The sequence below is a fragment of the Eublepharis macularius genome, chromosome 17 (assembly GCF_028583425.1).
Source record: "Eublepharis macularius isolate TG4126 chromosome 17, MPM_Emac_v1.0, whole genome shotgun sequence".
NCBI classification, from domain to species: Eukaryota; Metazoa; Chordata; class Lepidosauria; order Squamata; family Eublepharidae; genus Eublepharis; species Eublepharis macularius.
Window position 1 is genome coordinate 43,174,324 of NC_072806.1, and position 72,089 is coordinate 43,246,412.

Genomic DNA, 72,089 nt, shown 5'->3' on the forward strand with positions numbered 1-72,089 from the left:
AAAATACGCTGATCGCCATCGTGCGGCGCAATGGGAATTGCAACCTGGAGACAAAGTGTACATCTCTACAAAGAACCTCAAAGCGGAGCAATGAAGCAAAAAACTAGCTTTAAAATACTTAGGCCCTTTTCCTGTGAAAAGGGTGATCAATAAAGTGACCACAGAAATCGACCTTCCAAAGAATCTACGCCATGTACACCCCACATTCCACATCAGCTTGCTAAAGAAAGCCCCCACACCAGATAAATGGCATCCTTCAGCAGCAACCCCCATTCCCACCATGATCAATGATCAAATACATTATGAAATTGAAGAAATTTTGGACTCTAAACTCAGATGCAATAATCTGTACTATTTAGTTCACAGGAAAGACTTTGAGGAGCGGTACAGGAATGGGTAGAGTCAATTCATGTCAGCGCCCCCAGGCTCCTAAAACAATTCCATCAACAATACCCTGAGAAACCAGGAGGAGGGGGTAGAAGGGGGTCTTAAGGGGGGCAGAATGTCAGGATCTGCCGTGCTGGGGAAATGTAGCCTGTGTAATGCCATATTAATTTCTGTAGTTGTTTAGTTTCTCTCCCCTCTAGGTCCCTTCAAGTACATTTCTACGAGAGAGGATGCTGTGTCTTATCTGTTTCCTTCTGAGAAGACCTTGATGAACCAGCGTTCCCACAGAGAAGCTGCCTGCTATGTGAACTCTGGGGGGAGGCTGGAATCTCAGACTTTGAAGTGTAACAACTTTCGTTTTGTAACTCATTCCTAACAAAGCTTTGCTCAGCCAGGATCTGCTTGGTCCTGGAATGTGGACATCTGGGCCTAAATGCTGTCTTTCTAATAAAACCTTTTGAAATCAAAAGACCTTGTCTTCTTGCAGAAGGGAGGAAGGCAGACTATAGCCAACTGGAATGCCATAGCCTGACAGAGCCAGCAGGAGCACTTTGGGTTCAGGGACCACGGAATGAGTTTTCTTAGAGAAGGCCTTCTAGCGCATGATGGGCTTCAACCCTCAGGGTCAAGGAAGAAAATGTTTGGGAAGAACCTGGAGAGCTTCATCTGTAGAGCTTTAAAATGTTGCTGCAAGGGAAGGGGTTGATAAACATGGGGATTTCCATGAAGAAGTGATAACAGCGGGGGCCCACCTAGGTAGGACAGATCAAACAAAGATACAAGGCTACAAGTGCCAATATACCAATGCCTGAAGTATGGGTAATAAGATGGATGAGTTTGAGTGCCTCTTGCAAATAGAGGGCTATGATATAGTAGGAATTACTGAGATTTGGTAGGATGATTCCCACAACTGGGATGTGGTAGTGGATGGGTTCGAGTTGTTCAAGAAAAAACAGAAGGGTAGAAGAGGAGGTGGAATGGCATTGTATATGTCATGGGCTGGGCCCACCCAAGCTGATAGTCCAAGCAGTAACACGAAGCCAAAGGAGTGTTCAAGATTCAAAAGCCAGCTCCAGTCTGTAGTCAGAGCACAAGGTAAATGCCAGGGTTGTGTCCAGAATCCAAAAGCCAAGTGCAGTCCAGTGTGTAGGTCAGAGCACAAGAGTATCAAGTCAAGGTGCAGGCAAGAACAAGATGCAAGGTTCCAGGAAGTGGTTGCAGGCAATCAACATGTTGCTTCCATGCCTGGCAGTTTCTCCAGACTGGCTTTTATTGCTCGGCATGGTTTTCAGCCAGCTGCTGGGGCTCCATCCTGACGCTACTCATCATCGCTCTCCAGCAGCTGGCGTTGGCTCAGGAGATGAGCACTGCGCTGTCTCTCCTGCAGTTCCAATCTCTGGCATTGTCTGCGGCGTTCTTTGGGCGTGGGTGAACCTGGGCGGGGGGGCCTTGGCTGCACTGCACCTGTAGCCTTGGATGTCCCTGGCTGAGCTTCCACTGTGGTATTGGGGTCAGAGGGTGCTGGTGCCTCAGTTGCTGGCTGTAAGCTCTGATGAGCTAGCAGCTGTTGCTCCTGATCACCGGCTTCTGCTGAGTCAGGGCTAGGGCTGGCTACACAGAACTCCTCTTCTCCTGAGGAGTCCTAGCTGGCTACATGAGACTCCTCTCCTCATCCAGAGACCTCACCCTCACTGAGTCCAGACTGGGCCATGGCAGTATGTGAGGAGAGGGCTTGATTGTCAGCAAGTTCTGGAGAATGTGGTTGGCAGCCCAGTGGAAAGTATATGGGTGGAAATAAGGGGAGGAAGGACAAAAGGTATTGTTGTTGGAGTCTGCTACAGACCACCTGACCAGGGAGAGGAAATGGATGCTGCCCTCTATGAACAGATTGGTAGAGTATCCAGACATCAGAACCTTATAATTATGGGTGACTTCAACTTCCCTGATGTGTGCTGGGAGACAAGCTCAGCAAAGCGACAAGGAACACATAACTTCCTGACCTGCCTGGCCGATAACGTCCCTTTTCAAATGGTAGAGGAAGCTAAAAGGGGCTCGACCATGCTAGACTTAATATTAACCAACAGGGAAGAATTGGTAGATGGGGTGAAGGTGGTGGGGACCTTAGGGGGAAGTGAGCACGTCCTCCTTGAATTCCAGTTGCTGTGGGGGGCCAAGGAAGTTTGTAGCCATACTTGTAGGTTAGATTTTCATAGGGCTGACTTCAATGAACTCAGAGGCTTGATGAGAGTCATTCCATGGGGGAGTGTGCTGAAAGGGAAAGGAGCGAGTGAAGGGTGGGCTCTTCTCAAACATGAGCTTTTGCAAGCTCAAGACCTCAGTATTCCAGCAAGATGGAAATATGGTAAGAACTCCAAGAAACCGATGTGGATGAACAGAGAGATCCAGAATAAGCTAAGGGAGAAAAAGGAAATGTTTAGGAAATGGAGAGAAGGACAGACCTCCAAAGAGGAGTATATGAGGGTTACTAGGTATGGCAGATCAGCCATCAGAGAAGCCAAAGCTCAGTATGAGCTGGGTCTGGCCAAGGGGGCTTGCTACAACAAGAAAAACTTCTACAGATATGTGAGAAGCAAATGCAAGGTAAAAGAGGCCGTTGGACCGCTGTTGGGTGTGAAAGGAGAAACTCTGATGCAGGACAGAGAAAAAGCAGACAGGCTTAGTGAATTTTTTTCCTGTTTTCTCCCTGAAGAACTTGAGCCCATCTAGAGGTAGTAAACATGACAGGACACCTGCGTCGCTAGTTGCCATTGACAGAGAGGTTGTGGAGAGGCACCTGACTGCACTGGACGAAAAAGCAGACTTGCCGAAAGGTACCAGCTGGATATTAGAAAAAACTTTTTCACGGTCAGAGTAGTTCAAAGGTGGAATCAGCTGCCTCGGGAGGTGGTGAGCTCCCCTTCACTGGCAGTTTTCAAAAAGAGGCTGGATGAATACTTCTCAGAGATACTTTATGCTGATCCTGCACTGGGCAGGGGGTTGGACTAGATGGTCTGTTTGGCCCCTTTCCAGCTCTGTGATTTTGTGCAACCTTATCAACATTGAGAAAGGAGGAGAAGGCTGGATTTCCCCAAGGAATAAAATTCACAGCTACTCTTGCTTTAGTCATTAATTTGCACATAGTCTTTGATTCCTGCTTAGCTGTCCCTTCATCACAGCCATAAAAACTTGGAAGGTCTCACTTAGCTTTGATCCTTCTTCATATTGACACAATCTCTCCAACAGAGGTGCCTCAAGAGACAATAGAAACTAATGAAAAACTATAGAGGATGAAATTATTATTCTTAACCAGTCTTCAAGGCTGGTGGATTTGAGCATGTTTCCCCCATATGTTTTAATGTTTTTATTATTCTTTCCCATCTGTTTCTTGGAAATGTGAAAGAATGCAATGATCTTTCCAAGGGTTATTAAGTCAACAGCTGTTGTCATTAATAGAGAACATTCTTTACAGCAGTAAAGGAGCCCTGACAATAAATCTTGCCACCCTCAGACATTTTTCTTCTTTAATGACTGCAACATTTGTAGTCATGCTGTGAATACAACATGACCACACCATAGTAACAGAGGTTTGCAGCTTTATCAATCACATTCCAACTTCTGTGTGCACATATGAAGCACTATCAACTGACTTAAGATGTTTCAGACTAGAGAATGATTGTAGTAACTTCGTTTCTCATCTTGAGGTCCATCAATCTGGAATATCATGTATACAAGGAGCAAATTGAAGAGCTAGTGGCCAGCAATGCTGCTTCATCATCTAAGGTGTTGAGAGCTGCCCAAAGATAATAGTAGGATCCTCTGGTCATATTTCTGGGAGGAGGGAAGGGGGAAGGTGTGCCATTTTGTTTGCTTGCTTTTTGCTTTGTTTGGTCTTGTTTTAATCAGGTGGCAGCTGGATTGTATTCATATGTGTATGTTTTTATTCAAATGCAGGTGATAGGTGGTTCTGGATTTCCCTACAGTGTATTAGCTTTGTGTGTGTCTTCATTTTTTGTTGTTTATTGCTTTCTTTGCCTCCTGGTGGGAGAAATATACTTGGGGAGGGCAGAATGTGGGTGAGAGATGGTTCCATGATTCATAGTGTGTGAGTGTGATCTCATCAAATCTCAGAAGCTAAGCACGGTCTGCCTTGATTAGTAATTGGATGAGAGACCAACGAAGACCAAGACTGCAGAGGCAGGCAACGGCAAACCACCTCTGTTAGTCTCTTGCCATGAAAATCCTGCCAGAGCTTGCCATAAATCATCTATGACTTGAGAACAATCTCCATCCCCACTGGGTTGGGTAGAAGAAGAGCGGGCCAAGTAAAGGGAAAGGGCAACAGCCATCTGCATGCTGTTTCCTCTTCTGTTTCTTCCTCCAGCTGAAATGATGATGATGAAAAATGTCATGTCTGTACCCCTACATCCATGTCATTGTTCTATGTGGTGAACCATTGCTAATACTGTAATGCTTAATGTCATTTTGCAAATGTTCTAACCATCACTTTCGTTTCTCAAGCATCCTGAGAACACAGGTGTCTTATCTCCTTCCTAGGAAGCTCCCAGGAGTGACCTTGTATGGTCGGAAATGTTACAGTTTACTCTTATGCCTTTTGTCCTGTCTAGGCTGATGTATAAACCCTGGAAGAACTTCCCAGACCATTTCCCACACATACATGTGGTCTAGGTGGGAGGGGGGAAATGATTGGGTATTTAGAGATGTACTTTCTTCAAGTTTCTTTTCCTGTCAAGGGAATGTGTACTGCTTAGATGCTTCCTTGCTCCTGAGTAATTCTATGGACATATATATGGAAATGATTGGATTTCTGAATAAAACCATTTAACCAAGAGCTTGGACTTCTTGTTGCGATGGTACAGAGATCTGTCTACCATATCCTGTCACCCATAGCCTGACATTTTGACAGGAAACCCTTTAATTTTCCTCTGTACCTGCACCCTTGGAGAATGGCTACCAACTTACACAGCTAGCTCCTCAGTTTCACGTTGTTAGAGCCAGCCCCTGGGCCAACAGAGCCAGAGGATTCTACTATTCACCCAGACTTTCCGCTGGGACCAGGGATAATGCCTGAAGGGACTTCCAGCATGCTGGTACCTAAGACCCAGACAAGAACGGACTCTCTTGAACCTAAAGAATATATGGTTGACCTGGAGGAGGTGACCTGTCAAGAGGACAGGATTTAAATGCAACGGACAAGAGGAGAAAAGAAGAAAAAAGGCAAGAAATTATGGGAAAGGTAAAGGCCAAGGAGTTACAATTAAAGAAAAGACCAGGGAAGAAGAAGCCGTATCAAGAAATAAAAATTTTGCAAGAACAGTTGAGAGTAATGAATAATAAAGAATTAGAGTGGGAACTGAAAAAATTGAATCAAAAGTCATTTGAAGGTGCAAATAAACCTGGGAAATATTTAGCGTGGCAGCTGAAAAAAGGAGAAAAAAGTAATAACTAAGATTCAAGAAGATGGTAAGACGTTAACAGATCAATTGGCTATTAGTAGAGCTTTTTAAAAGTATTATGCAAAACTGTATCAAAGAAAAGAAGTGAATCTGGACACTATTGATCAATATTTGAACAAGATCAATTTACCAATATTATCAGGAAAATGGAAGGAAAAGCTGAATGCAGAAATAACAGAGATGGAAATAAAAGAGGCTATTCAGACAACTAAGTTAGGGAAGACCCCAGGCCCAGATGGAATTACGGCTAGATTCTACAAATTATTGGAAAATGAACTGGCACCGTTTTTGAAAGTGGTAATGAATGAAATTTTAAAAGGACAAAAGATACCAGAGTCTTGGAATGAGGCCAACATATCATTGATACCAAAAGAAAATCAAGATTTAAGCAATGTCAAGAACTATCGTCCTATTTCATTGTTAAATAATGATTACAAAATTTTTGCAAAAATTTTGGTGGAGAGATTAAAGGACTGGTTAGTCGAGTTTATTGCAGAAGAGCAGGCAGGGTTCCTTCCAAACAGGCAAATTAGAGACAATTTGAGAACTGTAGTAAATGCTATAGAATACTACGATAAACATTGTGAAAGGGAAGTTGGTTTCTTCTTTGTGGATGCAGAAAAAGCTTTTGATAATTTGAACTGGAATTTTACGTTTGCCACAATGGAGAGGCTGCAAATGGGAAAAGATTTTATTCAAGCAGTAAAAGCAATATACAGAGACCAATGTGCGGCAATTGTAGTAAATGACGATTTAACAAAAAAATTGGAAATAAGAAAAGGTACAAGACAGGGGTGCCCATTATCTCCATTGTTGTTCATTTTGATTTTGGAACTGCTATTGATTCAAATACGAGAAGATGATACTATAAGAGGCATAAAGATTAAAGAATTTACCTACAAGGTTAGAGCTTTTGCGGATGATGTGATGGTTATAGTGGAAGATCCAATACAAAACATGCCAAAGTTGCTTGATAAGATAAAAGAGTTCGGAGATCTGGCTGAATTTATGTTAATAAGAAGAAATCAAAGATACTATGCAAGAATATGACTAAACAAAAGCAACAAGAGTTAATGGAACTTATTGATTGTGAAGTAACACATAAAGTTAAATATCTTGGAATTGAGATAACTGCGAAAAATATTGATTTATTTAAGAACAACTATGAAAGGCTATGGCAACAGATCGATAGAGACTTGATTAAATGGAATAAATTAAATCTGTCATGGCTGGGAAGAATAGCGGCAGTTAAGATGAATGTGTTACCACGGATTATGTTCCTATTACAAACAATTCCAATTATTAGAGATACCAAACAATTTGAAAAATGGCAGAGGAAGATCTCTGACTTTGTGTGGGCAGGCAAGAAACCTCGAGTAAAAATGAAAGTTCTGTGTGACGCTAAAGAAAGAGGTGGACTGCAGTTGCCGAATCTTAGATTATATCATGAAGCAATATGTTTGATTTGGCTAAAAAAGTGGATGTCACTGAAAGACCGCAAACTCTTAACATTGGAAGGTTATAAGAAGTTGTTTGGATGATATGCCTATTTGTGGCAGGATAAAATAAAAGCTGGTTCTATGTTTTTGCACCATTATATTAGAAGGAGCCTCTTCATGGTCTGGAAAAAATATAAAAAATATCTGGGTGAAGGTATCCCCTCTTGGGTGGTACCGTTTGAAGTGATCGATCCAAGAGCTATCTATAATGAAGAACAATGTTTACCATATAAAGAGATATTGATTATGGAACAAAAAAACGATAAGAATCAAAACGGAGGGTTATCCTCCTGTTATGGATGGTTCCAATATAGATAGATTAGAGACCTTTACAACTCGGATTGTTCAAAAGGAGGAATCAAATGGAAAAACTCAGAGTTGGAAGAGACTATACTACAAGAAAGTAAAAAGAAGATATCTAAAATTTATAAAATACTTTTGAAGTGGTATGCAGAGGATGAGACAGTCAAAGTACAGATGGTGAAGTGGGCAATTAACTGTCACAAAGAAATAACAATGGAGTCATGGGAATATTTATGGAAAACGACATTGAAGATTTCAACTTGTACCAGTATTAAAGAGAATGTCTATATGATGATTTATAGATGGTATTTAACGCCTAAGAAAATTGCGCTTGGAAATGCAAATATGTCAGATAAATGCTGGAAATGTAAAAAGCATGAAGGATCATTGTATCATATGTGGTGGACGTGTGATGTAGCTAGACAGTACTGGGGAGATATTTTAGAAGTAATAAATGAGATTTTGCAGACCCAAATAAAGAAGAACCCAGAGCTATTTCTTCTGAATTTAAGTATGGAAGATGTTCCTATGCAATACAGAACATTACTATTCTACATGACGACGGCAGCAAGACTTTTATATGCGCAGAAATGGAAGGTGCAAGAAATACCAACTATTGAAGACTGGATGTATAAATTGCTGTACATGGCAGAAATGGATAAAATGACAAGAAAGCTGAGAGATCAGAATCTGGCAGAATTCTTTACTGATTGGGGAAGACTGAAAACATATTTATAAAAGAAGTGGGACGTGAAAGGGGAACTATGGCAATTTGATAATTATTAGAATGGGTTTCTTTTTAATGGAAGAGATGGAATCTTTACCATATGGAGTGAAGTGTTAGCTAATTGTTAGCTTAAATTTAAGTGGATTTGGAGTTAATAGATATTGGTAAAATTAATAAAGTAGATATTTTATTTAATTGTTAGCTTAAATTTAAATATATTTGAAGTTAACAGATAGTAATAGATAATAGATTTTAAGTTAATAATAATAGATCTGAAGCTAACAGATAGAGCTTAGCTTAACAAAGTAAAATGTAAACATGATATAATGAGTTATAGAAAAAGGGGATAGATTAGGAATAGATTAAGATATAGGGTTGGAAAGCTGTTGGAAGTCCTGAAAAAGGGGGGAGGGAAAGGGTGGGGGAAAATGATATTGAGATTTTATTTGAAAGCTGTATGTATTAATATTCTCACCTAATAAAACTTTTTCAAAAAAAAGAGGAACTGAAAGTGTTGGAGAGCATATACATTGGATATGTTGAGCATCATTTCCAAAGTGTGTTGAACAAGTTACAGAGGCTTGGGGACCCTGGATTATCCTCCAGCAATGTTTTGGAGTGTTGTAGAGTTAAAGCTGAGACAGGAACCAATCCTTTAGTCATCTGTGAGTTGGGAGCTGCAGCCAGGCTAAACAAACATGATTGGGGCCAGATGCCACAGCTCCCTGTGCTACAGGATAAGACAACACAACTGTTGTTGTTGGGTTTACAAATGCAGGGGAACAGTGGATTAATCCCTGGCAAAGAACATGCTTTTGTGGATTATACAATCGTGGCCAGCACTGGCGTGCTGATCGCCACAATGGGGATAAGAGTGCCAAGGAACTTACAGACTCGACTTCCGGTTTGGGATCCATGAAGGTCTAAAGCAGCTCTAAGAGCTGAGCTGTCCGTGCCGCTGTTTGTGGAGGCTGGAGGGGCACAGATTGCCTGCGGCCCCCTGTTCTCAGGCGGAGAACAGGCAAGTATGCACGGCATCTGAGGGCGCGTCGATCTCGGGTGGTGGGGGGCTCTAAGCAACGAGCTCCCTCCCGCCCTGGAGGTCCCACCCGAAGACAGGTTTGCCAAGATCTCTGCAGCGGCTCAGGAGTCAATTGTATTGGCATAAGACCTGCATGCCCGAGCTTCGTTAAGCAGCAAGGGAAACGGATTCGTTTGACTAAAAGAAGCAGCGATTACAACCGAAGAAAAGACGTTTAAGAAGGTAAAGATTGCTATCTCTCAAACCGGGACAGATTTAAGCAAGTAATAAAGTTTAAAACTGGACTTAACAACTGCAACAGACTGATTAAGTGAAGGGGAAGATTCCGGCAAGGGAAAATCTAAAAAGCGACATTTTAAACAGTAGTTAAGGCGGAAAATTGGATATTGTTTACATACCTGAAGTGGGAAGAGATACTGGACTGTGGGAAAGCTTGAATATCGCGAGAACTGCTGCAAACATTAAAGAAACAGGAAGTACGTCAGGTCCATAAAGAGACTGGCAAGAGGCGCTCTGTGTTAATACAGGAAGTGGAAGTTCACCATTTTGGAGAAGGGCAAAGTTTTGGCTTCAAGGAAACAGGAAGTAGGACATCTTGGAAGAAGGTAAGGGCGTTTGCTTCAAGTTAAAACCATAGAGAAAAAACGCCCGACATTTTGGACTGAGCAAAACAACTTTTAACAAAAACTGAGTAAATTGGGACTTTTTAAAGCAATTGGAAGTAATAAATCAGCGCCACGGATTTAAGGAAAAGGGCAGACTCGTGGGAGCGTGGTAAATCTAGCCCCACGATGTCGAAGAAGGAGTGGCAAGCTGCGATGGAGAATCTGGATAAAAAAGTTTCTGAAGTTACAGAAGGCAATAAAGAGCTCAAAGGTATGATACAGGAGATGGCAAAAGACTTTAGAGACTTTAAAGAGACACTTAAATCGGAAATGGCAGAGCTGGTAAAAGACGTATCAGACACGCAGCAGAGAGTGAAGGTAGTAGAAAACACGATGGATCTGCAGAGGACAGAGATGAGAGGACTGAAAGCGAGAGTGACCATCGTGGAAAGTAAACAAATGGAAAACAGCTAAGTTTTCGTTCGATCCCGGAAACAGAAGAAAAGACCGCCCGAGAGCAGATTACAGAAATTTTGGCAGAGTACCCGGGGAAGGAGGAAGAGGAAATTGCAGCTCTCCTAGACGTGGTGTACAGAATTAATTCAAAATTTGCATCTCAGAGGAAGTTACCAAGGGATATGATTGTGCAATTTACGACAAGAAATACAAGAGAACTAATTGTGACCGAACAGTTTCAGGATCCATTAGAAGTTGATGGGAAGGTGGTAAGAATTATGAAGGAACTGCCCAGATCGGTGTTGTTGGAAAGAAAGAAATACAGAGAGCTAGTCCAGATGTTAAAAGAAATGAAAGTAAAATATCGATGGGAAATACCAGAGGGACTGACATTTGAGTTTGGTGGAGTAAGAAAGAACATCAGATCTGGCCAGGAAATGGGGGATTTTATTAGTAAAAATGAAAAGGACTTACCAAAACCCACAAAATCTTGATCATGGAGTGTAAAATTATATCTTGGAATGTAAATGGACTAAACTCACCTTGTAAACGTAAGGTTATTTTCCACTGGCTTGTAAAACAGAAATGTAAAATTGTATGCCTACAAGAGACACATATTAGAAAGCAAGATGTAAAATATTTGAAAATGGCAAAACTTGGAAAAGAATTTATAGCTGCCTCCAAACAGAAAAAGAGGGGTGTTGTGTTGTATATAAAGGAGGAACTACAGCCTAAAGTAGTGTTCAGTGATGTTGAAGCTCGATATTTGGAGGTGGAAATAATTTGGAATTCAAAAAAGACATTGGTGATTGGAATTTATGTGCCTAATGGTGCAAAAGAAAATTTTTTTACGGACTTACAAAAACAGTTAGATGAACTGTCTTATGACCAAATAATATTGGCAGGCGATTTTAATGGAGTTACAAACTTGGAGGAAGACAAGAAATCTAAGACTACACACAAAAAAAAGAGGACTATTACCAAAGTCATTTTTTGCACTCATGAAACAGGAAAGTTTAGAGGATGTATGGAGGAGACAGTATCCCAAGAATAGACAATATACATATTACTCTGCAAGACACTCTACATTATCAAGAATTGATATGATCTGGGCCTCCAAAGAACTGTCGCTCTGGACTAAAGAGGTGGAAATAATGCCAAAGGTAGGCTCAGATCATAATCCAATTGTGTGGAAATTTGGTAAGAATACTAAAAGAAGGGGATGGAGAATAAATGAAGACCTGTTACAAACGGAAGAGAATATTGTGTTGCTGCGAAGAGAGACCAAGTTGGAAAGACTTTGATGAGGTGTACAAGGAGTGGGTAGAAAAACCCCATATGAACGCCCCTAGACTCATTTCTGATTTCCATCGATGCTATCCTGATAAGCCAGGCCCTTGAAGACGGGGAGGGCCATTTTGGGGGAGACAGAATGTCATATTTGACTATACCCATTCATCCATGCCAATATTAAGTTTATGGTCCTGAGTTACCTCAGTCTTATAACTGGTCTCATGTTGTAACTGATAAGTACATTCCTTAGCTTTCAATAACCACTTTCGTTTTCTCATTCTCACAGCATAGCCGGCAGCTGGCAAAGCTGTGGACAATCTCTTCCGTTGATATTGTTTAAACTGACCTTGAGTGTCTGAAGTGTTGCATTGCTCAGTATCTTGTCTGCCTAGTGTGTGAACTGTGAAAATGAACAGACTGCCTCTGTACTTGTGGTTTAGGAGGGAGGGGGTTGATTGAGTGTATTGCCGTGTAACTGCCTTAAACCTTATTCCTTTCAAAGGGAAGTTGCCATCCTCGTATGCATTTTACTTCATGTAATCATATGGACCTGTGTATATGGAAAAACCCTTCTGGGGTGTGTGTACAGAAAACTGCTAAGTTGTCACGTGGGGCACAGAAGTCTAAGATGTTCTCTGACCTTTCTGACAGATTAGTGCAACTGACGGACAGTAGCTGATCTGGGTTAGTCTGCCTTAATCCAGTTCTGCTGCATGGCACTGGAACCGACTCACAAAGTTGGGTCCATCTGGCCTGGGAGGATCGTTCCGCACCCCAGCAGCAATGAGTCTGGCAAAAGGTGGAAACTGACACGGATATGGTGGAAGGAGGCTAGTTGTTGGAGCCTGGGACAGTAGCAGTGACAGTGCAACCACCTGATAAGGAGGTAATGGGAGCATCTACTATGCTGGTGGGGGGGGGGGAAGCAGATTCCAGACTGTAGAGTGCATGGCTGTGAGGTGGTATCTATGGCAGGAATCTGCTGGTCAGTGATGATAGGTCCATTTGGCACTGCCTGGTGTATGCTTGGCCATTGGGGTCTTGTGGGTCAGTCCCTGCCCCCTCACCCTATAGCTCTTTCCACTCAGAGTATCCAGGCTAGCACATCCCAAGGTTAGTGCCCACTAGTAATATGAATGGGCCTATATGGTGGGGTAGCTCAGGTGCCATCCACTCAAGTTCCTACCAGTACACATACACACACCCTTCATTGAAGCACTGATGGGCTATGTCATGCCTATCCAGTTCTCTCAGGGATGGCTTCACTCCACCATATCCTGCCCTAGGTGGCTAAGTGTGGGTGCCAGTTGCTGACTTGTCTGGGCAAACCCAGCAGTAGTCTGGTATGGGGACCCAGTCCTATACAACTGAAGGTACCTTGGTAGCATGGAGCATCTCCCAAATGTGCCAATGCCTTGTTTTGGGGAAGAATGTTCCTATGGATGGGAAGCTCCCTCCTTTCTGGCTGGTCTCCCCCACTTTTTGGTCAGGTACCAGACAGCCTGCTGTAGTTCATCAGCCTTCCCACCCAGAGAAGCCCAGTAAATGATGCCTGTGTGGACACATGCTTTGACTGGGCCATCATATTATCAGCTGTGTGCAGTTGGTACAGAAAGGTGACACTGAGTTGGCATTTTCCCTCCTCTGGGTCCTGCCTGCGGACTCTTTGCTTTTGGGTTGTCATTCAAGTGCCATCCCTACACGGGCAGGGCTCTGCCAACCAGGTGCTCTGTCTCAGGTGTGGCTTTTGGCTGCTTCAGCTCTTTTCTTGAGGGGGCATGTAACACTCACCCATGGCATTAACAAGGCCATGATTATCCCACAGTTTTCCATATCTCAGTCTTAGGATTACAGCAGGCAAGCAGGAAGACCTCCAAGTATGGAGGTTTCTCAACTCCTTTAATGGAGTCACTTTATGGAGGGAGGCCTGTTGCTAGTTGGTGTGCTTTAGGCCTTCTTCGATGCCTGCTTGAAGGACTTTTGATGGTGGCCCTAGTTAGCTTGCCCTTCAGGCCGGCTGATCCCTGGCTCAGATTCCTCAGGATTTTTTCTAGCTTGGAAAGCAGAGGTATACAAAACAATGTAGTTTGCCATTTTACCCAGCACTCAACTGTCTTTCCATTGTGCTATACATCTGTTTATGTGTAGGGGAGGCATGGTGGGTTTGGTTTAGCATGCCTCCCAGCTTTGATGCAACACCGTTTTTTTCAGCTGTTCTGCCTTGGTATGGCCTAAACCCTTAAAAATGGGTCATCAGGAGCCTTTATGGCTCATGACACAGGTCTCATAGGTGACATGTTTGCAAATGAGCCAAAGGCAGTGGGGCTTAGTTCTCTGCCAGGGTGGTCGGGAACTATGCCAAGGGGTCACCTCGGCTGGGTATATGGAGTCTGGAGGGGAGAAGTAGTTCTCTGCCTCATCTCCCAGTCATTTACATGGGAGGTAATGACCTTGGCTAGTCAGAGCATAGTCCTTTCATTATAGGCTCACACAGGCTTGCACTGCCCAGGCAAGTAGTGACCTGAAGACTCAAGGGGAGGTGCGGTCCTCCAGCTCCCTTGGGTCATTCACTGCATGGTAATGATCTTGGCTCACAGGGCATGGCCCTTTCCTTACAGGCTCATGCAGGCTTGCACCACCCAGGCAAGCAGTGGCCTGATGGTTTGATGGGAGGTGCGGACCTCCACCTCACATTGGTCATTCACTGGGTGGTAATGACCTTGGCTCACAGGGCATGGCCCTTTCCCTACAGGCTCATGCAGGCTTGCACCACCCAGGCAAGCAGTGGCCTGATGGTTTGATGGGATGTGCAGACCTCTGCCTCATGTTGGTTCTTCACCACATGATAATGACCTTGGCTCACAGGGCATGGCCCTTTCCTTACAGGCTCATGCGGGTTTGCAGCACCCAGGCATGTAGTGGCCTGATGGTCTGAGGGGAGGTGCGGTCCTCCGCCTCATGTTGGTCATTCACTGCATGGTAATAACTGTGGCTCTCTGGGCATGGCCCTTTCTGTAACAGGCTCACACAGACTTGCAGTGCACAGGCAAGTAGTGGCCCAATTTCTCGAGGGGAGATGTGGTCCTCCGCCTCATGTTCTGATTGTTCACCTGGGTTGTAATGATCTTGGTCCACAATGCTTCCGCATCATGTGTGGCGGGAAGGTTGGGTCCTACTAGGCCTTGAGAGGGCTAGGCGTACGGCTAACAGAGCCCTACAGAAAGCTTGGGCAGAGAGTCTGGGCATTTATTTGCCACACCCCTGCTTAAAGGCCAAATTTGCCAACCTCTACAGAGGTGATGAGAGGGTGTGGTGTAAGGCCAATAAGGCCCCATAGAAGGCTTTGGGAAAGGATGGGGTACTTATTTGCCCCATCCCGGAATAAGGGCCAAATTTGCTGACCTCCACAGAGGTGATGGAGATCTTCTAGTGATGAAGGGCAACAACAATTTTATAACTGACTGGTGGCTGGGGCTTCAGGATGCTATATGCCACTTACGGGGCGCCTAGGCCTAAGCAGAGGCTTGGCCTTGGTGGTGGCAGGTTAGAGTTGGGGAAAATGAGAGCAGGCCGGTGCGCAACCCTTGGCATCTCCCCATTGGTGTGGAATTGGGGTGGCTGTGGCTTCACGGCCCAGCTGCGAGGGCAGACTGCCAGTTGGGACCTCCTGGACAAGTCTTTCCTTCAGGCTCCACAGCTTGGGGTGTTTGAAGCTTTAAGGGGGGAACCATTTCATTTGGTCAGCCGGGCCCAAGCCATGCCTCATGGATGGCTCGCACCTGGGGCAGTGGGTCTTGCCCAGATAGGTTCAAGGAGGAGGTCCCAGTGCGACTGCTGGCTTGACCTGTACCGCTAGTTAGGCCCCCTTTGCCATGTTAACTGTTTATGTTGTTGCTTTAATAAAGTGGCCCTTTAGTACCCAAGCCTTGTATCTCCCTCTTAATTCCAACTAGGGTGGCAATATGCTTAGATTTAACTTTATAAACTTCTTCTAGAAATGTTGCAACACTTAAAGTAACAAAAGGGTTATGATCTTCTAAAAGTTAAACTAAAACTCCTCCCTTGATAGAAGTAATGTTAAGAGTTGTTTGCGTGATAGGCCAAAGAGAGAGCATTCTAGAATAATGTAGGACAGTGGAGAGAGGGCTCCTAATTCACAAGGACACATTCCACAGTGGAGAGAGGGCTCCTAATTCACAAGGACACATTCTATTTTGAAGGGATACTTGCCTGAATCTGCCAAAGAGCACCATCGATGGGAAGGCATTTAGACGTGCTAAGGTAAATATGAGATGGGGTGTCCAGAGCAGAGAAGTAATGTGGCAACTAGCGAAAGAAAAAAAGCCGAAACGTTTCGGCTTTAGGCTTTTTCAATGGGAAAATGCCTCCGGCGTCTTCCCGGACGTCTGGGGGAGGCATTTTCCCACCGAATCAGCCCAAAATTGGTGGGGACCTTCCTCTAACCCCTCTCTACAAACCCCCCACGATTCAGACCGATTGAACTTTGGGCCATAACATGGCCCCCCAAAGCAGGTCCCCCTATCCTCCCATAAGAAAGCGAAGGAGCAGCATATTGTTAGCATGCTGCTGCTCATCTTCTTCATTATTTCCTATGGGGAAAAATGAAGAAGCAGGCTTCCTTTGCCAGGGGTGGCATTTTGCATGCAAAATGCCCCCTCACCCTCAGGGGCCCTTCTCCCACCCCTCCTCCCACCCCCACCAAGGCTCAGCCTGCTCCCACTTGGGGGGGCATTTCATGGCCTCCCCAAGTAGGTGCTCTAATCTCATTCTCTACCACTGACAGCTGGGGGAGGCTTGTCTTGCCAGGGGTGGCATTTTGCATGCAAAATGCCCCCCAACCCTCTGGGGCCCTTCTCCCACCCCCCACCAAGGCTCAGACTGCTCCCACTTGGGGGGGCCATTTCATGGCCTCCCCAAGTAGGTGCTCTCATCTCTACCACTGACAGCTGGGGGAGGCTTGTCTTGCCAGGGGTGGCATTTTGCATGCAAAATGCCCCCCAGCCCTCTGGGGCCCTTCTCCCACCCTTCCTCCCACCCCCCACCAAGGCTCAGACTGCTCCCACTTGGGGGGGCCATTTCATGGCCTCCCCAAGTAGGTCCTCTCAGCCCCTAAAGTCCACCCCCTACAGCCCCACACAAACCCAATTCCCCCCCAGCTGCCACACACAGACCCAAATCCCCACATTAGCCCCTCACAGACCCAAATCCACCCCCAGCAGCCCCACACCCATAACCCCAGGAACAGGCTGGCAAAGGCCAGCCCTCTCCCTTTGTTCCCTATGCTGGGAACTTCTAAACTCTCTTTCCCTGGGCAATTCTGCACAGCCCAGGGGTGCCACAATGGTGGGCACACTTCTGAGTGCCAGCTGGTCCCTGTGAAAGAGCACCTGAACCACAGACACCCTCCCTCAAATTCCCCCACCACCTACAGAGATGGCTGGCCAGCCAGCCCCATTGTTCCCTATGATGGGAACCAACTGCACAACAAAGAATAAAACAAGAACAACACAAAATAAAGTTTTTAAAAAATTATTTTCTCCCTTCCAAAGTACAAGTAGGCAAAGCATAATGACACATTACACCAGCAGTCCCCCACACAGAAAAATAACACAACTCACTTAACATCAGAGAATCACAAAGCACGATTCCTGTCAAAAACACTTTATTTCTTGAACAGCTTTAGGTTACACAGCAGGGGGGAACACCAAAGGGCATGGCAGCACTATCTTACACAAAAATAACACAACTCACTTAACATCAGAGAATCACAAAAGCACAATTCCTGTCAAAAACACTTTATTTCTTGAACAGCTTTAGGTTACACAGTAGAGGGGGAACACCAAAGGGCATGGAAGCAGTATCTTACACAAAAATAACACAACTCACTTCACATTAAAGAATCACCCCAAAAAATTGCTGTCAAAAGCACTTTATTTCTGTAACTGCTTTAGGTTACACAGTAGGAAGGCACAACAGAGCAGGAAAGCAGTGTACTACACAAAAATAACACAACTCACTTCACATCAGAGAATCACACAAACACAATTGCTGTCAAAAACGGTGAAGTGGGTTGTATTATTTTTTGTAGTACATTGCTATCATGTCCTGTTGCATGCAAAATGCCACCCCTGGCAAAGGAAGCCTGCTTCTTCATTTTTCCCCATAGGAAATAATGAAGAAGATGAGCAGCAGCATGCTAACAATATGCTGCTCCTTCGCTTTCTTATGGGAGGATAAGGGGACCTGCTTTGGGGGGCCATAACATGCCCCCCCAAAGTCCAATCGGTCTGAAACGTGGGGGGTTTGTAGAGAGGGATTAGAGGAAGGTCCCCACCAATTTTGGGCTGATTCAGTGGGAAAATGCCTCCCCCAGACGTCCGGGAAGACGCCGGAGGCATTTTCCCATTGAAAAAGCCGAAAGCCGAAAGTAAGCCGAAAGCCGAAAGCCGAAACGGCTGGCCGTTTTGGCTTTTGGCTTATATGAAAGAGAATCCTCTTTCAGCTTTCTGCTTTCGGCTTTAGCCGAAAATTTTTGGCTTGCACACCCCTAGTGGCAACATTCCCTGCCTTTGGCATATGCCTGAGTTGGCTGCAGAACGAACAGGAGGATGCAGAGGGAACATCTCTTGGAAGTCATGGTCCATAAGTCTTAGTTTAATTGTTCTTAAGATATGTAATTCATCACATAGGAGTTGAGAGTCCACTGCAATGCCAAGCTTTTGCAGTTTGAGAGTAAACATAGAGAACCCTATGGTACTATGTTGATCTCTCATCAAATGAAATAGCAAACTATCAGATTCAGATCTAAAAAGAATTTTTAACCAGTACTTAAAAGCTATGATCCAGGTCTTAGTTTCCAAGAGATGGAGACCCAAATTTGCACATATAGATAGATAAGGGACACGTTTAGGGACACCCTAAATCTGTTGAAAGAAAGTTGATTGTACGCCCTCTACACAGGGCTTAAAGGCTTTGATCCACAGTGGGATTCCAAATAGCAGCTGGGTAAGAATTTTTGCATTATAAATTTTCAGAACTGCTGAAACAAACTGATTGGCTCCTAAAAAGAAAAACTTTTTGGTTTGCACAAGTGAACATTGCACTAAGCTTATAGTTCTATTCCGATGTGTTGGCCATCTAAGGTTGTAATTAAACGTAATTCCAAAGTACTTAAAGGCCTTCACTTGTTCAGTTTCCTTATTGCTGATGCGCCACTTAAATAGGGGCCAGCTCTTTGAAAAAACTAGAATTTTGGATTTTTTGTAATTGATTGTCAGCTGATTCAATTTACAATATTGATAGAAGGCTTCTAGATACCTTATAAGGCCAATTCTAGTGCGAGAAATAATAACTGTGTCATCAGCATACAGCAATATAGGTATTGCTAATTGTTCCAAAAATGGCAGATGGTCATTTACAATGGACATATGTTACTTCAGGTCATTCAAAAATAAATTTAGAAGGCGTGGGGCAAGGACACAGACCTATTTAACTTCCTTAGTAATTGGGAAGCTAGATGAAAGTTGGCCATCGAGGGATATCTTAACGATACCTGAGGTAGCTTAGTGTAATTTCTTAATTAAATAAAGCAGAAGGGGTTCCATCTCCAGTATCCTGAGTTTCTTCCACAGCAGGTCCCTAGGGATTGAATCAAAGGCACCCTTTAAGTCAATGAATGCTGCATACAGTTTCCCTCCTTTAGGCTTCAGATATTTATCTTCGAGAAAGGCAAGGGTAGTACAATGATCGATTGTGGATCTCCCTTCATAGAATCATAGAATCATAGAGTTGGAAGGGGCCATACAGACCATCTAGTCCAACCCCCTGCCCAGCCTAAAGCATCTCTGACAAATATTCATCCAGCCTCTTCTTGAAAACTGCCAATGAAGGGGAGCTCACCACCTCACTAGGCAGCTGATTCCACTTGTGAAGTACTCTGACCCTGAAAAAGTTCTTCCTAATGTCCAGCCGGTACCTTTGTGCATGTAATTTAAGCCCATTGCTTTCGGTCCTACCCTCTGCTGCCAAGTGGAACAACTCCTTGCCCTCCCCCAAATGAAAGCCTTTCAAATACTTAAAGAGAGCAATGATTTCCCCCCTCAATCTCCTCTTCTCCAAACTAAACATTCCCAAGGCCCTCAGCCTTTCCTCGTAGGGCTCAGTCTCCAAACCCCTGATCATTCTCGTCGCTCTCCTCTTCACCCTCTCGATTTTGTCCACATCCTTTTTGAAGTGAGGTCTCCAGAACTGCACACAATACTCCAGGTGTGGCCTGACCAAGGCAGTATAGAGAGGGGCTATGACCTCCTGCGATTTCGACGCTATGGCCCCTTGGATACAACCCAAGATTGCCTTTTTTGCCACCGCATCACACTGACTGCTCATATTTAGTTTACAGTCCACTCTTACCCCAAGATCCCTTTCACATATACTACTGCCCAGAAGTGTATCCCCCATCCAGTATTTGTGCTTCCCAATTTTGTGGCCCAGATGTAATACTGTGCACTTGTCTTCATAGAATTGCATCCTATTCACAGCTGCCCACTTCTCCAGAGTATTCAGGTCTTGTTGAATTTTAATTCTATCTTCCTGGGTGTTTGCTACTCCTCCCAATTTGGTATCATCAGCAAATTTAATGAGCAACCCTTCCACTCCTTCATCCAGATCATTGATAAAAATATTGAAAAGTATCGGGCCCAAAACCGAGCCCTGCGGCACACCACTGGACACCTCCCTCCAATCTGATGAAATGCCGTTGACCACCACCCTTTGGGTGCTGTCCTCTAACCAGTTCCCTATCCACTGAACTGTCCTATAGTCCAATCCACAGTCTTCCAGTTTGCCCATCAGAATGTCATGGGGGACTTTATCCAAAGGTTTACTGAAATCCAGATAAATCACATCAACAGAATTCCCCCGATCCAGTAAGCTGGTCACTTGATCAAAGAAGGAAACCAGGTTGGTCTGGCAAGATCTGTTAGGGACAAAACCATGCTGACTTCCCCAGATCACTGAGTGGTCCTTCAGATGCTTACAGATTGATCCCTTTAAAATCTGTTCAAATATCTTTCCAACAACAGAAGTCAAACTGACCGGCCTGTAGTTTCTCAAATCATCCTTCTTCCCTTTCTTAAAGATTGGGATAACATTTGCTCTTCTCCAATCTTGTGGCACATCCCCAGTCCTCCAGGAGGCCTTGAAGATGATGGACAGGGGTTCTTTTCTTTAAGAAAGCCAATTTGTTCTGGTCCAATTATTTTCTCTACAGTTATCCAATTGAGAAGGGAATGTTCCAGGTGTTTAGAGTACAGCTTACATAAAATAGAGAGTAGGCTAACTGGACAGTAGTTCCCTGGAAGAGTTGGTTTACTTTTTTTATATATTGGACATATCAATGATTTTACCCACGACCCAGGGATAATCCCCTTGTGGTCAATTGGAGTAAACAAATTTGCCAATGGAACAGCCCACCAGTCCATGTGCTTTTCTAAAAGTTCAGATGGAATCCCATCTAAGCTGGGTGCCTTGCTGGACTTCAATTCAAAGATTAAATCAATTATCTCATTTGGATTTACAGGAGTCCAATCAGGAATGGTTGAGAGGGTGAGTTCTTCTTCTTGCTCTAGTGAGCTACCTGGGTCTTTAAATGTTCCAAAATAGTAGTCTACCCATTTTTGAGGAGTAGGTGTAGTTATGGCCAGAATCGAATTACTCTTCATATAGCTAGAGAATGTTTACCAAAAGAGTTTACAGTCTTTGGTTTTAACTAAATTTAGCAAACGGTCCCATTTGCATTTATAGAACTTTTTTTTTGCATAGAGACAAGTGTGTAATAAACTTCTCTGTATGCAGAATGGAATTTTAAATTATAAGTATTATTATCCTGTCTGTAAACTCTAAATGAAACCCTAAGGGACTTTTTCATATTCCTACATTCCGAATCGAACCACTAAGTATGGGTATGATTAACTTTATGTGATGGTTTTGCTATTGCGTTACAAGAGGCTATTATCTGTGCATAAGCTACGTTAGCCTCTTCTGCAGAACATATTTTGGTAATTGTTGTTTTAAGTTCTAACATCCTGTCAGATTGAAATAGACAAAGTAGCTCCCTATCTGTTTGGGTGGTCCATTTAATTCTTTTCATAGAACTTTGAGATACAATGTCATCAGCTAAACAAGTTGACATTGGGGTTAAAAAAGAGCTGCTATGAAGGGTTAACTGAAGAGTAGAGTGATCGCTTTTGGTACGAGCCCCAAACAGAGAAGGAACTAACTAGCAGCTGTAGATCTAGAGAGCATAAGCAATTGATCACACTACTACCTCTCCATTCATGGAATAAAGAAGCAGAAGTGTATCCTACCCGTGTACCAGGGCTTTTTGGGGGGTGCGGGGAACTCTCTATTATTACATGTATGTGTGAAATGCATGCATGCACTCTCAGAAATGTGTGATGACATCACTTCTGGAAGTGGCATCACTCCCGGAAGTGACGCTGCTTCCTGGAACTAAGCATAATGCATTACGATGAGATAAATGTTAGTAAGCTTGGAAAATCACACTATTATGAGAAAAGCGTTTTTTCTTTCTGTATCCTCTACAAAAAGTGAAATCTTCAATTCCCTTTCCCAAACATTTCATTTCTTTGGAATCATATTTCCAAAGGAGGGGGCCTCTAAAAATCCAAAACCCATCTCACAAATCTAAATCCTAACAGATTCCCTCTGCCAGTGTAGAAAAAAAACCAATCCCAAATATTCTCAAAATTCCAGAGTCTGAAATTCCTAATCGAATGAATATTGAATTTTCAAATTTTCAGGAGGGTATCAGGTCTGCTACCCACAGTACTGCCATATTGCTTTCCTCAGTATGTATTTCACTACTATAACTTTCCAGGGTTGTTTGTCTGCAGGTTTCAGAAGACAGCTGTGGTTCCCAGGACAGTCTTATCTAACATGGCTAGCCACAGACCTTGGAGGAGTTACTTTCACATTCTCAAACCTCTACAATGGCTAGGCATATTGGGGGGGGGAATGGAAAGGAGGGTTTGATATACTGCAACATGTAACCAGCATGCCATTCTCAACAAAGCTTTGTGTTCAGCCAGAAGTTTTCATAGCCTTTGGAATATCTATGGACACCTGTACTTTGAATATAATCTTTCAATAAATAACCTTTGACTCAAGAGACCTTGGATTTCTTGCTGCAAGGGGTGGGAGATGAAATCAGAGTAACTTGAACTCCATAGACTGACAGAGGGTTTTGCTTTAGTGGAGCAATTCAAAAGAAGACACTCAACTTTCGCTGCATTAGATTTATACTTAGTTTAAAATGGCTTTTTCTGTTGCCTGCCAATTTTACCTTAGAAACAGCTAAGCTGTTGTGACATTGTGAAATGCTCATAAATATTCCAATTTCACAAACAAACAATATTCATAAAAACTTCCTTAACACCCATATATCCACTACAATTCTAGTGATGTTAATCAGCTGAGGGTAGGGAGAACCATTTGAGTTACAGCTATTAAGACATAAGAACACCTATATGCTGATGAATATATTGAAGAAAGCCTTCTGTGACTTGGACACAGCTATCCATTCCTAGCATAAAACTGTAATAACCATAACTGATATTTTAACTAATACAAATAACCCTAACTGATATATTTAGCTACCACAGAATCAATCTGCATTCTAAAGTTGTGGGAACCATAACAAAGTCAACTTCAGTCAACAAAAGAATGAAAGCAACACACACACAGCCCCACCCACCCACATGAAAAGAAAGCAAAAATTACTTAAAGCAGCACATACACACACAGCTCTCACCCCCCATGAAAAGAAAGCAGAATTAATCCAAAGCAGCACTCATACACTCACAGCCCCACCCACCCCCAAATGAAAATAAAAGAGTGAACTCAAAGCAGCACACACATAACACAGAAACCCCTAAATGAAATGAAAGCAGAATGAACTCAAAGCAGCACACACACACAGCCCCACCCCCTGAAAAGAAAGCAGAATGAACTCAAAACAGCACACAATCACACACACCCCACCCACCCACTCCCCCAATGAAAATAAAACAGAATTAATTCAAAGGAGCACACACACACAGAGAAACCCCTGAATGAAAGCATAATGAACTCAAAGCAGCTTATTCCTCCTCCGCAAAGCCCATGCCGGGCTCTAGTTTGCTCTCTCTCTCTCACTCACAGAGGAATGAAAAAAAGCTGAATGAACTCAAAGCAGCTAAACCTCCTCTGCAGAGCCCACGCTGGGCTCCAGCTTGCGCTCTCTCTCACACACACACAGAGGAATCCTCTGCAGAGCCCATGCCAGGTCTGAGCAGCATCTACTTGCTCTCTCTCTCTCTCATTCACTCAAGAAAGCAGAATGAACTCGGACTTCCAGTTTGGGATCCATGAAGGTCTAACGCAGCTCAGGGAGATGGGCTGTCCGAGTCGCTGTTTGTAGGGCTGGAGGGGCGCAAACTGCCCATAGCCCCCTGTTCTCAGGTGGAGAACAGGCAAGTACGCTTAAGACCTTGAGGGTGTGTTGATCTTGGGTGTGAGGGGGGTTCTACGTAATGAGCCCCCATCCACCCTTGAGGTCCCACCCGAAGAGAGGTTGCCAAGATCTCTGCAGCAACTTTGGAGTCAAATTTTGGCATAAGATCTACATGCCCAAGCTTCAGCAAACTAAGAAGGGAACTTGAATCAATTGGATAATCAAAGCAGCGATTACAACCCAAGAGAAACATCAAAGAAGGTAAAGATTGCTATCTCTCATTACAGGACTGATTATAATAAGAAATAAAGTGACAAAGAGAACTAGAAAACTGCAAAAGACTTGATATATAACTGAGAAAACTCCGGCAAGTAAATTATTAAAAAGTGACATTGCAAAGAAAAGTTAGAGCGGAAAAACGTTTATTGTTTACATACCTGCGGCTAGAGAGAGATAGTGGACTGTGAGAAAGTTTTAATATCGCGAGAACTGCTGTGAAACAGAGAGGAACAGGAAGTGCGTCAGAATCATAAAGAGCTTGGCGAGAGTGGCTTGTAAGCAGCGGAAGTGGAATATCGCCATTTTTGAAGAGGGCAAAGCTGCGGCTTCAAGGAAAATGGAAGTAGGCCATTTTAAACAAGGGTAAGGGCGGTTGCCTCAATACAAAACCATAGAGAAAAGACGCCCGACATTTTGGACTTTGCAAATATCAGTTTTTATAAAAATAACCTAAACTTTGACTTTTAAAAATAAAAGAAAATAATAAAATTGTGCCACGGAGTTAAGGAAAAGAGCAGACTTGTGGGAGCGAAGCAGAGCTAGCCCCACGATGTCGAAGAAGGAGTGGCAAATGGCGCTGGAAAACTTAGACAAAAAAGTTTCAAAAGGGAACAAAGAGCTTAACGATACGATGCAAGAGATGGTGAAAAATTTGAAAGACTTTAAAGAGGCACTTAAATCGGAGATGGCTGAACTAGTTAAGAATATGGATCAAGTTCAAAAAGAAATGCATGTTACACAGCAGAGAGTTAACGCAGTAGAAAAGGTGGCCGATACCTTGGCAGATGTGCAGAGAATGGAGCTGAGAGGTGTGAAGGGAAAAATGGCCATAGCTGAATGTAAACAAATGGAAAGACAAGTTAGATTTCGTGGAATCCCGGAAGTTTTGGAAAAAACAGCCCAAGAGCAGATTACAGAAATTTTGGCGGCATACCTGGGAAAAGAAGAAGAGGAGATTGCAGCGTTTCTGGACGTGGCATACAGAATTAACTCAAAATTTGCAGCTCAAAGGAAGTTACCAAGAGACATGATTGTGCAATTTACAACTAGAAAGACAAGAGAGTCAATTGTGAGTAAACAATTTCTGGACCCATTAGAGGTTGATTGGAAAGTGGTGAGAATCATGAAGGAACTGCCCAGTGTTGGTGTTCTCTCCGATGGTGTTGTCGGAGAGAAAGAAGTATAGAGAGCTGGTCCAGATGCTAAAAGACATGAAAATCAGATATAGATGGGAAATACCTGAAGGACTGGCTTTCGAATTGGTGGTGTAAGGAGAATCATCAGATCTGGCCAGGAGATGGAAATGTTTATCAGGGACAATGAAAAAGACTTACCAAAAGGAGCTAAAATTTGATTATGGAGTGTAAAATCATATCTTGGAATGTAAATGGACTAAATTTACCTTTTAAATGTAAGACTATTTTCCACTGGCTTTTAAAACAAAAATGTAATATAGTGTGTTTGCAAGAGACACACATCAAAAAACAGGATGTGAAATATTTGAAACTTGCAAAACTTGGAAATGAATTTGTAACAGCCTCCAAAAAGAAAAAGAGAGGAGTTGTATTATATATAAAGGAGGAGCTACAGCCAAAATTGGTTCTAAGTGATACAGAAGCTAGATATATTGCAGTGGAAATAATTTGGAATTCTAAGAAGATTTTGGTGATTGGAATTTATGCGCCTAATGGGGCAAAAGAAATTTTTTTCAAGGACTTACAGGAACAATTAGATGAAGTGACTTATGATCAAATAATTCTGGCAGGTGACTTCAATGGAGTTACAAACTTGGAAGAAGACAAGAAATCTAAAAGTGCACAGAAAAAGAGAGGACTTCTACCAAAATCGTGTTTTGCGATTAAGGAACAAGAAAGTCTGGAAGATGTGTGGAGGAGACAAAATCCGAAAAATAGACAATACACATTCTACTCTGCAAGGCATTTTATATTATCAAGAATTGACATGATCTGGGCCTCTAAAGATCTGGTGGTATGGACTAGAGATGTGGAAATAATGCCCAAGATAGGCTCAGATCCCAATCCAATTATGTGGAGATTTGGGAAAAATACAAAAAAAAGAGGATGGAGGATAAATGAAGACTTGCTGCAAACGGAAGAAAATATTGCATTGTTACGAAGAGAGACCAAATTTTTTATACAGTGCAACTTGACTAAGGATGTACCAACTAACAAGGTATGGGACACATATAAAGCTGTTATTGGAGGAACGCTAATGGATCTGAATGCAAGAGCTAGGAGGAAAAGGGAAGAAAAGAGACTTGAAATTATGGAAAAAATTAAAGCCAAAGAGATACAACTTAAAAAAAGACCAGGAAAAAAGAAAATATTTCAGGATATGAAAATCCTGCAGGAACAATTGACGGCAATGAATAATAGAGAATTGGAGTGGAATTTTAAAAAAATGAAACAGAAGTCGTTTGAAGGTGCAAATAAGCCTGGGAAATATTTAGCGTGGCAATTAAAAAAAAGGAGAAGAAAACCATAACTAAGATTCGAGAGGAGGATAAAACATTGACAGATCAATCAGCCATTAGTAGAGCCTTTTTTAAATTTTATGCAAAGCTGTACCAAAAAAAAGAGGTGAATAGAGATTCAATAGCAGAATACTTGGAGAAAGTAAAGCTTCCAGTAATTTCTGAGGAATGGAAAGAGAAGTTAAATAGGGAAGTGACAGAGGAAGAAATAAAAGAAGCTATACAATCAACAAAGTTAGGGAAAGCACTGGGACCAGATGGAATAACAGCAAAGTTTTATAGAATGATGGCCAATGAACTGACACCGTTTCTAAGCGAGGTAATTAATGGAATATTACAAGGCCAAAAGATTCCTGATTCATGGAATGAAGCTAATATATCATTGATCCCGAAAGATGGACAGGATTTGACCAACGTTAAGAATTATCGGCCAATTTCGCTGCTGAATAATGACTATAAAATATTTGCGAAAATTATGGCGGAAAGATTAAAGGGATGGATGTCGAAATTTATTGCAGAAGAACAAGCTGGATTCCTACCTAACAGACAAATTAAGGACAATTTAAAGACAGTAATAAACGTTATTGAATATTACGATAAGCACTGTGATAGGGAAGTTGGTTTCTTTTTTGTGGACGCGGAAAAAGTGTTTGACAACTTGAACTGGGATTTTATGTTTCCCACTATGGAAAAGCTGCAAATGGGAGAAAAGTTCATACAAGTAGTTAAGGGAATTTACAAAGACCAGTGTGCAGTGATCGTAGTTAATGATGATTTGACTAAAAAATTGAAAATAAGTAAAGGTACAAGACAAGGTTGCCCATTGTCTCCATTGTTGTTCATTTTGATTTTGGAAATTCTGCTGGTTCAAATCCGAGAACACGATACAATTCGTGGCATAAAAATAAAGGAATTTTCCTACAAAGTCAGGACATTTGCAGATGATGTAATGTTGATAGTGGAAGATCCAATAGACAATATGCCAAAAATAATGGATAAAATAAAGGAATTTGGTGATTTGGCGGGATTTTATGTGAATAAAAAGAAGTCGAAGATATTGTGTAAGAATATGATGAAGCAAAAAGAGCAAGAATTAATGGATATAACGGACTGTGAGGTAACTAATAAAGTGAAATATTTAGGAATTGAGTTGACTGCAAAAAATACAGATTTATTTAAAAATAACTATGAGAAATTGTGGCAACAAATAGAAAGAGACTTGATAAAATGGAATAAATTAAATTTGTCATGGTTGGGAAGAATAGCAACAGTGAAGATGAATATGCTACCATGCGTGATGTTTTTGCTGCAAACTATTCCAATTATCTGAGACTTCAAACAATTTGACAAATGGCAAAGAAAAAATTTCAGACTTTGTGTGGGCAGGCAGGAAACCCCGAGTGAAAATGAAGGTATTACAAGACTCGAAAGAAAGAGGGGGGCTGCAACTGCCAAACATAAGATTATATTACGAAGCAATTTGTCTGGCCTGGTTAAAAGATTGGATAACGTTAAAAGACCGTAAATTGCTGGCCTTGTAGGGACACAAAAAACTGTTTAGATGGCATGCCTATTTGTGGTATGGTAAAGTTAAAGCGGACTCTATGTTTTTGCACCACTATATTAAAAGAAGCCTTGATTGTGAAAATCTGGAAGAAATATAAGAATTACATGGAAAGTGGTATCCCTTCATGGGTGGTACCATATGAAGTAATAGACCTGCGAACTGTCTATAATGAACAACAATGTCTAACTTATAAAGAGATAATGTCGATAGAACACAGAATACCAAAAATAAAGACAAAAGAAGAGTTATCTCCTCACTATGGATGGTTTCAATATAGGCAAATCAGGGATCTTTACAACTCGGATTGTTTAAAGGGAGGAATAAGACTGAAAAACTCGGAGTTAGAAGAAGTGATCTTACAAGAAGGTAAAAAAGATATTTCGAAAATATACAAAATACTTTTAAAATGGTATACGGCAGACGAGACAGTCAAAGTCCAGATGGTGAAATGGGCAATAAACTTTCATAAAGAAATAACAATGGGATCATGGGAACATTTGTGGAAAAATACTTTGAAGATTTCAACTCGTACCAATATTAAAGAGAATGTATACAAAATGATGTATAGGTGGTATTTAACGCCTAAGAACATTGCGCTTGGAAATACAAATATGTCAGACAAATGCTGGAAATGCAAAAAGCATGAAGGATCATTGTATCATATGTGGTGGACTTGTGAGGTAGCTAAGCAATACTGGGGAGATATAATAGAAATAATTAATGAGGTTTTGCAAACCCAAATAAATAAGAACCCAGAATTGTTGCTACTGAACTTGGGAATGGAAGATGTCCCAATACAGTACAGAACATTGTTATTTTACATGATTACAGCAGCAAGACTTTTGTACGTGCAGAAATGGAAAGTGCAAGAAATACCCACTATAGAAGATTGGATATACAAATTTCTGTACATGGCTGAAATGGACAAAATGACAAGAAAACTTAAAGATCTTGATCCAGGAGAATACATTGCAGATTGGGGGAAATTGAAACAATACCTAGGAAAAAAAATGGGATGTGAAAGGAGGACTGTGGCAGTTTAAGAACTATTAATATGTGATTTTATAAACGGGAGAGAGAAGTAACTTTACCATTAATGGGGAAACTTAGCTATTAATTAATCTAAGCTAATAGTAGTAATAAGGAGATTGTATTAAAAATAGTTTAAACAGTGAAATGTAGATCGATATTTTAGAAAATTGGAGATATAGAAGAATTTGAATATGCTTAGAATAAGTGATACAATATATATAAGATTTAGAAAAATTATAGTTAAGAGGAATTTGAGTAATAAGATGGGTTAGGGGTTGGAAAGCTGTTGGAAGTCAATAAGGAGGGGGGAAGGGTGGGGGCTGTTATAATTTAGATAAGATGGGGAATTTGTGTATTGAATAATATTTTATGTACTCACCAATAAAAATTAAAAAAAGAAGAAAGAAAGCAGAATGAACTCAAAGCAGCTTAGCTTCCTCTGCAGAGCTAGAGGGGCCAAAGGAGGAAGGAATCATGTGGGGCAGATTTTCTATCTATCATCGTCCGTCCATCTCCTTAAGCAGAAATTAAAATAGAAAAACCTTACTTACTATTATTTCTCTGATAGTTCATTATTGCTGCTATATATTTTGCCATGGAAAGGGTAACGGAATCATTTGTATCCGATTATAACCACATCATCTGGGCTCTCATATTAAGTAATATCACATTTTAAAGTGGAGGAATGATTAAGCTAGCCCTCAACTCATCAAATATGGGACATTAAACACATAAAACGTGTTTAATGGTTTCAACTGTATAATATGGGCATTTGCATGTTCTGTTAGTATATGGTACTTTCTTGTATCTACCCTCTAAAACCACCGAGGAAAAAGCATTCATTCTAGCAAGAGTAAAAACTCTTCTAAGCTTAGGTACTGTCAAATAATAAAAATACTTTGGCAGTTGTATCAGGAAGGCACTATTGGTTACTATTGAAAGAAACTCAATTGGAACGGGAAGCCATAAATCCATAAATTATTTTTCCATTGTTTATATACAGTGGTTTTCATAAACAAATGACTCCTGTCTTGCCTAAATTGATATTGCAAATGACCAAATTGATCAAAGTCACCCTCTTGTCTTGCCATAAATCTTGAAGCAAGCATTCATTCCATTAGGACAAAGTTGTGGTTTTCTCCTCTCATTACACAAAGGTTGAAATTAAATTTCAGTGAATTTTTTTGGCAAACAATATTTCAGATTCCATTGCAGCCTGAAGTTGTTTTGTATTTGTATATGTCAGACTATGGCATTCCAGACCTGATAGTCTGTCTCACTCCCTTCTGCAAAAAGACAAGGTCTTTTGTTTTCAAAAGGTTTATTGTGAAAGACAGCATTCAAGCCCAGATGTACATATTCCAGGATTAGAGGTCCTAGCCGAGCAAAGCGTTGTTAGGAATGAATCACAGAATGAAAGTTGTTACATCTCACACTCCCTGAGCCCAGCCTCCCCCCTGAATTCACACAGCAAACTTCTCAGAGCTGGCCAAGGTCGAGACGACAAATAAGACAGTATCCTTTCCCATGGAATCGGCCCTTTGCAGGTGGTGGTGCCTAGAGGGAAAGAAGACTAAACACTACAGGATTAAACATGGCATTACTCAGGTTAAACAGGTTCTGACAGTATATTCCTCATAGACCCCAATAGCAAATATTTGACTTGGAAGCAAATATTAACAAGAGAGAAAAAGTTACTATTGAGATTCCTTTTCAAATGTTTGGCAGTAAGAATGGGATGACTTTTCATGGGTTTGAAATAAGGAGAAGCCCACTAATGGGCCTCATAGTCCAGCATGTTTGTTTCCACAGTGGCCAATCACATGCCCTAGAAAGCTCACAACTGAGAAACCAGAACCCAGTGGCTTCCTGTGGGTCAATGGCAGCAACTGGAATTCAGAGACACATTATCTCTGTACATGGAGGTTAAGCTTAGTCACCATAGCATATAGCTATTGATTGACTTCCTCCATTAAGTTATCGAATTTCCTTTTAAAGATGTCCCAGGTGGTGACCATAGCTATATGCAGTGGTAGTATGTTCTGCAAGCTAATTATGGCATTGTGTGAAGAAGTACTTCTTTTGTTTGCCCTGAATTTATTAGTCATCAGCTTTGTTGGGTGCCAAATACATGGGCAACTCTCAACCTAAGAACACTGTCCTGGAGTAATCCCCATTGAATAGACTTGAGAAGGACTCTGAGTTGACCTTTTTAGGATTGCACTGTAAATCTATTAGACTGCTGGCATACCCCAGAAAATGGGTGGGGGAAATGCTGGCTGAAATGAGGGCACAATATAATTGAATATAACTAAAAGAATGGGTGTACACCAAAAAAAATTCCCTTTCAGTTTTGGTTTCATGGGTTTCCGGAATAATTCTGTTCTATTACTAGTTTGTTCCAGGTTGGCTGGTGATGACTCAGAACTGATCCTTTTTGGTTTATTTGTTTTGGTCTGTTGCACACCTGTTGGCCTCACATGTGCAAATGCACAATTTTCTTTTCACATGGAATGGAAAAATGAGGCTCTGGGCAGCTGTTTTCACACTTAACCAAAAACAGCATTAACACTGAGTCCCCTTCCTAGTCTAAACTCTTGATCCAAGAGACCCATAGGAGGCAAGCGTTGCCGGATGGAGCTGTGGGGCATTCCCAAGAAGGACAGTGCTCCAATAAGTGCAGTCCAGCAACATTAAAAACAATCCTGCGTCATGTTCACTTTTTTCTTTTTCTATAGTGCCAATAACTTAATACATTTTCATTCTGCTGTTGCATGTTGGTTTCATGTTTCCTTGTGCTTTCTTCCCACGAGGGGCAAATCCAAATCCTTCCTTTGGTGCTCAGCATTCTGCTGCAAAATGGGGCATACTTGCTGCCAGTATTCTCCATCCACCAGCGGCAGGCAAGCAGGTAGAATGATTGGCTGAACCCCTCCCTCCCAAAGTGCCCAAATAGACCAGGTTTTCCCAAAAGTTTTCCTTTTAGTATGAGAGCAGACAGGATTGCTTTTGAAAAGGAAAAGTAGGTACATGTCTGGCATTTGACTCAGAAAAAGAGAGAGCCCTGAAAGATGTAAGTCCTAAAGAGGTCTACTAATATGTAAGTCCCATGTAAGGCTTTATGTAGAGATTGAATAACATGGGAGCTATCTTGCGAGGTTCCACAGGGCGCAATCTTAGCTCCCATGTTATTCAACCTCTACATAGAGCCTTTAGGAAAACTCATTCACAGCTATAGAGTTGAATGTCATCAGTATGCAGATGACACCCAACTCTATGTCTTGCTATCTAGGAGCCCACAGGGTGAGTAGAAATCTTGAATTGCTGCCTGACAGCTGAGGTGAAATGGTTGAAAACAAACATATTAAATTAAACCCAGACAAGATAGAAGTGATGCTTGTTGAGAAGGCAGAGATCTTGAAGGACATTGTACTCCCCACTTTCGATGGAGTTTGTCTGACCCTTGCAGACTTGGTTAAGAGCCTAGGGTTTATACTGGATCCAGCACTACTACTAGAAAAACAAGTTAAGGCAGTGGCAAAACATGCTTTCTACAACCTCTCCCTAGCCTGGAAAATGGCTTTTTACCTTGTGTAGAGGACTTCAACATTACATTGACGTGGCTGATCTGGCCACCTGGTTTTATGCTATGGTAACATCAAGACTTGACTATTGCAATGCACTATACATAGGTCTCCCTAATTAAGAGACTTCAATTGGGGCAAAATGTTGCAGTCTGACTCAGCAAAAGGGTCTGACGCAGCAAAAGACAGCTTCATATGTTTAGTCTAAAGAGCCTTTCCCCTACAGACCCACCCAGGAAGAGGGTGTGCAGAGGACATGGGGCCACATGGAAGTGGAAAAAAACAGAAAGTGGTAGTCATTGGGGACTCTTTGCTCAGGGGTATGGAACGCCACGTCTCTAGGCCAGATCCCTTATTCTGAGAGATGTGTTGCTTGCTGGGGGCCAGAATTCAGGATATTACCGACCGGCTGCCGAAACTCATCAAGCCTGCTGATAAGTACCCGTTTGTGCTGATTCATGTGGGAACGAACGACATGCCTGTGAATACTGTTGCAAGAATTAAAGAGGATTAAGAAGCTCTTGGAAGGCAGATGAAGACATTGGGGGCTCAGGTGGTATTCTCTTCTATCCTTCCAGGCATAGGAAGAGGAACGCGCAGGGAGTGGACCATACTTGAGGTGAATCGTTGGCTGAGATGGTGGTGCCGGTAGGAGTGCTTTGGGTTCTGGGACCATGGGATAGGTTTCCTTAGAGAAGGCCTTCTAGCACATGATGGGCTTCACTTCTCAAGGTCAGGGAAGAAAATGTTTGGAAAGAACCTGGAGACCTTCATCAGGAGAGCTTTAAACTGATGCCGCAAGGGGAAGGGGACGATCAACATAGTGATTTCAATGACGAAGTGAAAACAGTGGGGACCCACCTGGGTAGGACAAGTCAAACAAAGGTACAAGGCTACAAGTGTCTATATACCAGTGCCCAAAGTATAGGTAATAAGAAAGAAGAGCTTGAGCTTCTATTGCAAACAGAGGGCTACGATATAGTAGGAATTACTGAGACTTGGTAGGATGATTCCCATGACTGGAATGTGCTAGTGGATGGGTATGAGTTGTTCAAGGAAAACCAAAAGGGTGGAAAAGGAGGTGGAGTGGCATTGTATGTGAGGAGAGGGCTTGATTGTCAAGATGTTATGGAGAATGGGGTGGACAGCCCGGTGGAAAGCATATGGGTAGAAATAAGGGGAGGAAGGACAAAGGGTATTCTTCTTGGAGTCTGCTACAGACCACCTGATCAGCGAGAAGAAATGGATGCTGCCCTCTTTGAACAGATTGGTAGAGTATCCAGACCACAGAACCTTGTAATTATGGGTGACTTCAACTTCCCCGATGTGTGCTGAGAGACAGGCTCAGCAAAGTGTCATAAATCAAGCAATTTCCTGACCTGCCTGGCTGATAACTTCCTTTTTCAAAAGGTGGAGGAAGCTACAAGGGGCTCAGCCATACTAGACTTGAGATTATCCAACAGGGAAGAATTGGTAGATGAGATGAAGGTGTTGGGGACCTTAGGGGGAAGTGACCATGTCCTTCTTGAATTCCAGTTGCTGTGGGGTGCCAAGGAAGTTCATAGCCAGACTCATAGGTTAGATTTTCATAGGGCCAACTTCGATGAACTCAGAGGCTTGATGAGAGTCATTCCATGGGGGAGTGTGCTGAAAGGGAAAGGAGCAAGTGAAGGGTGGGCCCTTCTCAAACACGAGCTTTTGCAAGCTCAAGCCCTCACTATCCCAGCAAGACGGACACATGGTAAGGGCTCCAAGAAACCGATGTGGATGTACAGAGAGCTCCAGAATAAGCTAAGAGAGAAAAAGGAAATGTTCAGGAAATGGAGAGAAGGACAGACCTCTAAAGAGGAATATATGAGGGTTACTAGGTACTGCAGATCAGCCATCAGAGAGGCCAAAACTCAGTATGAGCTGGGTCTGGCCAGGAGGGCTCGCTACAATAAGAAAAACTTCTACAGATATGTGAGAAGCAAACGCAAGGTAAAAGAGGCAATTGGACCGCTGTTGGGAGTAGATGGAGAAACTCTGATGCAGGACAGAGAAAAAGCAGACAGGCTTAATGACTTTTTTGCCTCTGTTTTCTCCCTGAAGAACTCAGGCACATCTAGAGATAGTAGAAAATGTGGCAGGACACCTGAGTAGCTAGTTGACATTGACAGAGAGGTTGTGGAGAGGCATCTGGCTGTGCTGGATGAATACAAATCCCCTCGGCTGGATGGGGTGCACTCAAGAGTGCTGAAAGAACATTCTACAGAACTTGCAGGACCCCTGTCCATCATCTTCAAGGCCTCCTGGAGGACTGGGGATGTGCCACAAGATTGGAGAAGAACGAATGTTATCCCAATCTTTAAGAAAGGGAAGAAGGATAACTCGGGAAACTACAGGCCGATCAGTCTGATTTCTGTTGCTGGGAAGATATTAGTAACAACACAAGAGAGTATCACGAAGAAATGCAACCCAAAATTACAGAAAAAATTCATGAAACCTAACTAACAAAACCTTCAATAACACACCAGTAAAGAATGAATTTATATTTTAATCATATACTATTATTAAACAACTCACTCTTAGGAATGAACTATACACAGTTGTGACACACAAAAATCACCACAGCCACTTCAAAACTACATACAATATATACTCAGCGGCTATAATTAAAGTGCTGTGTGCTTAACCTTGCTATAAAGACATAAATATTAACTATAAATACAATTCTTCATATAATTATTACAATGTTGTTAAAGCTCAAGGTGCTAGAAGCAGAATTGTTCATATGAGTACAAAGCCCCGCCAATAATTCCACTAATGAGTTGTAGAAGTGCCGTCGGTGAAGCAATTCAAGAAGGAGTCATCCAGTCATAAGCAAGCCATCGACGGATGGACCGGTTCCGAAGGAAACCATTTCGAATCTTCTTCAAAGATGGCACAAAGATATCAAGATAGATGTTGACACATTTCTAAGCCATTCCGAAAGTAATTCAAAATTACTTTGGAGTGGAGAAGGTTCTCCCCACCACTGCACCTTGTTAATTTGTTTTATTATTTGTATATTGATTTTAGTTTTTGTTTTTATCGATTTTAACTGTTCTCCGCCCAGAGCCCCTGGGGATGGGCGGTATATAAATTGAATAAATAAATAAATAAATAAGTAACTTAATATAAGCAGAAGATTTTTAAACACAGAGTTCTACACTGTTACCAAGGCATACTTACATAAATTTCTTATAACATCATCTACATGTCAACCACTCTCCTCCATAAACATCAGGTATAACAATGTGTGTACCCAACAGTTACAAGCAAACCATTTTATATGACGCCAATTCATTAGACAATTAGTACTTGTTTAAAGCAACATACTGGCCAGCAGTCCCCATGCATTACAATGAAGGAATCCATTTTGAATTGAAGAAAACAGGAGAAATCATTGTTGGTATTTACACCCCGGGGGGCAAATGTTTGGAGTTTGTAAATCCAAAAGGCTTCTTTCCTCTGGACATCAATGGCAGCAGCCTCAGACTGTTTAGCCCAAGACACATATAAAACAGTATACCTAAGGTCCTGTTCGTTGTGGCCAGCATTCAAAAAACGACTGACAAGCGGCACTTCAAACAGAAAACCTACGGATAGGGCATCTTACTTACATTACCAAAAGACCTTGTCTTCTTGCAGAAGGGAGTGAGGCAGACTATCAGGTCTGGAATGCCATAGTCTGACATTTTGTTAGAAATCCTTTCTTTGAGTCTGCAACCCCTCACCCAGGGAGGATGGATACTGAGGACTCCTTGATTGATCTAGTCGACCCTGGACAGGAGGAGGATGACTCAACACCATTGGTGCCAGTAAGAGGACCGGGGGAGAATCCGGTCCCAGGCGAAATACCTGTCGAAGCGCCCTCCGTGATTCCTACCGAAGGAGCAGTGTCGGTTCCCGCCAACCAGACGGGGGTCATGCCCACCGGAGGAGTGGAGCAGGCTGACCAGCTATAGCAGGCACACGGCCGAAGGTGCACGAAGCTATCAAACAGAATTAGTTAATTTCGCTGCCAACACCGCGGCAGTGGGGCTCTCGACCTCGAGAGGCAAGGGAGAGGAGAGTGGGGACCATGTTTTCCCAATCGATGATCGATGAGCAAGAAGGCCCCAGCATCATCTGGGATCTATGGAGAGCAGCACGCACTCCGGAGGAAACGCGGGCCAGAAATCAACCCTGGTATAAGTGGGATGTAGATGCTGGCTGCCTGGAAGTGTGGGATCCCAGAGGTGGGGCCGAGGATCTCCAGGATTGGGAGACCACCTGGCAAGAACTCATGAGCTGGGATTATACAGATGTGAATTCGGCCAAAAATTGGGAGCGTGGACGCACTCAGCAGTTGGAATATCGAACCCAGGTGCTGGATACTGGGATTTCAGCAATTACTGGCTTAACAAAAGGGATTTTAGCCAGCATGACTATTGAGGAGGAACAAATTTTACAAGGTGGTGCAGAAGTAAGGTCGACACAGCCCTCTGATAATAGAAGTACGACCCAGGAATGGAGAACGTTTGGAGGTGCAGAGGGGCCGGTTAGGCCGTGGCCTATGGACTATATCCCTCTGGACTCAACTGAACCCAGTGAAAGAGGGGAAGATGGGGCTAATCGAGAAGTCGCAGAATATTACTGCCAAATGGAAGGACGGATGGGAGCGATGGAAGATGAATTAGCTCAAGCCATCTACCTTATTGGTGAGTTGGTGAGAGGTCAGAGGGAGGTGTGAGAAGCGGCCGATCAGTTACGGCAATTACCGGTGGTAGCGCAGGGACAAGTACCTCCGAGTGATCCAATATCGGTGGGAACACAATCCACTCCGGGGTCCAGAGTGGGCCCATCGCCAATACAAACGCAACGACCGACAGCCCAAACTACGCCAGCCCAAACTGCCGCCCCACAGCAGCTGGTCCCGCAGGTGCTACCAACCCCTCCACAGGCTGTACAGCCCCAAATTCAACCAGTGCCGCTTCGGACAATCCCACAGCAAGTACCACCACCACCTCCACCTCAGGTCATTCCTCTACAGCAACAACTTCCTCCCCCTCCAAGACTGGTGCCTCCGCCACCGCCTCCACAGATACCTCCTAGGCAAGTGACACCCCAGCAACTGCCAATACTACGACCTCCGCCTCCAACACAAATTCCTCCGGGGGGCCCGGGGCCAATCCGGAGAGCTCCGCTGCCTGGAAGCCTGCCCAGACCGCGGCCACTAGGGATTCCCAGAGATCCGCAAGACCGGCCTAGAGGACTGATGCAGGGGCCGATGCCACCGCCCGCCCCGGTGCAGCTACCACCGGACAGACAGAGAGAACCGGAATTACCATGGAGATGGATTAAACTGGAAGCCACGTTTGATGGCGATACACAAAAGTTGGGATACTTTGTAGTACAAACACTTCAGTTTTTTAACCGTTGGGGACATCTATTTCCAGACAAGGAAAGTAGAATTGATCACCTGGCATTGAGATTGGAAGGCAAAGCAGCCGAATGGTATGTAACTCTATACGACTCTGGTGCTCCAGAATTAGACACTTTGCCAAGTTTTATGGCTGCGTTGCGTGCCCAATATGAAGATCCCCTTGAGGAGGATTGTTCCCACACAGAATTGCAGACTTTAAGGCAAGGTACTCAACCAATCAGGGATTATGCGGCCAAATTCAGGCAGCTGGCAGCCAAATGCCCCCACTGTGAAGAAGGGACTAAAATTGTGATGTTCAAAGGAGGCATGAATCCCAGGTTGCAAGACCGAGCCCTGATTCAGGACAATCCGCCAACACTTCTAGGGTGGATCCAGCTAGCCTGCGAAGTCGAAAACCACATACAACAAGTACGGTTAGCAGAACAACAACAAGCTATAGGGGCCAGAAGAACATCGGTAGTACCCAAAGGGGGTCGAGCTGGCCCCCCAAGTCACGGAGCTAGAGACACTCGCTGGAGACAAGGACTTTGCCTCCAATGCAGCCGAAGCGGGCATTTTGCGGCACAATGCCCTACACGCATACCGGCACCTGCCACCCCCACCCCGGCCCGACCCATCCCAGCTCCGAGAGCAAGCAGAGGAAGAGGAATACCAAAACGCAACCAACCAGAAAAAGGCTTGGAAGCAGAGGAGGTTTTAATGGAGCTCGAAATACAACTGCCATAGAGTGAAGAAGAAGCGCCCAGCCCCCAGTTGGGAAATGAGATGGATCTGTTATAAAGAGACCAGAAAGGCAGATCAAAAAGAAGATCACCCACAAGGAGGTGAGAGAAAAAGGGTCTATATTGTTTCTACCTGTAATATTAATAAACCCCAAAAGGGGAACACATATTTGCATAGAAGCATTGATTGATTCTGGATGTTCCAGAGATATTATAGCCCCAGCCCTAGTAAATGGATTGGGTCTGGAAACCAGAGAACTAGAAAATTCTATTATTTTTGAACAAATGGACGGATCCAACATGAATCCCGTGATGTTGGAAACCGAACCCATACCCACCGGTATGAAAAATCACTGGGAAAAGAGATGCTTTGTAATCAGTCAAGCTGCAAAATACCCCCTTATCCTCGGCAGTCATTCGTTATGGGATCATAACCCTCACATAGACTGGGCAAAAGGGACAGTAGACTTCAATAATAACTATTGCACTCAACATTATTGGCAACCAGAATGGGGAAGGGCTGAACCGCCACAGTTAGATGTAGCCCTCCTAACTAAAGAAGAGTTGAATCGCATCCCCAAAGAGTACAGAAGTCTGAAACAAGCTTTCAGTGAAGAAGAAGCCGATAGTCTTCCTCCCCATCATGTTACCGACTGCGCCATTGAAATTATTCCGGGAGAAAGTCTACCAAAAGGCAAATTATATTCCATGAGTCCGTTGGAAAGAGAAGAGCTAAGAAAGTTTATTGACAAAAATTTGGCAAGAGGATTCATACATCCGGCTAATAGCCCCCATGCCGCTCCCGTGCTTTTTGTGAAGAAAAAGGATGGAGGCTTAAGACTGTGCACCGACTTCAGAGGAATCAATGCAGTGTCAGCAACCAACGCCTACCCCATCCCACTCATCAGAGATCTACTCAACGTTGTGGCGCAAAGTAAGATCTTCTCCAAATTAGATTTGAAAGATGCCTACTTCCATGTAAGGATTAAAGAGGGGGATGAATGGAAAACCACGTTTAATACGCCATTGGGACAATATGAATACCTTGTTATGCCTTTTGTCTTATCTGGAGCCCCATCAATGTATATGTCCATGATCAATGAAGTGCTGCATAAATACTTGTATAAAGGAGTTGTTGTTTACCTAGACGATGTGTTAATTTATTCAAAAACAAAAGAAGAACATGTAAAATTAGTACGGGAAGTACTCACCACATTAATGTGCCATAGACTCCCTATCAAACTCTCCAAATGTGAGTTTCACAAAACAGAACTGGATTATTTAGGCTACCGTATATCAGGGCAAGGATTAAAAATGGATCCTGCCAAAATCAAAGCCGTACAAGACTGGCAAATTCCCTCCACCCGTAAACAATTACAATCTTTCCTAGGATTTGTCAACTTCTACAGAGACTTCATAGAGGGATTTGCCCAAATTGCGTTGCCTTTAACTGAACTCCTGAAAACGAAAGGGAAAGGGGAGAAAGCAAAAAAAGCCCACTTCTAAATTAGAGTGGGATCATAACTACCAAACAGCCTTTAATGAACTCAAACTTAAATTCACCTCAGAACCTGTTTTACAACACCCCGATGAAAATCGCCCTTTCATAGTACAGGTCGATGCCAGTGAATACGGCCATAGGGGGAGTGCTTCTGCAAAAAGGGGAAGACGGGAAAGCCAAACTGTGTGCACATCTCTCTAGAAAATTTTCTGAATCTGAACGGCATTGGAATGTATGGGGAAAAAAAGCTTTTGCCGTAAAAGTAGCTCTTACAGTATGGCGCCACTGGCTGGAAGGGCTCGACACCATTTCGAGGTTTGGACTGATCACAAAAACTTAGAAGCACTAAAAAACCCTAGGCGCCTTAACACTAAACAACTCAGATGGGCGGAATTCTTTTCCAAATTTAATTTCACCCTCAACTTCCTACCAGGAAAGAATAACTTCTTAGCAGACGCTCTCTCTCGCATGCCCCAACATCAGAGCAAGAGGGAGGAAACCATTGACACAGTATTCACTCCCCATCAACTAGGAGGAGTGGTTACTACTCGCAGCCAAACTGCGCAAACTCAAGCAGAGGAAAAGGGGTGGAGAGCAAAAGTAAAAAACGAGGTGGAAAAAGAAGGGGAGGGAGCGCCCAAAGCAAAAATGTCTCAAACGGCGGAGGGAGACTGGGTTAAAGAGGATAAACTGTATATACCAGCCAGTCTCAGAAAGGAGGTTCTACAAAGTTGTCATGATGCCGGCACTGTGGGTCATTTCGGCTATCTAAAAACCTCCAATTAATACAGAGACAATTTTGGTGGTCTGGAATTCGAAAAGATGTATCCCAATATGTATCTTCATGCCCAACCTGTATAAGTGCCAAAACTAGAAAGGGGAAGCTGCCAGGACTTTTACAACCGCTGGAAACCCCCAATAGACCCTGGGAAGTAATTTCTATGGACTTTATTACAGATTTATCTCCTCCAAGGGGTGCTCCTGTATTTTAGTGGTTGTGGATTTGTTTTCCAAACAAGCACATTTTATCCCCTGTACAACCATTTCCACCGCCAAAAAACTAGTTGAAATATTTATGAAACACATTGTGAAGCTGCACTCTTTTCCTTCGAAGGTGATATCGGATCGCGGCGGACAATTCATTGCCAACTTTTGGCAGGAGCTACTGCAATTGACTAGAATGGAACAAGGAATCAGTTCTGCTTGTCATCCACAAAGTGACGGACAATCGGAAAAACTAATCAAATATTAGAGCAATTCCTCCGTTGCTATATTAATTTTCAACAAGACAACTGGGTGGAGCTTCTCCATTTTGCCGAATACTCGTATAACAACGCAGTCCACAGTTCAACCGGTGAAACCCCCTTTAAAATTGTGCATGGCTACGATGGCAAAGCATTTCCCCTTTGAACTGCCCAAGAGAAAAAAACCCGCGGGAGACCTTCACCAATGGTGGATTACCCTCAGTGAACAGTGGGCAGCCATCCAAACCGCCCTCAACAAAGCAAAAGCAGACTACAAAAAATATGCAGATCGCCACCGTACGAAACAATGGGAATTGCATCCAGGAGACAAAGTATACATTTCAACGAAAAACCTTACAATGGATCAAGCCAGCAAAAAGCTTGCCTTAAAATATTTGGGGCTGTTTCCTGTCAAGAGAGTGATTAATCAAGTAACTGTAGAAATCAGTCTTCCAAAGAACTTATGCCACGTCCACCCAACATTTCATGTCAGTCTCTTGAAAAAGGCTCCTGCACCAGACAAATGGCATCCCTTACCAGCCACCCCCATTCCCACCATGATCAATGACCAAGTTCACTACGAAATTGAAGAAATTCTGGACTCTAAAATCAGATATCACAAACTATTTTACTTAGTTCGCTGGGAAGGGTACAAAGAATGGGTAGTGTCCGGAGTGGGCCTCGCCCACCCCGGACTGGGCCCTACCCCCCGGCCCGACGGACCCCCAGAGGGCTCGTGGCCAACCCCCCTGCCCCCGCCAAGCACCCCCGCTTACCCCAGGACCCGCGGCGGCGGGCCCGGAGACGCCAACCACCCAACGCTTCCCCGGCGCCCCGCCGCCGGGCCTGCCGCCGCCGCCGGGACCGCGGGGCCTGCCGCAGCCATCGCGGCCGGGACGGCCGGGCCTGCCGCCGCCGCGGCCGCCGCCGGGCCGGCCGGGCCTGCCGCCGCCGCGGCCGCCGCTGGGGCGGCCGGGGCGGCCGCCGCAGCGGCCGCCGCTGGGGCGGCCGGCCCTGCCGCCGCCACCGCCACCGCGGCTCGCGGCGGCGGGGCGGCCGAGACCGGGCCGGCCGCCCGGCGCGGCGACGGCGGCGGGTTGGGGGGAGAGAAGCAGCAGGAGGGAAGGAGCAGCGCGGCTGCCGCCGCGGCCGCCCCAGGCAGCATCCCGGGGGTGGGCGCGGCTGAACGCCGGCAGGGGGAGGGCCCAGCTGGGGCAGGTGAGGGGAGGGACACCGGGCGAGCCGTCCCAGCGCTGGGTTGGCTGGATGGCTCCTGGGAGGGCTCCCCAGTCTGAAGGGACGCTGGGGATTGGCGAAAGGCAGGGGAGGGGAGAATCAAGCTCAGAGGCAATGGCAGGGGAGAAGGGGGTGATGGAGGAGCATTTGGCCCAACCAGGTGGGAGCAGCCAGGCGTCGGTGCCAGGGACGGGTGGTTCTGGAGAGGGGATTGGGGGAGAGCCAGGGGGCAGAGCCAGGAGGGACTATAAGAGGGAAGCTCCCGATGACGCCAGGGAGGAGAAGGCTGGTTGGAAGGTTGGTCAGAGAGAGAGTGCGAGAGACTTCCAGAGCAGCAGATAGGAGGCAGACTCTGGTGCCCAAACCACTGCCCCTATCTAGTCTGAGGCAGAGGGAGCACCCTCAACCTCCCCCTGGTGGTAGCCCGGAGGACGGCAGAACAAGGGGGAGGCGCGGCCGGCGGGGCGGGGCCTCACAAACTGGTGGAGAATGCAGGCACTAGCAGCCCCGTGAGGCACCCGCGCCCGCACCTCCCTACCCCAGCCGGTTGGAGCAGCTCCCGGCCCCTCCTACGCCCCGCGGTGCTGAAGGCAGCGAGTGCGGAGACCCCTGCCGAGGCTGCCAGCTCCACGATGGATCTCTCGCAGTTTGGCCAGTGGCTAACTGAGCACCAGGGGCAACTATTGAGGGAGGTGGCTCAGCAGCAGCTGGACGCGCAGGCTGCCCTGGCCCGCCAACAGCAAGATGCCCAGGCGACTCTCATCAGAGACCTCCAACAAGCGCTGGCCGGCGCCGGTCCCGGAGTCGGCGGCGGGGCCGGGCCCGCCTCCCGGCCACCGTTCCACCTCGCCAAGCTGGGCCCGGAAGACGACGTGGACGCCTTCCTGGAGGCCTTTGAGCGGACAGCGGAGGCGGCAGGGTGGGCACCGGCTCAGTGGGCCTTCATCATTGGACCTTATCTTACAGGGGAGGCGCAAGCCGCCCTGAAGGCCCTCCCCAAAGCCGAGAGCGCTGACTACGTGAGGCTGAAGGCGGCGATATTGGATCGCTACGAGATCACGCCGGAGACTTACCGGCAGAAGTTCCGGACCATCGCCTTCCAAAAAGCAGACCATCCCCGCACCCTTGTGGCCAATCTCCAAGATGCAGCCTACCGCTGGCTGAGGCCCACCTCGGACAAGGGCTGGAGAATTGCCGACCAGGTGGTGCTCGAGCAGTTGCTGCAGGTGATCCCCGCTCGGGCCCGGAATTGGGTGGCCTACAACAAGCCCGCCACCTTGAAGGGAGCCACCACGTTGTGGGAAAACGTGATGGCTGTGGAGTCCCGGGAGCCCGCGAAGCAGGAACCCCGCCCTGGTGGCGACGGGAGCCGCAGCACAGGCGAAAAAGGGGGACGAGCTCGATCAGGCCCTCGGCCTCCTGCCCCCGGCCACCTGGGCCGGGCGACCGGAGGGCCCCCAACCGGACCACGGCTGGCCCTTCCGCCACCCGTCATCCCCGCCACAGCTAAACCCAATAGCTCCACCCGGGAGACGGGAGACAAGGGACCGTGCTTCACGTGCGGGCAACGAGGGCACTGGAAGAGGGAGTGCCCCCTGATGGAGTGCGATCTGGGCTGGGACACGGCCCTGCCCGCGTCGAGCCGGGCCCCCCGGCCCCCTCCCATGCTCGTCCTGGTCTCGGTGGCGGGGAGGAAGTTGACAGCGCTCCTCGACAGCGGGAGCTCTGTGTCAATGATCCGCTCCCACCTGTTGCCCCCGGACCTACCGGTGATCCGCCAAGCCGTCATCGCCTGTGTCCACAATCACGTGGAGGAGTGCCCAGTTGTCCTGGCTCCCGTGACGTACCGCGGGCAGACGTGCGAGACGCCCTTGGCCCGGGTGCAGGCTCTACCCTACTCAGTCTTGCTGGGGAGAGACTCCCCCCACTTCCGCCCCGCCATGAAGACGGCCCTCCCCCCTGCCCGGGAGGAAGCGGGAGAGGCCCTGGTCGGAGAGGACGAGGAAGACGACGAGGGGGGCCCAGGGGGGAGCGGAGCCGGGGATGCTCCGGCCCAACTTCGCCAGGGATGGGGAGTGGAACCCCGGTTCGCCACCGATCAGGCTGAAGGCCCCTCACTGGAAGGCCTACGCCGGATGACCGCAGTAAGTGAGGGTCGGGTCCTCGATCCCCGCCGGGCAGGGCGGCTACCGCGGGTCATCCGTGCGGGGGGGCGTTGGTACCGCCTGGCGAAGGGAAGCCAGGGGGAAGTGGCCCAGCTGTTGGTTCCGGCCGCTCACCGCCCGGAGGTCCTCCGGACTGCCCACGATCACCCGTGGGGGGGCCACCAGGGCGCCCGGGGCACTACGGCCCGGATTGAAGCCCACTTCTTCTGGCCGGGGCTAACCAAGGAGGTCAAGCGCTACTGCCAGGCCTGCCCGCTTTGCCAGCGACAAGCCACCCGCCGGCCAGCCTGGGCCCCACTGGCCCCGCTGCCCATCATTGAGGAGCCCTTTGCCAGGATTGCTATGGACTTCGTCGGTCCCCTGCCCCGGACCCCGAGAGGAGCCCGTTATATCCTTGTCCTGATGGACTACGCCACCCAGTACCCCGAGGCCATTCCACTCCGGGACATGAAGGCCCCGGGGGTCGCTCGGGTGCTGCTACGATTCTTCGCCCAAGTGGGGTTGCCTCGGGAGTTGCTGTCGGACTGCGGAAAGCCCTTCACGGCCCAGCTCACCAGACACCTGTGCCGGACGCTGCATGTTTGGCAGATCTTCACCAGCATCTTCCACCCTCAAACTGACAGGCTGGTAGAAAGGTTCAACCAGACCCTGAAGGCAATGCTCCACAAGCTGGCCCATGACCGCCCCCAACAGTGGGACCTGTACATCGATCCCTTACTCTTTGTGGTCCGCGAGACCCCCCAGGCCTCCTCCGGCTACGCCCCTTTCGAGCTCCTATACGGGCGGCGGCCGCGGGGTATACTGGGGCTGGTGGAGGAGCAGTGGGCCCCAGCGGCCACCCCCGAGGGACGTCCCGCCCCCGAGTATGTCCGGGACCTCCAGACCCGCCTCGAGGCATGCCGAGCCACCGCTCGTGAACACCTCCAGGAGGCCCAGCGGTCCCAGAAGGCCTACTACGATCGGTGGGCCAAGGCGCGAACATTCCAGGTGGGAGAGAAGGTCCTAGTCCACCACCGAGTCATGGGCCCGGGCCCAGGGGCCCCGTGGCGCGGACCCTACCTCATCACTAAGGTGCGGGGGCCCCTGTCATACGAAGTCCAGTGTGGGCCAAGGCCCCGACACCGGAAGAGGCTGCATGTCAATGATCTGAAAGCCTGGCACGAGGCGGAGACGCTCCAATGCAACCTATCCCCTGACCCCCTGGAGTTCCCTGCCGGCGAGTTGCCATGGACCCCGAGCGGCCCCACCGGAGAGGAGCCGGTCCTAGACCCGGGCCTCCAGGATGACCAGCTGGCGCAGGCGAGAGCAGTGGTCCGCCAGCACCCTGACCTTTTCTCCTGCCGGCCAGGCCGAACCGCCGTGCTGGTGCACCACATACCTACCCCCCCCCCCCCGGACAGGTGGCCTGGGCCCCCTGGAGACCATTGCCGTTAAAACGGTGGGAGATCATGGCCACGGAAGTAGAGGACATGCTCCGCCTCGACGTGATTGAGCCCTCCTGCAGCGCGTGGCGGAGCCCCATCGTGCTAGTGGGGAAGCCGGACGGCTCCGTCCGCTTCTGCGTGGACTACCGGCAAGTCAACGCCATTGCCACCTTTGACGCCTACCCCATGCCCCGGGCCGACGTGCTGATCGATCAGCTGGGGACAGCCCGTTACCTCTCGGCTCTGGATCTCACGAAGGGGTACTGGCAGATACCCATGGCAGCCGAGGACCGGGAGAAGACGGCCTTCGTGACCCCCCAGGGCTTGTTCCAGTTCAAGGTCATGCCCTTCGGCTTGCATGGGGCCGCCGCCACCTTCCAGCACCTCGTGGATCACGTGCTGGCCCATTGCCAAGAGTTCGCCCGAGCCTATATAGATGATATCATCATCTTTAGTCCGGACTGGCCGTCGCACCTGCAGCACCTGAACACGGTCCTGGCGGCATTGGCCGGGGCAGGCCTGCGAGTCAACCCCCGCAAAAGCCGGATTGGGTTCCAGGAGCTCACATACCTTGGGTTCCAAGTGGGCCACGGGGTCCTACGGCCCGTACCCGATAAGGTCACCACGTTGGAGCAGAGCCCTCGCCCTCGAACTGAACGCCAGATGCGGCGCTTCCTAGGGCTGGTGGGCTATTACAGTAAGTTCATACCCCACTTCGCCAGCCAAGCCAGCCCCCTTTCCGACTGCCTACGCAAGGGCCAGCCGGCTACCATCCACTGGAACCCCGACCGGCTCCAAGCCTTCGAAGCTCTGCGCGGAGCCCTGTCCGGAGCCCCCGTGCTACGGAACCCGGACTTTGAGCGTCCCTTCCTCGTCCAGACGGACGCCTCCGATGTCGGGCTGGGGGCGGTCCTATCCCAGGAGGTCGACGGCCAGGAACACCCCATGGTATTTATCAGTCGGAAGCTGCAGCCCGCGGAGGTCAAGTACGCTACCGTCGAGAAGGAGGCCCTGGCGGTGAAGTGGGCAGTAGGCGCACTCCAGTTCTACCTGGCCAACAACCACTTTACCCTGGTCACGGACCACGCCCCCCTGCTGTGGATGGCCCGCATGAAGGACCACAACCCACGGGTTCTCAGATGGTACCTCTCTCTGCTCCCTTTCAGCTTCCAGCTGCAGCATCGCCCAGGTCGACTCCATGTGAATGCAGACTACATGTCGCGGATCCCGGAGCAGCAAGCGGGCCAGGGGGTGTGTGTCCGGAGTGGGCCTCGCCCACCCCGGACTGGACCCCCAGAGGGCTTGTGGCCAACCCCCCTGCCCCCGCCAAGCACCCCCGCTTACCTCAGGACCCGCGGCGGCGGGCCCGGAGACGCCAACCACCCAACGCTTCCCCGGCGCCCCGCCGCCGGGCCTGCCGCCGCCGCCGGGACCGCGGGGCCTGCCGCAGCCATCGCGGCCGGGACGGCCGGGCCTGCCGCGGCCGCGGCCGCCGCCGGGACGGCCGGGCCTGCCGCGGCCGCGGCCGCCGCTGGGCCGGCCGCTGCAGCGGCCGCCGCTGCGGCAGCCGGCCCTGCCGCCACCGCCGCCACCGCCGCCACCACGGCTTGCGGCGGCGGGGCGGCTGAGACCGGGCCGGCCGCCCGGCGCGGCGACGGCGGCGGGTTGGGGGGAGAGAAGCAGCAGGAGGGAAGGAGCAGCGCGGCCGCCGCCGCGGCCGCCCCAGGCAGCATCCCGGGGGTGGGCGCGGCTGAACGCCAGCAGGGGGAGGGCCCAGCTGGGGCAGGTGAGGGGAGGGACACCGGGTGAGCCGTCCCAGCGCTGGGTTGGCTGGATGGCTCCTGGGAGGGCTCCCCAGTCTGAAGGGACGCTGGGGATTGGCGAAGGGCGGGGGAGGGGAGAATCAAGCTCAGAGGCAATGGCAGGGGAGAAGGGGGTGATGGAGGAGCATTTGGCCCAACCAGGTGGGAGCAGCCAGGCGTCGGTGCCAGGGACGGGTGGTTCTGGAGAGGGGATTGGGGGAGAGCCAGGGGGCAGAGCCAGGAGGGACTATAAGAGGGAAGCTCCCGATGACGCCAGGGAGGAGAAGGCTGGTTGGAAGGTTGGTCAGAGAGAGAGTGCGAGAGACTTCCAGAGCAGCAGATAGGAGGCAGACTCTGGTGCCCAAACCACTGCCCCTATCTAGTCTGAGGCAGAGGGAGCACCCTCAACCTCCCCCTGGTGGTAGCCCGGAGGACGGCAGAACGAGGGGGAGGCGCGGCCGGCGGGGCGGGGCCTCACAGGTAGAGTCCATCCATGTAAAAGCCCCCCGACTAATTAGACAAATCCATCAAGCATACCCAGATAAACCGGGGGGAGGGAGATCTTAAGGGGGGCAGAATGTCAGAACCTGTTTAACCTGAGTAACGCCATGTTCAATCCTGTAGTGTTTAGTCTTCTTTCCCTCTAGACACCACCACCTGCAAAAGGCCGATTCCATGGGAAAGGATACTGTCTTATTTGTCGTCTCGACCTTGGCCAGCTCTGAGAAGTTTGCTGTGTGAACTCGGGGGGGAGGCTGGGCTTAGGGAGTGTGAGATGTAACAACGTTCGTTCTATGATTCATTCCTAACAATGCTTTGCTCGGCCAGGACCTCTAATCCTGGAATATGTACATCTGGGCTTGAATGCTGTCTTTCACAAGCCTTTAACAACATTGTTATAATTATATGATGAATTGTATTTATAGTTAATATTTATGTCTTTATAGCAAGGTTAAGCACACAGCACTTTAATTATAGCCTCTGAGTATATATTGTATGTAGTTTTGAAGTGGCTGTGGTGATTTTTGTGTGTCACAACTGTGTATAGTTCGTTCCTAAGAGTGAGTTGTTTAATAACAGTATATGATTAAAGTATAAATTCGTTCTTTACTGGTGTGTAATTGAAGGTTTTGTTAGTTAGGTTTCACGAATTTTTTCTGTAATTTTGGGAAGATATTAGAACAGATTTTAAAGGGATCAATCTGTAAGCATCTGAAGGACCGCTCAGTGATCCGGAGAAGTCAGCATGGTTTTGTTCCTAACAGATCTTGCCAGACCAACCTGGTTTCCTTCTTTGATCGAGTGACAGCTTACTGGATCGGGGGAACTCTGTTGACGTGATTTATCTGGATTTCAGTAAAGCTTTGGATAAGGTCCCCCATTGTCAGGATCTAATATGTTGTGTGGTTCATTGATCAGAGTTACGCCATGTTTAATCTGTAGTTGCTAGCCTTTTTCTCCCTCCAGGTCCAGATGTTGTTTTGACTGCGTTTTCCATGGGAGAGAATACTCTTATCTGTTTCTTCAACCAGAGACCTTGATGGACCGAGCCTTCCCACAGCCAAGTTCCCATCGTTCTGGAGTATGGGGAGGGGGGAGGCTGGGAGCGAAGGGTTTGATGTATCACAAGTTTCGTTTTCTATCTCATTCTCAACAATGCCTATGTTCAGCCAAGATCCTTTTTAGGCCTTGGAATATGGATACTTGTATCAGAGCCTAGTCTTTCAATAAACCTCTTGAAATCAAGAAATTTGTGCTTCTTACAGAAGGGGGAGACGAACTCCAGATAACGGGGATTCCATGGTCTGACACCCATGACATTCTAATGGGCAAACTGGAAGACTGTGGACTGGACAATAGGATAGTTCAGTGGATAGGGAACTGGTTAGAGGATCGCATCAAAGAGTGGTGGTCAACGGCGTTTCATCAGATTGGAGGGAGGTGTCCAGTGGGGTGCCGCAGGGTTCGGTTTTGGGCCCGGTACTTTTCAATATTTTTATCAATGATCTGGATGAAGAGTGGAAGAGTTGCTCATTAAATTTGCTGATGATACCAAATTTGGAGGATTAGCAAACATCCAAGAAGATAGAATTAAAATTCAAGAAGACCTGAATACTCTGGAGAAGTGGGCAACTGGGAATAGGATGCAATTCAACAAAGACAAGTGCACAGTATTCCATCTGGGCCACAAAAATGGGAAGCACAAATACTGGAAGGGGGATACACTTCTGGGCAGTAGTATATGTGAAAGGGATCTTGGGGTAAGAGTGGACTGTAAACTAAATATGAGCAGTCAGTGTGATGCGGTGGCAAAAAAGGCTAATTCAATCTTGGGTTGTATCCAAGGGTCCATAGCGTTGAAATCGCATGAGGTCATAACCCCTCTCTATACTGCCTTGGTCAGGCCGCACCTGGAGTATTGTGTGCAGTTCTGGAGGCCTCACTTCAAAAAGAATGTGGACAAAATTGAGAGGGTGCAGAGGAGAGCGACGAGGATGATCAGGGGTCTGGGGACAGCCCTAAGAGGAAAGGCTGAGGGCCTTGGGAATGTTTAGTTTGGAGAAGAGGGGGGAAATCATTGCATACTCTTTAAGTATTTGAAAGGCTTTCATTTGGGGGAGGGCAAGGAGTTGTTCCACTTGGCAGCAGAGGGTAGGACCCAAAACAATGGTGTTATGCGCAAAACTTTGCACCTTTGTGGTTAGTTTTCCCTTTTCTGACCAACCACAATAAAAATTAAATTAAAGATCCTGGAGTCCTTCTTGAAGAGCCCCTTCTTTACACAGAAGTAGACAGTCTCCTCGTGTGCAAAGCTCATCCCAAATTACAATAGAAGTGCAAAGCAATTAATACCTTCAGGTAATTATAATAATATTACAATATTCTAATATTTGTTGTCTTATTGGCTCGTAAGGTATCTAGGGTCAGTTCTGATTTGAAGATTCAATTCTGTGTCAGCCCCTTTACTTGGGGGAATTCCAATTCTTGCAGCTTTTTATCTTGTCCTCATTTTGGAAGGACACCTTCCAACTTTTTACCTACTTCCTTCTGGGCAAAACACTTTCACCTTCAAAGGTGCCAGGAAGTCTCAATCTGGCAGCCTTGGTGCCTTTAGATAAATGAAGTCTGTGAGCAGAAAGGGATGTTTCCCCCATTTCTGCCCTTTCCCCTAGTTTTTTTTCCTGCAGGGAGATAATGCCACAGGTGGCCAAACCAGCTTGTTGCATCAAATCAGTTTTCTACAAAAGGCTCTCTGGTACTGAGAATATTGGAATCCTGTAGAATAATATAACATATGTGTAATATTTCTACAAGTGCATCTCCTACAAGCAATATATTTAGTCCTCAGTTCTTACAGAGTTTCAGCTTACATTCTTCTTTTTGTCTTCTTGTTTCAAGTGTCATATTCTTACTGGTTGCATTACAAATACTACATTGGCTCCTGAGCATAGAAAGAGTGCAAAGCATGTAATACTAAAAAGGCACAGAAGTAGTATATAAAAAGTATATAAAATCCCTTTTCTTCAAATCTATATCCATCAATGGGCTTAAATTACATTCACAAAGGTACCAGCTGGATATTAGGAAGAACTTTTTCACGGTCAGAGTAGTTCAAAAGTGGAACCAGCTGCCTAGGGAGGTCGTGAGCTCCCCTTCACTGACAGTTTTCAAGAAGAGGCTGGATGAATATTTGTCAGGGATGCTTTATGCTGATCCTGCACTGAGCAGGGGGTTGGACTAGATGGTCTGTATGGCCCCTTCCAACTCTATGATTCTATGATTCTACCTTGAAGTAAGAGCCATTTAAGCTGGAGGAATCCTTCAAATTTTGATCAGTCGAGAGTAGAGGTGGGCATGAATCGCAATACGAACCAAAAAACCGCACAAACTGGGCCGGTTTGTGGTTCGGGAAAACGCAGTTCGTGGGGCTGCATTTTGCATGAACCCCACGACTTTTAGGCCTGGTTCGTCAGGTTCGTTAGTGGTTTGTGACCCCAGACAGGCTGGTGCTGCTCAATTCATTTCCTAGGCAATGTAGGCCCAGAATATCTGCAGACCTATTGTTGCCGTGGAAACCCCAATCTTAGCCCACCTAACCTTGATAGGCAGCTCTCCCTTCCAACCATGGAGCTCCCATTCTGTTACATGGGAGCCAAGAAGCATGGGGGAAATGAGCCTTCTGTAGCCATGGGAACTCCAATCTCATCCCTCCAAACCCTGTTAGGCAGGTTTGACTGCCAACCAGAGAGTTCCTGTTCTGCTCAATGGGATCCTTGGTTATATAAGGTACAGCTCCCTGTCTCCTGATTTCAGTTTCAGGAGATAGTGTGAGAGAGAGGACTGTTGCTGGCACTGGAGGGAGAGAGAGGGAGAGTGGAAGTGAGCTTGGGTGCAGCTGGCTGGTTGGTCTGGCTCTGGTCTGTGGCCTAGCTTGACTGAGGCCTACCTTTTTCTTCCTTGGAATTTCTTTGTTTCTCCTTATTCCTTCTGGGTTTAATTATTATCTTTTTTGGTGGATCTGTCCTGCCAGCTCAGGTCAGCTGCCTCTGTGTGTGGTGGGGTAAGGTTCTACCCCCATCTCAGGACCACCATCTGGCTCTGGGGCCAAGCTAACTGGGCACCTTGGCTGAGGGCTCACCATCTGTGTGTGGTGGGGTCTACCCCCCCACTCCCAGTCTTAGGGCCACTGTCTGGCTTTGGGGCCAAGCTAAGCGGGCACCTCGGCTGAGGGTTCACCTTCTTCTTTCTTTTTGAGTTTATTATTTTTCTCTTTTTGTTTTGTGCACCTGTCTGTCAGGCTATGGATGACAGGATATGGTAGACAGATCCCTGGACCATTGCAGCAAGACACTGGTTCTTGGTTAAATGGTTTTTATTCAGAAATCAGATCATTTCCACATATATGTCCATAGGACTACTCAGAAGCAAGGTAAGTATCTAAGCAGCAAGAGTGAAAGTTGATAGGAATGACATCATGTGAGAGAGACTTCTCTTTTAACATTCAAGTCTGCTCTTTTCCTTCCTCCCAATCATAAACAAGGTTTTGGCGCTCTCTTTGTGTGAGAACGTTCTACATATTTGTAATAGCAAGTTGAGTTACTAAGAAGCAAGACATAGCAAAGCCTGAGAGTACAATGTCATAAACACTGGAAGCTGTTACAGTCCATCAGATAAACACCTGTGGAAGCTTGTGAGAGAAATAATTATAACACTGGTAAAATGACATTGAGTTACAGCAGGATACATTGGTTCAGCACAGAAGGATCATTCACACTGGCATGGATGGGGCTCAGATATGACATTCTGCCCCCCTAAAGATGGTCCCCCTCCTTAAGGGCCAGGTTTGTCAGGATTATGGAAGTTTGAAATCAGTCCGGGGGCATTCATATGGGATTGCTCCACCCATTCCCCATAAGATTAATCAAAGTCTTTCCTCCTGACTAGGTAGAAGAGCCTGTTGTGTTTAATTTTAGAGTCAAGGATTTCTTCCACTTCATAGTGAATATGTCCATCCACCAGCATTGGATGTGGCTGTCCCCTTTCTGGATGCCACTGATCAGGTGGGGGAGCCTTTTTTTAGAAGACTGAAGTGGAATACTGGGTGGATTTGTTTCAAGTTCTTTGAGAGTTCAATTTCTACAGTCACCTCATTGATTAACTTTTTTACAGGAAAAGGACCTAGATATCTCCATCCCAGTTTTTTACTAGGTTGCCCCCCCTTTCCTTTTTTGGTAGAGATGTACACGAAATCTCCTGGTTGTAGTTTCTATTGTTCTGAGCGTTTCTTGTCAGCAAACTTTTTGTAGTCCTCTTTTGCTTTGTCCAAAGTCTATTGGATGATACCCCATTGGGAAGTTAAATTAGTCCACCAGTCCTCCAGGTCGCCTGCCTCTGAGGAGTCAGGGGTTGCAGAGGAAGGCAAGGCATTTCCTTCATATCCATGTACTATTTTAAATGGTGTGGCCCCTGTTGAGCTATGTACTGAGTTGTTATAAGCATATTCAGTGAAATCAAGAAAATCTAACCAATCTTCTTGTTGATAGTTAATGTAGCATCTTAGAAATTGTTCAAGCACTTGAATTGTGCGTTCAGATTGCCCATCAATTTTGGGATGATAGGCGGAGCTAATTCCTTGTTCAATCCCCACAAGTTTAAGGAGCTCCCGCCTCTCTGAGCCCACGAGGAGGGGGTAGCCACCTACATCACCCATGTGCCGGACGTGAGGGTGGCCTCCCATTGGGGTTTGCAGGCGGGTACGGGGGGGGGGGGGTGCTGCTGGCTGGTGGCCAAACCCCCCACCCCCAAGAAGGGTGGTGGCTGACTGCCTCCTTGAGCCCATGAGGAGGGGGTGGCCACTGACATTACCCACATCTGGTGGTCCATCACTTCAAATGGAGACATAAATCAATTGGCATTGATGGCTCCAATTCTATCAAGTGCGACTTTCCTGGAGGTGCTGGGTTTGGGGGTCTATAATTTGGAGATCCGTATTGCAATCTTCATCAAACTTGGAGGGTGTTTGGAGGAAAGCCTGCTGAAGACTCCCCGCATGTTTGCGCTCTCTGAGTGTGAAGGGGACTGTCCTGGGCTCCGACAAACCACAAACCATGAATTGGTTTGTGAACCAGGTAAAGTTTGTCAAAGTTCATGGTTTGTGGTTCATGAAACTGAATAAACCATGAAGCTTGTAGTTCATTTTTTTCAGTTCGTGCCCATGTCTAGTCGAGAGGTAAAATGCATGCCATTTTATACAATGTAAGCTTTGCATTCTGTACTCATGAGGAATGGTTATTACCAGTAATCAGAAGTATTCAAACTTTTTGCTCTGCCACACCCCCTAACCAGAAGAATCCACAGCATCCAAACTCCACCCCATTGGGTGGGTTATGTTGAAAGTCCTCATACTTTACGGGACCCTTCCCTCCAAGCTAAAGAGCTGCTGTAAGTAGCAGGCAGACAAGTGAACCAGGGGACTGGAAATCCTACATCAGAGCCAGCTCCTTACAACTTGAGGCAGGCTGAGGAGGAAGAAACTCCCAAGGGTAACATCAGCTGACACCCCAGCTGTCAGAAGTGCAGCACTGGCAGAACTCATCAAATTGGATGGCTGGAGAGGCAGCAGTGAGATTCCTAAGGGCCTTCAGATGCAGGGGCATGGTTGCTGAGGTTGTAGTCTCTTGCCCTTTGGGTGATGCAGGTTAATGAAGCATTCTAGATAATCAAAGGTTGGATAACAACACTTTGATTGTAGCTTTGAAATACTTGTTATTTTCTATTGTGTCTAGCAAGGAATGTATCACAAAAAGCCAAAGAAAAATTGCTTTAAAAAAAAAGAATGCAGCATTTAAGTATTACTGTTTTAAATGCCAAACAAGAAAAACAAAATTAACATGTTTGGAAGAGGAAGCCTTTTGTGCACCATAAATCTCACAAGGGACTGTGCCAGATACCAGACCTGCTCAGCTTCAGATTGTTGTATCATGTCTTTTCCAACTGAACCATGAATCCTTTTCTTATCCTATTCCCAGGGCCGGCGCCACCGTTGAGGCCGTGAGCTGGGGGCCGCAGGGCCGGAGTGAGTGCCGGAGGGGGCCCTGGGGGCAGAGGCATGTGTCCCGCGCCACCGCCAGCTAGCCCCGCACCACCGCTGGCCAGCCTCGTGCTGCCACTGCCGCCGCTGCCCGCCCCCAGGCGTGCGCAGCAGACACCGGGCAGGAACAACAGGTGGCCGTGGCTGCGTGCGATGCGCGGGCGGCCTCCTCGCTCTGCCCCAGCCACCTGCCGGCAGCACTGTGTGATGACATCATCACACGATGACGTCATCACACAGTCTGGGGCCGTGCGACTCGCCTCCAGCACCAGAAACCCTGGTGCCAGGGCTGCCTTTTCCTATCTCCAAAGTTTTACACATCTTAAAAAGCTTTTTAACACACATATCATCCAAATAAACCAGATTCAAGCTTCCCCTTGCTGCCCAAGGTCAATAAAGGGAAACACAAAACAATGTTAATAGTAAGCAAACAGGAATTGCTTCCAGATGCTCTCTTCTAATTGTTTGCGAGAATAAAGCACCCTTCAGAGAAAGGAATATGGACAAGAAGAGACCAGCTGCTTCCTAACTGGTAACTTTAATATCAGGGCACTGTGGGGTTGTTGTTGTTGTTTAGCAGAAAAGCCTGTTTATGAATTTGCAATGGATAGTTGTGGGCATGTACTGGGCCTTGTCAGTATTCATAACTTCATTATACAGTCTAACAGATTGGCATTAATAAGTGCAGATCAAATATATATCTTGGGACATCATCTGTTATGCTATCGGGCAACATTAATAAAATGTTGTGTCCCCTTATTGTAGTATGCAATGAGGTTCTGCCTCTGACAAGTAACAGATTTCCCCATCTAAACTACCTTTTGAAAGCAGTAAATTTTATTTATAAGGATGCTGAAAATATATTTGGAAAAGGAAGCTATAGAAGCAGTAGCTATATATTAAGAGCATGGGACTCTAATCTGCAGAACGGGGTTTGATTCCCCACTCCTTCACTTGAAGCCAGCTGGGTGACCTCGGACCAGTCACAGCTTCTAGGAGTTCTCTCAGCCCCACCCACCTCACAGGGTGATTATTGTTGTGGGGATATAATGACATACTTTGTAAACTGCTCTGAGTGGTCATTAAGTTATCCTGAAGGGAGGTATATGAATTGAATGTTGCTGTTGTTATATTTATTTTAAGGGGTAATTTGCTTTAAAATGTGGAAAGGCAACAAATAAAGGAGATGTGTTAATATTTGTTTATGATACAACTGTTCCTGTTTTCCAGGAGAGTCTTGGGATGGTGCTGAATTTTATAGTGCTAATGTTTTGTCTCAGAAATCCCTTTTTTGATTTTTGTGTGTGCTAATCAAACCCACATGTCTTTATTTATGTAATTCTTTTTGTTTCCTTGTACCGGATTTTTCTTGGTAAATTGAGATTTTTTAAAAACATTATTTTCAAATCAAGTGCATAGGAATAGTCTAAAAAATGATTGCAAGAAACAAAATGAATCTGAATTACCAGCAATGAAAATAGGCAAAATAAAATGTATTAATTTAAATATTTAAACACTGCTTTTCTTACAAATAAGGACCCAGTCAGGTAATGGCATTTCTCTCCCCTCCTCCATTTTATCCTCACAATAACAATACTGCAAGATAAGTTTGGCTTAGAGAAAAATGACTAGTCTCTAGGTCTACCAGTGAGGATCAGAGGCAGAGTGAGAATTTGATCCTGGTCACCAACATTTGATCCTGGTCACCAACATTTTTGTGTGTGCTAATCAAACCCACATGTCTTTATTTATGTAATTCTTTTTGTTTCCTTGTACCGGATTTTTCTTGGTAAATTGAGATTTTTTAAAAACATTATTTTCAAATCAAGTGCATAGGAATAGTCTAAAAAATGATTGCAAGAAACAAAATGAATCTGAATTACCAGCAATGACAATAGGCAAAATAAAATGTATTAATTTAAATATTTAAACACTGCTTTTCTTACAAATAAGGACCCAGTCAGGTAATGGCATTTCTCTCCCCTCCTCCATTTTATCCTCACAATAACAATACTGCAAGATAAGTTTGGCTTAGAGAAAAATGACTAGTCTCTAGGTCTACCAGTGAGGATCAGAGGCAGAGTGAGAATTTGATCCTGGTCACCAACATCAAGCTGTAATGGTTAAGAATGATAAACCCTTCCCTAAGCACTAAGATCATCCTGAGATGACCTAGTACCTAGCCCCAGGAGATTTCCATGTTTTTTCCTTTGACGAGAAATATAGAGGAACAGTTGCTGGTTTTGACCAAAAAGATCAAGATGGATTTCTGCATGCCAGAAACATAGCTGGCCTACTCTCTCTGATAAATATGCCAGATCAGGAGTAGACATGGGCACGAAAAGGGGGGAAAAAACCCGCGCTATTTGTTGTTCATGGCCGTTGACGAACAAACAAATGAACAGTAACTAACATGACCCGTTAACTAACATGTTTGGTGTTTGTTGTTTGTGGGGGCCAGAACAGCCCCTTTGGGACTTAGAGAGCCCATATTCACAGGGATTGTTCAGCAGGCTCTCCTCCAGCCATCACCCAAGTTTGGTCAAGATTGCAATACGGATCTTGGAGTTATACATTTCCAAATCTGACACCCCCAGGAAACTCCCATTCGATACAATTGGAGCCACCAGTTGACTTTTGCCCTGTGTACAAGTGGTCGACTCAAAGGCAGGCTGCCTCCCCTCTAGGGGGTGGGGGTTTGGCCACACACCAGTGGCACCCCCCCATGTGCCTGCCCACCAGGCCTCCCAGAGGCTACTTTTCAAATGGATGGAAGTAAGATGGGTCACGTTGGCAGCTGCTGGGCCTGGTGGGCTCGGGGAGGCGGTGGTGGGCCACCTCCCCTCTAGGCTGTGGGGGGTTTGGCCACTCTCCAGTGGCACCCCCCATGTGCCTGCTTGACAGGCCTCACAGAGGCCTGTGCCCGCCCGACAGGCCTCACAGAGAGCCAGTTTGGTATAGTGGTTAAAAGCGTGGGACTCTAATCTGGAGAGCTGGGTTTGATTCCCCACTCCTCCACTTGAAGCCAGCTGGGTGACCTTGGGCTAGTCACAGTTCTCTGGAGCTCTCTCAGCCTCACCCACCTCACAGGGTGTTTTGTTGTGGGGATAATAATGACATACTTTGTAAACCGCTCTGAGTGGGCGTTAAGTTGTCCTGAAGGGCGGTATATAAATAAAATGTTGTTGTTGTTGTTGTTGTTACTTTCTGGATGGATGGATGGAAGTAAGGTGGGTCATGTCGGTGGCCTCCGGGCCTGGTGGGCTCGGGGAGGCAGTGGCGGGCCACCTCACTGTAGGGGGTGAGGGGTTTGGCTGCTCACCAGTGGCACCCCACCATGTGCCCGCCCACCTGGCCTCCCAGAGGCTACTTTCTGGAGGGAAGTAAGGTGGGTTACGTCAGCGGCCGCCGGGCCTGGCAGGCTCAGGGAGGTGGTGGCAGTCTGCCTCCCCTCTATGGTGTGGGGGTTTGGCTGCTCATCAGTGTGCCCACCTGCCAGGCCTCCCAGAGGCTTCTTTCCAAATGGATGGAAGTAAGGTGGGTCAGGTCAGCAGCTGCCAGACCTAGCAGGCTTGGGGAGGCAGTGGTGGGCTACCTTCCCTTTAGGTGGCAGGGTGTGTGGCTGCTCAGTGGCAGAACCCCCCATGTGCCCACCCACCAGGCCTCAGAGAGGCTACTTTCCAGACGGAAGTAAGGTGGGTCATGTTGGCAACTGCTGCATATCCCAATGACCCAGCAACAGTCTGCAAAGAAAACCCTCCAGCAAGACATGGTGGCATACTTGGAGGCCTTGCACACACAAACTCACAATCTGGTGGATAAGAGACACCAACATACATCCACCAGATAGGGACATCATGGCTTTGGGGGCAATGCTGTTGTGCACACTTTGTGTGGTGCAGAGGCTGTTACCGCCCAAACACACTGGCTGGACATGGAGCATTGGACGTTTAGGTACATGAGATAGATAGGTTTCTCGATAGACAGGTGAATAGCTGTATGGGATAGGTGTATAGGATAGAGGGATGCATGGATACATTGAATACCTTTATTGGATTGACAGGAGAGACAGATACCATGTATAGGGATATTGGGGAGACAGGTGGATTGCATAAATATCTGGCTGCAGAGGGGACGGGCCAGTTCTGGAGTAGAATGTGATTGAAGGGAGAGCGAGTCAGTTGGTGGGGGGGGGAGTTGGGAGTTGACAGTTGGTGGGTGGAGAGTAGAGGGAGAGATGGCTCTGAGGGGAGATGTAGATCGAATGTAACCCCAGGTATCAAAGGATTGGGCCTGCCCTACACAACATCTAATTAGGGCATGAGGGAGATAGAGTAGGGGTTTCTGTTTCTGTTTTATTATTCCTTCAGTTCACTGTATATTTGCCTGTGTATAGTTAGAAGTTAAATAAATTAGTTTTGGAATTTATGAAGGAAGGAAGATCTTCTGTTCCACATAGTCCCCCAACTGCTTGGGCCCACTAGCAGAGGAGGAAGATTTGGAGGCTGTCTCGCCTAACCAGGACCCCATACAGTGACAGTGGTGGCAGCAACTACCTGGAGACAGGAAAGGGAGACAGCCCCTTCAGGTGCCTGGCCAGAGGCAGAAAAGGGAGGGGTAGGCAGAGTGGGGTCTACCAGTGGGAGGAAAGGCCCCATTTCACCACATGATACAACATTAACTTTGCTGTTGGATTTTTTTCTTTTAGCAAAGGTGGAGATAGTAGGTTTTGCAGGGGGTAGGCATCATTTGAAACATTGAACAAGGATGATCAGAGCAGTTTCACCTCCAATTGCATGAATTTGCAAACCTTGATATTTGCTGACCTCTTCTGGAAATGTATGGCATGAATATAAAATTGTTGTTTCAAAGTTAAGACTCAGATGCAAGGGAGAAGCAATGTTAGCTGGGAAGCATAGTTTTAGAGCTGGCGGACAGAGCGTTGCTGCTTAAAACTTTGAATTAACTGAGCCTCAGCTGGACAAAGGCTTTGGAAAGGGAGACCATCTGGCACGCCATAGGCAGCAGAGGACTGTGAGAGAATCCACACACACACACACACACACCCCGGAATGATCTCTGCTGGCTCTGTCATTTAAAATGACGCTTCTGACTAACATTGTGTCTCCCAACATGGGAAGAACACGTGTCCGAAGTCTTGTTTAGAGAGACTCTTAGAAGCTGGAAAATTACTGGAGATGGCTTGTTGGTACTATGAGATGTGCTCACCTTGTGGGCTGTATCCTCTGACAGTCTGTACAGGTGTGGGAAAATGCTCTTCCCAAGACTTAAAAGTTACATAGAAAACCAGCAGGAGAAGGAAAGTTGATTTGTTTGGCACAACAAATGCACACTCCAATTTGGATGCACCCACCCACCCACACACACACAAACCACCATCCCACATTAACAGAAATTTCTGCAGATATTTTAGAAAAGAGGTCTCAGAAATGTTGTTCTCTTGCCATTGAGATGTGAAGAGTCTGAGAGAGTTGTTAAGGACAGTAGAGAATCACACACCATGTGTCACAGAGGGAAACCCAGAGAAACACCCAAATGAAGCTACTGAATGCGGTTGTGTAATACAATGTATGTAACGTGTTGTTCTAATCTTAACTTTCCTTGTTGCAGGATGGGAGGGACAGCCAGTGTTGAAAAGCTGCCACAGCCCACACCTCCTTGAGGCCCTCAGCCAATGAGGATAACTGCAGAGAGAGAGAGAGAGAATAACTTGGGTTTCCCAAAAGTATAGCTCATTCTGACTTTGAGGCCAAATGGGTGGGATCTAACTTATGCATCTGAGCTTGCCATTGCCTTGTGCTTGTGGCTGGGTACTATTTTGGTTCTATTCTGTGGTGCTCCCCCACTGATTGAACCCAGTACCTAGTTGTTGTGAATTACATTGGTTGTGTTGGGCTGAGTTGCGAGATTGTCTGTCACGGGCTGGGCCAGCCCAAGCAGGGTGGTTCAAGTCCAAACCTTAATGGCAGAGTCTGAGGGGAGTTCCAAGAGCAAAAGCCAGGTCAAACCGGTGGTCAGAGCACAAGATAACGCCAGGAGTGAGTCCAGAGTCCAAGAGCAAGGTCAGGTACAATCCAAGGTCATTTACCGGTAGTGTCAGGTCCAAAAGCAAGCACAGGCACAGGCAAGGTTCACAGAACACGGCGTGGTTGCAGGCAATAGACACGTTGCTTCCACGCCCGGCAGTTCCTCCAGACTGGCTCTTATAGCCAGGCGTGGTTTTCAGCCAGCTGCTGGGGCTCCATCCTGACACTACTCATCATCACTGTCCAGCAGCTGGCGTTGGCTCAAGAGGCGAGCACTGCGCCGTCTCTCCTGCAGTTCCAGTCTCTGGCGCTGCCTGCAGCGTTCCTTGGGCATGGGTGAACCTGGGGGGGTGGAGGCTCTTGGCTGCGCTGCACCTGTAGAAGTCCCTGGCTGAGCTTCCCCTGTGGTGTAGGAGCTAGAGGGTGCTGGTGTCTCAGCTGCTGGCTGCAAGCTCTGATCAGCCAGCAGCTCCTGATTGCTGGCTTCTGCTGAATCAGGGCTAGGGCTGGCTACACAGGACTCCTCTTCTCCTGAGGAGTCCTGGCTGGCTACACGAGGCTCCTCTCCTCCAGAGGAGACCTCACTCTCAGACTGGGCCATGACATTGTCCCTTGTTTCAGTTTGGTTTGGCTGGGATGGATGTGATTCTCAGGTGTGAAATTGGTCCCCTTCCTTCACTTTGGTTCTTGGGGGATTCCATTCCTTTGCTTCAGTTTGCTTCTAGTTTCTAGACTGTCCCTTGCTTCAGTTTATTTGGGGTGACTCTCTGGTGTGATGTTGGTCCTGATTGGGAACAACGGAGAGTGGCTGGTTAGCCTGATTAGGATGCAGTGGGGTTTGGGGGCGGGCATCAGTTTGGTTCTTTTGGGCTTCTCTAGGGATGAGCTTGTATTTGGGATCACACCTCGGCTGTGGCATCATTGCCCCATTTGTATGTGCCCCTGGGAGTGAACTTGTAGTTCTCATCATTGGGAACAAATGGGGAGTGACTGATCAGCCTGTCAGGAGATGCTGGGGGTTTGATTCTAAGGCTGCTGCATGAGTGTTAATTTGGTTCTGTTGTACTGTCTGTTGTGGAAGTTGTATTTGGGAGTGTGCCTCTAGCCTTGGCAGCCTTAGAATCACAGAGTCACAGAATCATAGGGTTGGAAGGGACCTCCTGGGTCATCTTGTCCAACCCCCTGCACCGTGCAGGAAATTCACAACTACCTTCACCTGACTGCTGTGAAAATGCTGGGGCAGAAAAATTATTTTATTTTCTGTATTTATATACTGAACGGAATTATTCACATGGGCTTTTTCAGGCAGGCAATAACACTGTAAGGAAATGATGAAGAGAGATGGTTTGGTAAAGGGACTATAGACTAGAATCTGTGTGTTTCTGCAGTCCATGTGTTTCATGGTCCATGTGTTTCTGCAGTTGGAGTCAGCTTGGACTTTCCCCCCACAATAGGAACAAATGGAGTGGCTGGAGGCCCCTTGTTCAGAGGCCCACAGAATTGGACTCTATGGTCCAATCTCCCTGAAATTTGGGGGGTCAATAGAGGACAATCAGGAGTAGGTGGAATTTCTTGCAAAATTCCATCCCCAGACCCTTGAATAGCCACCAGATAGTTTCCCCCAAAGCGAAGAATGGAGATTAGAGGGTGGCTGAGGCTCCTTCTTCGGGGGGGGGCATAAAATGGCCCCCTGTGGTCCTATGTTTATGAAACTTTGGGGGACTTTAGAGGACAGTCAAGAGTAGTTACCTTGACAATTTGGTGAAATTTGGTCAAAAATGACCCCCCCCCCAAGGCTACAGGATATACCTGAATTGAGTTTCCCATAGGCAATAATGGCCAAATATTACAAAATTTGCTCTGTATTACTGAACTGAACTAGAGAATCAATTTGGTGTTCAGGGAATATTACTGAACTGAATTTACCATCCCCCTCCCCCCATGCACACCCCTACAATGCCGTTTCTTGGGAAGCAAGTAACCACTGTGGCTTCTCCCGGAAAATGCTAGCAAATTGGAGAGTGGAAAAAAAAGTCCTGCCTGGGAGACAACAATTAACAGGGATAGACAAATGATCCACAAATTCATATAATCATAAAAATTATACACTTAAGCTCAAGCAATTTTCAGTATCTAAGCTGACAAGCTTATATTCTTCTATAGTGTATAATTGTAACTATATAGACAACATACACGTTTACTGTTGACTATCCTCTGTCAGAACTGTGGCTAGATAATGTCCTTACTCCAGACTACCTTCTGCAATCAGACAACAGTCCATTGTTTCCAAAAGGTTTTTACTGAAGAATTAGTTCATTATAGTCCACTGGCCTGAATGCAATATTCAGGATGGTACATATGCATTGTTACCAATGACAGGCAAAGCATGAGGTACGAAGTAACAGATCCCAGCAGGCCCAACCTCCCCCCATAGTTCTCAAAACAATCCCTTTGAAGCTAGGAAAGCGAAAGTCCTTCAAGGCCGGTTCTTGGTGGAACAGCAGTAGCCAAAACAATCCTTTTCTGTGAGATAGCTGCCTGGGAACCTTGGCACCTGTGAAGAGAGCACTTAAACACTGAAAGGATTAAAAATGGAGTCGGTTAAGCAAAGGCATACAAGAAAGCATTCTGAACCTGACATTCTGCCCCCTCTAAGATGCTTCTCCCCCAGGTTTATGTGGGTAACGAGAGTAGAATGCTTTAACTAATCTAGGAGCATGAACATGTATGGCATTTACCCACTCATCAAACCCAGAATCAAAGTCCTTCCATCTGATAAGGTAAAACAGCTGATTTCTTTTTAGTTTAGAGTCCAATATTTGTTGAACTTCATAGTGGGTTTGATCATCAATTAAAGTTGGGATTGGAGGGGCACGGGTGTGCCACTGGTCTGCAGAGGGAACTTTTTTCAACAGACTGACATGGAAGGTATCATGCACGTGGCGTAAGTTCTTTGGTAAATCCAAGGCAACAGTCACTTTGTTGATTACTTTGCGAACAGGAAAAGGTCCCAGGAACTTTAACGCTAGCTTGCGGCTGGTTTGGGTTACTTTCAGATTCTTTGTAGAAAGATAGACAAGATCACCAGGTTGTAAATTCCATTCCGCCACACGATGGCAGTCGGCGTACTTTTTGTAATCCTGTTTGGCTTTGATGAGGTGTTTTCTAATTTGAGTCCATTGTTGAGCTGCTTCCCCCCACCATTCGGTGACGTCCTTGGAAACTGTAGTAGGAGGGGGGAGCGCTTCAAACGGGAATGGTTTGAAGTGGAAGCCATAGACGACTTTGAAGGGAGTTTCTCCTGTGGAAGCGTGTACGCTGTTATTGTACGAGAACTCTGCCAGGGGGAGTAAATCAAACCAATTATCCTGTTGGAAATTAATGTAACAGCGCAGAAATTGTTCCAATATCTGATTAGTTTTTTCTGACTGTCCGTCGGTTTCCGGATGATGGCTTGAACTTAAACCTTGTTCAATGCCCAGCAGTTGTAAAAGCTCCCGCCAGAAGTTGGCAACAAATTGTCCGCCGTGATCCGAAATCACCTTTGATGGAAAAGAATGTATTTTTGCAATGTTTTTTTATAAAGATGTCGGCTAGTTTTCTAGCAGAAGGAATTGTGGTGCAAGGTATAAAATGAGCTTGCTTGGAGAACAAATCAACTATGACTAAAATGCAGTTGTGCCCCTTTGAGGGGGGTAAGTCAGTGATAAAGTCCATAGAAATTATTTCCCACGGTCGACTTGGCGTTTCTAAAGGCTGTAATAGTCCTGGAGGTTTGCCCTTTCGGGATTTGGCGCTGAGACAAATGGGGCAAGGCGCTACATATTGGGAAATGTCCTTGCGCATGCCCGGCCACCAAAATTGACGTTGCACTAAGTGGAGCGTTTTTAAGTACCCATAGTGCCCTGCCGTGGGAGCATCGTGACAGCATTGTAAAACTTCTTTTCTTAAACTTTTGGGTACATAGAAGCGATCTCCCCAAAGCCATTCCCCTTGATCGGATTGTTGCAGTTTGTCTTTGGGCACGTCCCCCCCTCCTTTTCCACTTCAGCTTTCAGGTTTTGTCTCCACCCCTGATCGGGTTGAGGGGGTTGGGTTGTGCGGCTGCGTGTGGTCACCACGCCCCCTAATTGCGTAGGCGAAAAGACTGTGTCAATTGTCTCCTCCCTTTTGCTTTTGTGCTGGGGCATGCGTGATAGAGCGTCGGCCAAAAAGTTAGTTTTGCCCGGTAGAAAGTTTAATGTGAAATTGAACTTGGAGAAGTATTCCGCCCACCTCAGTTGCTTGGCGTTTAGCCTACGGGGGCTGCATAGGGCCTCTAAATTCTTATGGTCCGTCCAAACCTCGAAAGGATGACGGGCTCCTTCTAACCAATGTCTCCAGGTAGTGAGAGCAGCTTTTACGGCAAAGGCCTCCTTTTCCCAAACATTCCAATTCCTTTCCGCCTCTGAAAACTTTCTGGAAAGGAAGGCGCAGGGTTTGAGCTTCCCGTCCTCCCCCTGCTGCAGCAGTACGCCCCCAATTGCAGTGTCGCTGGCATCGACCTGCACTATGAAGGGGCGGTTTTCATCGGGGTGTTGTAGAACGGGTTCCGAAACGAACTGCATTTTAAGGTGATTAAATGCTATTTGGCATTCTGGTGTCCAAGACAATCTTGCACTTGGTTTTTTGGCTTGATCCCCCTTGTCTTTGGTTTTTAACAGTTCGGTTAGGGGGAGTGTAATTTGAGCAAAATTCGCAATGAATTCTCTATAAAAGTTGGCAAAGCCCAAAAAGGATTGTAGTTCTTTGCGGGTCGCAGGGGTTTGCCAATTTTGTACTGCTTGTATTTTGCCTGGATCCATTTTTAAGCCCTCTTGGGAAATGCAGTAGCCTAAGTGAGTTCTGTTTTGTGGAATTCACATTTAGAGAGCTTAATGGGCAGTTTGTTATTCATGAGAGTGGTTAAGACCCTTTTTACAAGGTCCACGTGTTCCTCTTCAGTCTCCGAATAGATTAAAACATCATCAAGGTACACCACAAAACCTTTGTATAGAAATTCATGCAGTACTTCATTGATCATGGACATGAAAACCAAGGGGGCCCCAGCCAGGCCAAAGGGCATAACCAGATATTCATACTGGCCGAGGGGCGTGTTAAAAGCGGTTTTCCATTCATCCCCCGCTCTGATACGAACATGGAAGTAAGCGTCTTTTAAATCTAATTTCGTAAAGACCTTACCTTGAGCCACGACGTTGAGTAGATCTCTGATGAGCGGGATAGGGTAGGTATTGCTGGAAGAGACAGTGTTAAGTCCCCGAAAATCCGTGCACAGTCTTAAGCCCCTGTCCTTCTTTTTGATGAAAAGCACTGGCGCAGCATGGGGGCTGTTAGCAGGTCGAATGAATCCTCTTTGAAGATTGAGGTCAATGAATTTGCGGAGCTCTTCCCTTTCGTTAGGGCTCATGGGATATAGATGGCCTTTGGGCAGCAAGGCGCCCGGTAAAATTTCTACGGCACAGTCCGTCCTCCTGTGAGGAGGTAAAGTATTAGCTTCTTCCTCTGTGAAGGCTTGGGTGTACGCTCTGTATTGCTTGGGTATTTGGTTGATTTCTTCCTGGGTGAGGAGAGCAGGCTCCGTGTTAGTAGGGTTGTTACCCCAATTTTGATTCCAACGATGATTTTTGCAAGACTCATGGGTGAACGTGATGCTTCCCTCTGCCCAGTTGATGTAGGGGTTGGGATCGCACAACCACCGGCTTCCCAGGATCAAGGGGTATTTCGCAGTGGCACTAATAACAAATGATCTTACTTCCCAATGCTGTCCCGTGCCTGTTATGACCGGAGTGGTTTCAGTGGTGACTGGATTCATGTTAGTGCCATCCATTTGCTCAAAAATGACAGGTATTTCCAATTCTTTCACAGGAAGTACTAGCCCATTTACTAGAGCTGGTGCAATAATGTCTCTGGAGCAGCCCGAGTCTATTAGGGCTTGCACGCGGATGTGCATTTTCTTGTCAGGATTCACCAAAGTTATTGGTATGAAGAGTATGGACCCATGGGGTCGGTTCGAAACCGGAACTGACTGAGGTTTGATCTGCCGTTTGGGTCCTTTTATGACAGATCCATTTCATTTCCCGAGGAGGGACTCTCTGGATTCTCCCCCCCCCCGTTAGGGCTGTTGGATCATATTCCATAACTTCTTCCAATTCTAATCCTCTTTCGGGAGGGTTTCTCCGAGAAGCTTCTCTACCTCTCGCTGTTCTGGGAGCTGGAGTAGGGCGTGGTGGCGCCGGGTAGGCTGCGGGGGCTGGGCGTCTTAGTTGGAGGAGAGGTCTTTGCACAGGCCGATGTGGGCATTGCGCCGCAAAATGACCACTTTGGCCACACTGCAGACACAACCCTTGTTGCCATCTAGCATCTCTTGCTCCACGAGTAGCATACCCAGCCCCTCGGTTTCCTCGGACGAGAGCGGAGGCGCGCCTTTGGCCCGTGGGTTGTTGGTGTTGTTCCACTAAACGAACTTCTAGCATGCGATTTTCTACTTCGCAAGTTAATTGGATCCAACCTATCAGCGTAGGAGGATTATCTTGCATGAGAGCTCTGTCTAACAATCTAGGGTTTAAACCCTGTTTGAATAAAATGATTTTGGTGGATTCTTCACACCTTGGGCATTTGGCAGCGAGCTGTCGGAATTTTGTGGCATAGTCTCTAGCCCACACGCTGCCTTGCCTAATAGACTGCAATTCAGTCCGGGCTCTAGTTTCCTCCAGGGGATCTTCATATTGGGCTCGAAGTGCATCCACTAGCCCTTGAAGTGTATCCAACTCGGGGGCACCAATTTCATAAAGTCCTACATACCAGTCAGCCGCTTTGCCTTGGAGTCTTGATCTCAGGTGCTCGATCTGACTGACTTCACTTCCGAATAAATGTCCCCATCGATTGAAAAATTGCACAACTTGAACAAGAAAAAATCCCAATTTGGAAGGATCTCCATCAAATGTAGCGTCCAGCTTAACCCAACCCATGGGAAGTTCTTGCCTAGGAGCTGGTGCTGGCATCGGGTAGACGTCGAGCGGGGCGAGTTGTAAAGGGGGCTGTCGCGGTATTGGCGGTAGCTGCGGCGGAGGCTGCTGAGGATAAGGTTGAGGTTGTTGCGGGAGAGGCGCTCCCGGAATTGGCTGGGGAGGCCCTCTAGGTGCGGGTTGTAACGGCGCTGGCCGTAAGGGTGCCGGCCGCGCCGGCGGTGGGCCTCGAGGTGCTGGCACGAGAGGGGTGGGAATCGGCCCTTGGGGTGCCGGTTGCAACGGGGATGGGTGAGGAGAGATGGGTTGGAGAGGTGCTTTAGCCCCCCGCGGCCCCGGCGTTTGATGAGGCCTGGGAACAGTACCTCTTCTGATTCTGCTCGTCCCAGGGATAGCTCGCGTTGTATCTCCTCTCGGGAGGCTTGGAGGCTGATTCGCTTGGGTCGTGGGTGGAGGCACTATAGGGGAAGCGGGCCCCAGTGGTTGTCCTGGTTCCCCACCTCCTCCTCCGTTTCCACTGTCAGCGGGAATGATTGGACGATCGGGGCAGGGGTCTTCTGGACTCGGTTCTCCCCCTCCTCTGCCAGCTCCGTCGGTATCTGGTATGATCGGTTGTTCAGGATGATGTTCTCCTGGGCACGGGTCTTCGGGGCAGGATCCTTCCCCGGTTACAGAATCAGAATCCCCCGTTTCTGGTGGCTGTTGCGGCCACGGTTGGATAGGGCCCTCCGGACAGGGCAAAAGATCTTGCAGGTTAGCCAAACTTTGGCTGATGTCTGGTAGACCAGCTGGCGGTTCACGACCACCGTCCCCCGCCACGAGTACGGATAGCAGGTGGACTGCGTGGGCTAAGCTTTCTTCCATGCTTGCTAGTCTGGTCTCCAAAATGTGCACTCTATCAGGATTTTCCTCCTCTTGTTCCGTATAACCAGTAGCTTGCGAAGTGGGCACATTTTCAGTATGTGGCCTAGGTGGACCAGGTATGATTTCTTCCACTCCTTGTTCTTCTTGAGATCTTGCGGCTAAGATCCCTTTCGCCAAACCAGTGATTGCTGATATTCCAGAGTCAATTGCAATCGTTCGGCTTTGAAGCTGCACCCATTGATGCTCACTTACTTCTTGTTGCCCCAACCACGGGGTGACTTCCGCATAATCCCAGCTCAGGGCGCCACGGCGGGACGTCTCCCATTCCGTTTGTTCGGTCGTCCTGTTCCAGTAAAGCCACGGTCGGCTACTGGCGTGCTCGGGTATAGACTCCAAACTGCGCCGGCTATCCAGCTGCGTTTGCGTGAACATCGTACTGGCCCTTCGTTCCCTCGTCTCCCTTGGTCTCGCGCCCCACTGCGTCGGAGTGGGCAGGGAAAACAGTGGTTCGGCTGTAGCTCTGGGCCGGGTATCTGCACTGCTGGGAGCCATGGTATAAAGCATAGTAACCGAGGAGTTGTTTCCTCATGGTACAGGTCCTTGAGGTTCCAAACCTTGAAAGCCGGGAGAGGCATACGGGTCAAACAAAGGATCCCTGACTGGGACAGCTTTGGAGTCCGTCTGATCCGGCTTAGGCATTGGAAAAGAGGATTGGTAACAAGATGTCAGAACAGTGGCTAGATAATGTCCTTACTCCAGACTACCTTCTGCAATCAGACAACAGTCCATTGTTTCCAAAAGGTTTTTACTGAAGAATTAGTTCATTATAGTCCACTGGCCTGAATGCAATATTCAGGATGGTACATATGCATTGTTACCAATGACAGGCAAAGCATGAGGTACAAAGTAACAGATCACAGCAGGCCCAACCTCCCCCCACAGTTCTCAAAACAACCCCTTTGAAGTTAGGAAAGTGAAAGTTCTTCAAGGCCGGTTCATGGTGGAACATCGGTAGCCAAAACAATCCTTTTCTGTGAGATAGCTGCCTGGGAACCTTGGCACCTGTGAAGAGAGCACTTAAACACTGAAAGGATTAAAAATGGAGTCGGTTGAGCAAAGGCATACAAGAAAGCATTCTGAACCTGACATCCTCATCCTCATGTATGTAATTAATTAACATGCAATTATAAGCACATAAGTCCCACACACGAGACCCCAGGAGTGTAAAGGCAATTTGTATCAAGGTAAGTCTGTAGAATTCAATAAACTTGAAATAATGTATCTTCTTTTTTTCTCTTTACAGATGGAACACGGAGAAGATGGAAATCCAAAAAAAGATGCCCTTTTTTTTGGATGCTTAGATACAATTTTCAGCTTAGATACTGAAAACTGCTTGAGGTTAAGTGTATAATTTTTATGATTATATGAATTTGTGGATCATTTGACTATCCCTGTTAATTTTTGTCTCCCGGGCGGGACTTTGTTTGGGGTCTGGGGATGGAATTGGAGACAATTTGCTAGTTTCTTGGGAAGCGGCTCCCCAAAAGATGCACAGCATCTTTCCCCCTCCCCTCCAATGGAGTTAAGTTAAATTGAAAGAACACTTCCAAAGCCAGTGGGCAGAAGGAAGGATCAGTGGTGCTCCTCCCCTTTTGATGACCATATTAAAAAAAATATAGCAATTGGATCCTCTCATTCTCTTTTCCTCTTTCAAAAGAGGAATTCTCTTTGATTTCTCATTAATTTATCTTTGAGTTTTTTAAATG